The 68,482-nt window shown below is 34.8% G+C and overlaps 2 protein-coding genes and 1 non-coding gene across 3 annotated transcripts; 2 read left to right on the top strand and 1 right to left on the bottom strand.

Moving 5' to 3' along the window:
• Nucleotides 1–2,014: 2,014 nt before the first annotated feature.
• Nucleotides 2,015–2,125, top strand: LOC133304919 (small nucleolar RNA R71). Its single transcript, XR_009750692.1, has one exon. It is a non-coding gene; the product is annotated as a small nucleolar RNA R71 (small nucleolar RNA).
• Nucleotides 2,126–8,015: 5,890 nt separating this feature from the next.
• LOC133304905 (magnesium transporter MRS2-2-like) lies at nt 8,016–20,154 on the bottom strand. The gene is made up of 6 exons (XM_061504982.1): nt 19,906–20,154; nt 18,863–18,892; nt 17,543–17,693; nt 11,288–11,409; nt 11,052–11,126; nt 8,016–8,099 (listed from the first exon to the last, which is right to left on the bottom strand). Exons 1-6 carry the CDS (start codon nt 20,152–20,154, stop codon nt 8,016–8,018), a joined length of 711 nt encoding a protein of 236 aa, XP_061360966.1.
• Nucleotides 20,155–34,817: 14,663 nt separating this feature from the next.
• LOC133304904 (uncharacterized) lies at nt 34,818–40,330 on the top strand. The gene is made up of 9 exons (XM_061504981.1): nt 34,818–34,977; nt 35,051–36,063; nt 36,166–37,058; nt 37,133–37,238; nt 37,331–37,927; nt 38,509–38,580; nt 38,932–38,941; nt 39,515–39,566; nt 40,207–40,330. The coding sequence occupies exons 1-9, from the start codon at nt 34,818–34,820 to the stop codon at nt 40,328–40,330; spliced, it is 3,027 nt and encodes a 1,008-aa protein (XP_061360965.1).
• The last annotated feature ends 28,152 nt before the right edge of the window (nt 40,331–68,482 follow it).

The following is a 68,482-nucleotide window of genomic DNA, read 5'->3' as shown; positions in this document are numbered from 1 at the left end:
GAGCTTTTGTGTGAGTTGAAGTTCCTGTTCATGGGTTAGCAAAGAAGAAATAATCACAGGGAGAGTGTTGTCTTTACCCAAATAAGTATATTTCAGGTGTTCAGGTAAGGGTTTTAACTCCAAGGTAGGTGGTTGCTCTACTGAAGGCAATTTCGGTCTTTGCTCTTGCTCTGATCGATTTAAGGATTCAAAGACCCTTTCTTTCCTTCCCTGGGGTTGGTGGAAACTGATGGATGCAAGGTATTCTTCCAGCTCCTCAAAGTCCTTAATGCCTATCTCTGGCTGCAAATGCTCCTGCTGTTCTTCTCGTATGACCGAGTCAAGGATCGAAATGCTAGAGCATTCCTCAGTGTTATCTTCATCAAACCTTATTGCTTTCATGACATTAAACTTCACTTCTTCTCCTTTTACACTCATAGAAAGTTCACCCTTTCTGACATTTATGATAGCATCACCGGTAGCCAGAAATGGTCTGCCCAAAATTATTGGAACTTCTTGATCTGCTTCAAAATCTAAGATGATGAAGTCAGCTGGTAGAATGAACTTGTCTACTTGGACAAGGACATTCTCAATTTTTCCTTCTGGCTTGCCTATAGATCGGTCTGCAAGTTGAAGAGTGACTATGGTTGGTCTTGCTGCTCCTATGTCAAGCTGCTTGAAGATGGAAGCTGGCATTAGATTTACACTTGAGCCCAGATCACAAAGTGCCCGACCAAGATAGTTCTTCCCAACTGTACACGGGATGGTGAATATACCAGGATCCTTTAGTTTGGGAGGAATTTTAGTCAGGTACTTGCACGATTGTTGAGTGAGGGCTACGGTCTCAAACTTTTCGATCTTTCTTCTTTTTGACAAAATGTCCTTCATGAATTTTGCATATGAAGGCATTTGCTCCAGAGCTTCTACTAGAGGGATATTTATGTGAAGTTGTTTCATCAAGTCAAGAAACTGGCTAAACTGCTTATCCTCGTGTTGCTTTTTCAACCTCTGTGGAAAAGGAGGCTCGATCGGTTCACTCCTTCTCTTGCATGGGGGAACATAAGTTGGAACTGAAACTGGTTCACTGACTTTTGTTGCTCCAAGTTCTGCTACAGGTGTTGCGTCATCCGGTTTGATTTCAGCAGACTCATTGCTTTGGACCTTCTCTTCTGGTCCTGTCTGAGCTTCAAGGTGTGAAGGGTCAGTGGCTTCTTCAACTTCCTTTCCTATGGGCTGTTTTGCTGGTTCGCGCTTTCGAGGTCGTGCCACTAAGTCTGGGGGTGGTAAGGTTTTTCCATCTCGCAGGCTTATAGCATTACAATGCTCCTGGTTATCTTGAGACGGCTTTTCTGTATCACTAGGGAGTGTCCCTGGTTGCCTCTGTTTGAGTGCTCCAACCAGCTGACCAATTTGGGTTTCTAGGTTTCGCATGGCTGCGCTGTTCTGATTCATGTACTCCTTGACAGAAGTCTCAAAGGATTGGGACTTCCCTTCACCCTTATCCCAGTTTTGTTGGTTCTGCCTGGGATACGGGGGTCGGTTCTGGTAGTTTCCTCCACTACCTCCAGCATTATTCTGATTCCTCCAGCCTCGGTTATTGTTCCCTTGATGGTTGTCATTGCTCCTGTTGTTGTTGTCATACCCTCCTGCATAGCACACAACAGCTAGATTGTTACAATCCTCATATTAATGAGGACCTCCACAAGTGGGGAAACTCTGACTTGATTGAGTCAAAAGAAGTTGCTCAGTTGTTTTTTTCTGTTCCATGGGCTTCCAGTTTTTTATAGTGTTCTGGAGCGAAGCCATTTGTGCAGAAAGAGCATCAGCTGAGCTTAGCTCAAGAACTCCTGCTTTCTTAGGAGCACTGTGTCGTGTGGAAGGCCATGAAATATGTTTTTTTGAAAGTTTTTCCAACAACTGGTAGGTTTCTGGATAAGTAAAATCCAAAAGATCTCCCCTTGCGGCTGCATCAACAGTTGCTTTCAATGGTGGGGTTAAACCATGATAAAACGTGTGAATGATGCCCCAATCAGAAACTCCATGATTCAGGCAGATTCGTATCAACTCTTTAAAGCGTTCCCACGCTTCATACAGACTTTCTCCATCATACATTTGAAAAGAAGCTATATCAGCCCTCACTTAGGCTTGTTTTGCTTGGGAAAAAAATCGGGTAACAAACTGTTCCGCCAATTGCTCCCAACTGGTGATGGAGTTTGGGGGCAATGTTCTCCTCCTTTCTTTGGCTTTTCCAGCTAAGGAAAATGGAAAAAGCCGCATCCGCATGTTTTCTTCCGAAATACCATGAACTTTGAAATTGTTAACTATCTCAGTGAAATTGTCCAAATGACTGTGAGGGTCTTCCATGGGTAGTCCATGGAACTGACCAGCGTTCATAATCATTTGGAACATTGCAGGTTTTTTTTCGAAGTTCGGGATATTCAGAGGAGGGGGAACATATCCTCGTTCTGGACCAATTCTGAAGGGAGCAGCCATATCATTCAATGATGGCCCTCTTCCTCCATTCGGTCCTTATTCAGGCTCATGATTATGATTTCCATTGTTATCATTGTTTACAACCTCCTCCATTGTACTATTTTTCAACCTTTGAACTCTTCTTCTATTTCTGAAGGTTCTCTCGGGTTCTGGATCAAAAAGTACTATTTTCAGTCCATGTTCTGTAGGTTCTGTGCTCATACAAATGGAGGAGGTTTATTAAAACAAAAAGACTGTGATTAAACAGCAGAAATGTTTCCTTAAAAATGCCATTTCTTGCCAAATGATCCCCGGCAACGGCGCCAATTGCTTGGTCGAACCGAGAGTTGCTCGGTAATATTTCTTTCAGAGAGCAAGAGTGTAGAGTAGTAATCAGGATTGCCAACAGGAGCAATCTACTCTGACTAAGAGCAACCCTCTTCAACTATACGCAAGCGTACGTGTCAAGCAATATAGGGTATTATAGCCCCAGATTTTTCGTCCTCAGGGAGCAGTTGTGAAGTAAGAAGCGCTAAAGGAAACTTAATTTGTAAAATGGAGCAATAAAAGAAATCACTATTCTCAGCTAAGCTTCACAAAGAGCAATCTCTGGGCAGCTAGTTAAACAATGTTAACCATTCTGAACCAGATGAGAGCAGTGAATGACTTAGCATGGTCATTGAATAAAATGGCATCGATTGAAGTAACTTTAAGAGCAGTCAACAAAATGGAAGTAAGAGCATCAGCTAGTAAAACACAGTTTAGTTATCGTGAGGAAAAGGTTGTGATAGGAATTGAATTAAGATTAATTTCAGAAAGAAAAAGATCAAGTAGGTGTTACGGGTTCCATGTTTTCATCCCTTTGGTTAACCCTGCCTGGTAGCATATTTTACAAGTGGATTTTGCTCCTTCCCTTGTTTTGCTATAGGTAAGCAGAGGGTAAGGCCTTACTCTTCATGTTACTCCATAGTACTTGGAGTTATATGCAAGGAAACCATGCTGCCTTCTCAAAAGAGCATGGATTCACATGGCAGTGCTCCCCATTCCAGGTGTTTATCCCTCCTTTCTTCAGGCTAAACTACCCCAGGATTTTGAGAATGCTCCACACGCCTTTGTCAGTGTTTCATCAACCGAGTGGTCCCGGGATGAGGTTGCCAGCCCAAAGGGTTTCACAAAATCAATAAATTAAACCAAAGAGCAACTCAAAATTCATTTATAAAATATGTGTTCCTTACAAAGCTATCCTAAGACAAAAGGGATTACTTCTATGGAACCCTCACCTACTTAGAGGAATTTAGCTCCTAGTGAGCATTTTTACAAGGAAATAAGAAAACAAAGAGACAACCAGTCCTAGGATGGGTGTTGATCCTCCTTTATGAGGATTGCTTGTTCCTTTTATAGGGTTCTTCATTTGATCTCCATTGTTCCTTTCATCAAGGGTCGTGCTTTGTCTAAATCCTCTCCAATGGTAGCTTTGCTTCTTGCCAGCTTGGCCTTAAATGGAAGTGGTCCCCCTTGCTTTTGGCTCCCTTTGTGAGTAGGAGTATCGGATTCAGGGTGGCACCTCCACTCCTTCTGCTGTAGCTGACGTGGCGGCTCCCCATTGCTTAGCTTCTTTGCTTTCGTACTGTAGCAGAGGCAGCACCTTCACCTTCTCTGCTGTAGTTGACGTGGCAGCTCCCCATTGCTTCTTTTGACTACTGTTGTACTATAGCAGACTTCTTTTTCCTTTCTGCGCAACACTCCTTCTTCTCTCTTCATTTTGTGGTTCCTTTTGATGGGCCTTAGGTGTCCTGAACAAAGCAAACTAACCCAATAGTCATATGCGAAAAAGATAATGTTAAATTTGCTCCAGGTCTACCTTAATTCCCATTTTCGGCATTGCTCTGGTCCACTATTCAAAACAGTTGCTCTATATGAAAAGAAGAAGGTTAAAGGGCGTGATTTATAACCAAAACATGGGTTTTGTGGAATAATTTGCACTTAATGGGCCTCAACTCTTGAGGACTATCAACAACACAAAAGAAAAGCCACCACTCTCTCTCCTTCCTCACCAAGAACCCGAGGCCTCCATGGAAATAAGGGGAAGAAATTGTCAAGCTTTCTTTCTCTCATAACTCTCTCCATACTCACTCAAATCCAACAAAGTTTGTCACCAAAGTTATAGCAAATCACCATCCAAACACATCCCACCGATTGGTTTCCCTTGAAACTCACTCATTTGGGAGAAAAATCCCATCTAAATTCGCGGCCATTGAGGGGTTTTTGGAGTTCTTGAGCTTTGTGTTCAAGCTTTTGGTTGGGGATCACTTAGAGGAGTCTTAGGCCAAGCTTGTGAGTGAGTTTTCACACTTTTGATTGGTTAAATTGATGGATCAATTTTATGAACCCTAGAGCTAAATTGTGTGATTGATGTAGTTAGAGAGCTCAAATTGAAATTGTGTATTAGATGAAAGTGACTTAGAATGATGTTTTGGAGTGATTGATGTCATAAAAATTATTGGAGAATTTGGATGGTAACTTAGGAAAATTTTGTGTTGAAATGTCGTGACTTTGTGGAATTGATATATTGTATGATTGTGTAATTGAGTTGTGGAGTATTTGTATGAGTTAATAATAGGATTGTATGATGTGTGGGAGTGTTAAATTAGATTGAATACCCTTTGGTTATAGGGCTTGGAGAATTCGTTCAATATAGGGTATTTTGGGTTTGGATGTTGTAAAATTATGTAATTAATGTCGTGTGGTGTTAATTGGTGTTTCAATGAGTTATATGTTGGTGTGGTGAAGTGGAATTGGAAGAAAAAATGTTGAGTGTGTGTGAGTGTATATTCAAACATTTAAGGAAGAAATAGTAAGGATGGTGCTAGGTGAAAATTAAAATTGATTAAGGACTTGAATGGGTGTTGTGTACGCTTGTAAAGACATAGGAATCTTGAAATAAAATCAAGAAAATTGTTTGGGTAATTATGGCCATAAGGTCGACCCATGCTAGTGGGGGGTGTGAATTTTGGTACTTTGAATATTGATAATTTGCATTGTGTGTTGATGATCCTCGTGTGATCACTGTAGGTTGCCTCCCACGGAATTGAACCAGGAGATTTAAGCTTGGTGGGTTGCCTTTGGTCCCTGACCAAAGGAATTTTTGTAAGTCTCCTTGAATCTATGCATGAATAATTGATAAGCTTGTATATATCTTGGTTGGTTGTAATTGAAATGGAAATGCCCTATGTGTAGGCATTTCTTGGGAACCGAGCTCGGTGATACTGTGGATTCGAGCTATTAGACGAAGGAGATTATTCGAGTAATCCCTTGGTACTGGGGTTTGATCCCCGTGTGTGCTCTACCATGCCCGTTGCGAGTAGTGGTTGGAGGTGTATGTTGGTAATGTAGTATAACATGCTCATGCATTATTGTATGTTAGGGGTACATAGGATGTACCGAGTCTCTGGCCAGTAGACAGTTTGCCTTCGGGCGTTACGAACTTCCACTAGATAGGTCTCCATGAGGGAGTTCCAGTTGACCTGGGGTCGTGGTGTGTCATCCGTAGAGGAGCATACTAGAAAGTCTCGGGTGGAAATAGATGGAGGGTGCCTTGGTTGATGTTCTGGGAACACTTCCTTGGATTGGAACCCGTAGGCTATATGCCAAGGCCAATAGGCCGGATGTTGCATGGTATTGGCATCGACCATTCTAGCTTCATCGTATTTTATTCTCTATGCTTCCCTACTTCACTAAATCTCTTGCTTTATCCCGTTTTGAATGTTGTATTATATTATTGATATGCATCTGTGTGAGCCATTGTTCGGAGTAATTTTCAGAACCTCTGGGTTACTGAGATATATTCGTATATCTCACCCCGTTTTGGGGACTTTATTTCATGTAGTGGCAGTGGCACTGGAGCGGCGGACAAGAGGCCCATAAGATGAGCTTGGACATAAGATTATTTTGCATTTTGTGGCCATTGGGCCTAGGCTAGAGTTAGGACATGAACATTGCATATGAGCTAGGATTATTATTTGTCATCTTTGTTCATGTCACATTTTGTCTAAGTTTAGTCTTCATTTTCATGATTTATTTTGGAGATTATTATGTTGTATATTGGTTATGCTTTCTTGAGGTTATTGTAATATTTGTAAAGAGGCATTGTAAATTGTATTATTGAGACCTCGTGTATTCTTGAGCTTGGACATGCTATATGTTTTATGCCAAAAAGAATGCATGTAAAGGAATTAATGTGATTGAAATGGTTTAAGCTTTGGCAATGTAAATGTTGAATCGTAAAGTAAGCTTTTGATATAAAGAAGGGTTGTAAGAGCACCAAGGCATTGTTGGTCCTTGAGTGCCACCCATATTTATTTGGTAACATTTGAGGTTAGATAACACACCTTTAAAGGTGGGATATGTTGGAAAAACAAAGGAGACTCGCGAAATTTCTAGAAATTAACAGAATTTGGGTGAACTTTGGTAGAGCATATCTCCCTCCACAAGGATCCAATAGGGACGTTCCATATTCCATTTTAAATCTTGAGATGTCAAATACCTCTTGTCAAATTTTGAGATCCTTAGGAGTATCACGCAACCCTGTAGAAGCCAGAGAGCACAGACTGCTCAAAAAGCCCCTGCACATGGGGCTGTCGCTGGTAGTTTTTGGGAAATTTATTCCCGCTTCTTTTCTTGGTCAAATTAGGTGAATGATATGTTAAATTGAATCTTGAGGAGTCTAGTTTATTGTATAAAAATTTGATAGCAACTAGTGGAGTGTAGTTTCCAGAATCGTTGAGAGAGTGAGGGATGTTTGGAGCCCTATTTGAGGTTGGCTGGCAGATTTGCTTGTCCAACTTCAAACGGTGATAACTGGAGCAAACGAGAACTTTATAACTCGTGTGATAGCTTTTTAGAAAGATAATTAAGTCTAGAATAATATACTATAAGATGAGAGGTTTGAGGCATGCGGATTTTCTGTAATGTCTAGAATATCGAACCATGTTCGGATAGGTAGAAAACGTAAAAGTGAGATTTAGGCTAAGTGGGTTTATGGGGACCCCTTAGTGTCTTGAGAGCTATTACAATGTTAGTTCAAATAATGTAGTGTGAAGTAGTAAACGATAACTGATGGTCCTCAAAAATCGAGAACCATTGATTGTTTAATTGCTCCTTAAATCCAAATTTTTGCTATAGAATTATTGCTTTACTCCAAGTTTATTCCCATGAGCAGTTTATTGATAAACAGGGATGGAGCAAAACACAATCTGGAAATTAGAGAGCAATTGGATGTAAAATGATTTATTTTTATTACTTTTGGGCTTAAGAAATTATTTTGCATTTTCAGGAGGCCAAATGTCCATTTAAAATAGGCCCAACTTATAAATAAAGCAAACTTGGAAAGAACGAAAGAAGAAAGAGAAAAAGGGAGACAATAAAGCAAGAAAGAGCAGAAAAATAAAAAAGCAATCACAAAAAGCACTATACCAGCGTCCTTGGAGGAGAGAGAAACCAATTGGAAGAGGACACGTCAGCGAATGCAGAGAGGGAAGGCAGGGAACATATTTTGCAGCACTACATCACCAAAATTCAGCAAAAGAAGAAGGTTTTATGGCTGATCTATCAGGAGAAGCGTCACTGATTGGTGGGAGCATTGACAAAATCTGCACCATTGATTAAATCAATGGCCAAGACAGCACTTTTAAGGAGCCTTTCACCTATAAATACTGAAGAATTCACCATTTTTGTAAGATTTTGGCATTCTTGGAGAGGGCTCAACGTCCTCCTTAGGAATTTCTTCTTTTTTTTTTTTGTATTTAAGATTTCATTCTGCTCCTTAGTATGAGCTAGTTATTTTTAGTGGGCAGAGGTGAAATAGAAGTACCCCTCTTTGTCTTAGGTTGAACTTGTAATGAAAAACTATTTTCTTTAATGAAATGTGTGTTGTTTCTTGGTTTAATGTTCTAATATTGTGATGCCCCTTGGTTTGCAACTTCATCCCGGGACCACTCGATCGATGAGACCCTCACAAGGCAGTGTGAAGCAACGTTAAAATCTTAGGGTATTTTGCTCTGAGTCAGAGAAATATATAGATAGAGGAGCAATGTTATGTGTAAAACACTTTTGCTAGTGATCCCTTCAGCTATGCTCTTCTGAGAAGGCAAACATAATCTCCCTTGAGCTTTAATCCATAAGACTCTTAAAGTAGTTTGGTGTAAAAGGTCTTTGCTCCAGACTGCTTGGGTGTTAAAACTTGGTGATAGATCAATCTGTCTTCAAAGACTTAAAGGTTGCTGGGAGCATATTCTGTTTTTGAAAACTTATGACATTGTAGGAATGACCAAGAGGGCGAAAATACAAAACTAAGCCTGCAAAATTTTTTTATCTTGATTCTATATTATTTTATTTCTCTTTTGTTACTTGTTTGATAAATATAAAAATCCCAAAAGAATTATTGTTTTGCACTCTATTTCTGTCACTATTGCTCTTGATCTCTTTATTTCCTATTTATTGCTCCCAATTTCCACGTTTTCTAATTTTCTTCAAGGAAAACTTCAATAAAACTTAAGGGAAAAACTCAGCTCTTAGTCACTCAGATTCTTTGACTTTGTTCAATCAGCTGGTGACAAGTGCTTGTTGGCTAACCTTGGTTTGAGAACGAATCTCCTCCTTGAAGCGAATTGCTCCTTACTTACTGTTTGCTCTCAGTTTTTCTTTTCTTATTTACACTTCTTTCAAACGCAACTTTTACATTTGTTCCATAAGGACGATAATCTGGGGCTCTTTGAAAACCCTGTATTGCTTGACGCGTACGCTTGCGCATTTTGGGAAGAGTTGCTCCTCATTTGATTAATTGCTCCTCGTAGTAATTTTTGCTCCCTACACGCTTTCGCTCTTATATTATCCCAGAGCATCTCTTGGCCCGACAGTAACCTACGATCCATTAGTCTTCAGTGGCCCATTGCGTTAAGCCCGCAACCCTCGAGAGCCATAAATTAATGCTATTACAAGGCTATTATAATTTCACAATTTTTTTTATACATAATTTCCCAATTAACTTCAATTTTTTATGATAAATGTATTAGATTGTAGTGTGATTCTGTTTTTATCATTTTATTGAGATACTCTTAGGCCTGTTTGGTGTAATATATAAGGTCTGCTAGTATAAGCTTATACTCTTAGGCCTGTTTTGGTGTAACATGTAGTATAAGCTTAGGACATGTTTGGTGTATAGTATAGGATAAGGCCTGATAGTATAAGACCTGATAATATAAGGCCTGATAGTATAAGACCTGATAATATAAGGCCTGATTGTATAAGATCTGATTGAATTTTAATAATATCCAGCGTTTGGCACGGTATTGTATAAAATAATATATTGTATAAGATAATATCATCTAGTATTTGATAATGCACTGTATAATACTATATATGATAAAAATAAATATTTTTACTAAAAATATCCTTTAATAAAGAATTTATGTAATTCTTCAAAACATGTCATATGATATTAATTTTAATAAAACTTTATTGATTAGTGTGTTCAAAATATAAATTAATTTTTATAAAAATAAAAATATTCAATATTTTAAAAATTAATATATTAAAAAATTAATATATTATTTTAATAGAAAATAAAAATAGATTAATATCAAAATAATATATTAATTTTTGAGAATTACATTGGTCAACGATATTAATACATCAATCTCTTATCAGGCCTTATCCCTCACCCTTAGGCCGGATTAAGTTATACATCGTTTTGATGTATTAAGGGATTATGCTGTATAAGCTTATACTATACGATGGTCATACCAAACAACTGAAAATGTCATAACATATAGTATAAGCTTATACTATCATGCCTTATACGTCACACCAAACAGGCCCTTATACTATATGTTATGATATTTTTAGTTGTTTGATGTGACTACTGTATAGTATAAGCTTATACAGCAAAATTCCTTAATACATCAAAATAATGTATAACTTAATCAGGCCTTAGAGGATGATATTAAGTCTGATAAATGGTTGACGTATTAACATCATTGACCAGTGCAATTTTCAAGAATTAATATATTATTTAATATCAATATAATAATATAAAAACAATTTTTCAATATATTAATTTTTAAAATTTTGGAGTTTTTTTTTATAAAAAGTAATGCATTTTTTTTGGACACAATGGTCAATAGAATTATATAAAAATTAATATCATATGACATATTTAAAAGGGTTATATAAATTCTTTATTAAAGAGTATTTTTGTCAAAAATATTTATTTTTATTGTATTTAGTATTATATAGTGTATTACCAAACACTGGATAATATTATCATTTACAATACATCCTCTTATACAATATAATGACAAACACTTGATAGTATTAAAATTCAATCAGACCTTATACTATCAAGTCTTATATTATCAGGCATTATCTTATACTGTGTACCAAATATGTCCTTAAATCTAGCATTATTTTTTTGGGCTAATTTTTATATTTTGAAAAATAATATTTTATTTTTCTCAAACTAAATAAAATTGCTGATAGTAAAATTTTTAGCCTCCAATCAATTCGTGGTGGTACTTTGACAGGAAAAAAAAATCTAAACGTACCTTAAGAACCTTTAGAGTCAGACTCGTTGTTGTACTCTTCAATTTACGAACCCTATCCAAGTTAAGACTACTTATCTGCAAAATTATGGAAACTCATAAAATCAAAAAATAAAATAAAAAGACAAGACAAAAATAATGAGTATATACAGAAGGCCAAATATAGAATTAAAGCATCCACACCAACTAACAAAAACCTTATTGAAGATAAAGAAAGAATTAATGTAATGGTTACGTACCTTGTTTGTAAGCTCATCCAACGAAAAATAAGTTTCCATTTCTAGTTCTGTTGTACGTGCGGCAAGGAAACTACAAATGGCTTCTAAAGCTACCTCCAAGACTTGAAATTCCAAGGGTGAGTCTATATTCCATAAACGAGATCATTAAGATAGTGAAAATATATATATTTTTTCACAAAACTAATTATGCCACTATATATATATATATATATATATATATATATATAGAGAGAGAGAGAGAGAGAGAGAGATATGTAGGATCCTTTGACACCACATCTGATAGCCGTTAGAGCAAAAAAGATCAATGGTGTCACATGTTTACAAATCAGAGTCGTTGATCTTTTTTGATCTAACGACTACCAGATCAGGTGTCAGATTTTAAATTTGACATTGGTGTCAAATTAAGGATCATACCTCATATATATATATATATATATGTGTGTGTGTGTGTGTCAGGATCATTTTACACCAGTGTAAGTTACCCTCCCAATCATGTCTGTTGTTTCCAATTATATCTAAGGGCTCTAATTTTTTAGTAATGTGAGCCATTGGATACAAGTGGATCAATGGTCAAGATTGAGTGTAAGACTTCTAACTCTTACACCAGTGTAAGGATATCCTGCCCATATATATATATATATATATATGAGCAGGATATTCTTATATATATATATATGAGGTAGGATCCTTTGACACCAGTGTCAAATTTTAAATTTGACACTTCATCTAAGAGTCGTTAGATCCAAAGAGATCAATGGCTCTGATTTGTAAGCATGTGACACCATTGATCTTTTTTAATCTAACGGCTCTCAGATAAGGTGTCAAATTTTAAATTTGACACTGGTGTAAAAAGATCCTACCTATATATATATATATATATATATATATATATATATATAAGTGAGGATATTCTAACTACAAAAAACTCTCACTACTAACTTACTACTCATCACATCACCATTGAATCAAAGAGAGAGAATGTTAAAAAGTTTTTGAAGATAGAGAAAATGTTAATCTAATGGTGATTAGATAGGTAGTAAGTTGGTAGTGAAAAATTTTGGTAGTTAGAATATCTCTCCTCTATATATATAGACAAGTTATCATAAATTAAGAAACAAAAATGGTTTAAATTATTTATTATTTTTTCTTTTTTTCTTACTAATATATTTGGGCTCATGGATGGGCGGTTCTATTAATTTGGGATAAAAATATATTGAGGTTGATATTAATTTATTATTCCTTATCTATTATGTCAGATCAAGCCTTTAATATTAACTTAAAATCTAAGCTTTTTCAAGAATTGAACAACCATTTTGATATGATGTTCGTCGAACTACCATTACTAAAAAAATATGAATTAGGGACGGATTTTAGAGACGAAAAATATGCCGTGTCTAATTGGGACAAAATTAGAGACAGAAAAAACAATATGTCCCTATTTGGGACGGAATTAGCGATGAAATAAGTTCTGTCTCTAGTAGGGACAAATTTTGAGATGGAAAAATATTTCGTCCCTATTTGGGACGGAATTAGGGATGAAATATTTTTAATTTCTGCAAGGGAAATCATATTCTTATGTTGCATGAGATTGATCTCTCATGTTATTCTCACTTCAAAAAATGTGCCTCTTTTTTTTCTTTTTTCTAAAAATTGGTGGGGCTTACTTTATTTGTCTCTTAACATGAGAGAACTTCACTCATACTGCATGAGAGTAGTAATCCCCTTTCTGCAATCCGTCCCTAATTGGAACGGAATATTGTCCGTCCCAACTTGGGATAGTATTAAAGTATCATTTCTAAAATTCGTCCCTAAATCCATCTCTATTAGGGACGGAAAATAATCTGTCTCTATTAAGGATGGATAAATTCTGTCTCTATTAGGGATGGATAAATTCTGTCTCTAATAGGAACGAAAAAAATCCGTCCCAAATAGAGACGGATTTTAGAACGAAAAAAAATTTGTCCATATTTTAGGAAAAATTTTTTTTTGTCCCAATTAGGGACGGAAAAAATTCTTCTCTGATTCTGTTCCTATTAGGGACGGACACATTCTATCCTTATTTGATATGGGAAAAATCTGTCCTTAATTCCATCCTTAATAGGGACAGATTCTAGCCTTCCACAACTAAAAATGTTCATAACATTAGAGACGGAAAATACGTATTAGAGACGGATTTTATTCCGTCCCTATTAGGGACGTAACTAAAGTTCTGTCCCAAAACATTAGCGAGGAGCTATTTAGGGATGAAAAAATTTTCGTCCCAAATTTCGTTCCTAATTTATTTAGGGACATATTATTGCCTTATAGGGACGTAATTTTTTCGTCCCTAATATCTGTTTTTTTTAGTAGTGATTGGCTTTTTCAAGGTGAGATGTTGGACTACAATCAACAATTTCCTTCTAAACTTGCTAGTAATACATGCCTTTTCAAAAATTGAATTCATAATCTTAGCTATTTTATTATTATTTGTTAAACTGAGTACATACAATTAGGCCAAAAGATTTTATTTATTAGTCAAATCACATATTTTTTACTCCATCAATAGGTTCACAATTCAATCCATCTCCAACGTGCCTTACTCAAGCATTGCGAAATTCACATCATATGAATGCAACATTTTGAATAATTACTTTAGGAAATTTTTAAAGTTATTTTGAACTTAAGATTTGAACAGAGCTAGCAAAATTTATAATTTAGGTTCAAACATTTAAATTATGGTTGAACAAATAATTCAAATACAACAAATAAAAAATATGAAAACATACATGAAATATAACAAAAATTACATTAAGTGAAAATTTTATGATTAAACATGTTCTAGGTCGGCCACACTGATCCAATTCAATGAGTCAGCTAATAAGGCATGAGGTCATGCCCTTGCATTTTTAAAATATGACTCTTAGACCTAAAGGATATCACTCTCCTACTAGGGAAAAACAACTAGAGCTCATTCTCTCGATCATCATTGGAGAATATTTTCCATCTATAAATTAATACACCTCTTTAGCCATTGAAAAGACAACTTTTACCCAACATTTAGAGAGTTGTTACCCTATTATGATACTTTTAGCTATGTTGCGTCGATATCGACACGGGACATAGGACACGATATGACACGACACAGCGACACATTAATTCTAAAAATGTTAGATTTCGACACATTGAGACATATTTTAATATTAAATAATATTTTTAATGTAGAATATAATTTACATTTAATATATATAGTAGCTCATAAAAGTCTTAAAAGTCATAAAACCAATAAATATCTTGAATAATTTTTTCTATAAACATGTTGCTCATGAGTGTGCTAACTAAAGGTACTAATTATAGAGCATATAATATTATTCATAAATATTTTGAAGCTAAGAATTAACAAATTTAAGAAAACATGTTTCAATAGGAAGTTCATCTTCTTTTATTTCGGTATATTAAATTGTCTTTATTACTTGAGTTATATATCTCATTGAATTTATTATGTTGAAATTGAAAAGATGATAAACAAGAACATTCACCAAAGAAATAAAAGTTTCAAATGAAACATATCTTTGACCTTTATGATTAAGTCATATTACGTCAAATAGGAAACATGGTTTAGTTAAAAGAGGGACTAAAAGTTCTATAGTTTTTGAACTAAAAGCCACATGTAAATCCTATTTTGAAGGTAAAATGGCTAAGAAATCTTACAAGGTCAAAGGGATTTGCGCAAATATTCGATTGAAATTGGTACATACTAATGTGTGTGAACCAATTAGCGTTTAAGCAAGAAGAGGTGACTAGTACTTCATTATATGAATGGCTACTCTGGATTTGGACAGATAAACCTAGTGCGCCATAAGTATAAATCTTTTTGAAAATTCCAAAAGATTTAAATCTGAGGCAGAAAAGCATCTAGGTGTTCAAATCAAAACATTTTGGTTTGACTAAAGTGTTGAATACCTATCTGATAAGTTCAGGTTTTACCAGATTTAAGAGGGGATAGTTTTCATAATTGTCGACTCTAGGAACATGTTAGTTGAATAAAGTTGCAGTATGCAGAAATCAAATATTTCTAGACTTGGTGAAGTCTATGTTCAGTTATTAATCCTTACCAATAACGTTTTAGGGAGATGCCTAGGAGAAGGAAATGTACTTTCTTAACTTGGTTTCGTCAAAGTTTGTTGTAAAGACACCTAAAGAATTATGGAAAGTGTGCAAGCCCAGATCAAATCATATTCGGATTTAGGGTCCTCTGACACACGTCCTACAACAGCGGTCAAATAAGATGGAATCTTGTATGGAAGAGCGCATATCATTTGGCTACCCTAAGAGAACCAGGGATGAAATCTTATTTAGTCGAAAGGGCAAGATGATCTAAGTGAGCAGTCACATGATTTTCTTAAAGGAGGACTAGATGAGAAATTATAACCTTTTAAGTAAGGTTATTCTTGATGAGACTTATCTTAGATCAAGAATTTCCAGAATCGCTAGAAGCTCCATTCTTTGTTCCCTTGATTGTTCAAAGAGAGGAAAGATATATCTATAGGTGAACAAACACGGGAATAATAATTGGAAATTCAACATGATAATATATAAGTGAAACTAGTAGAAATACTAGTATTACACGTGGAAGAACAATATCAAGGAGTAATTAAACACATCATATGTGGATCCTCAAGAAATTGAAGATCCACCATTTGACCCAATCTTGGATCTACCTGTAGATACACAAGGCCTAGTGCGGTACATTCGTAGTGGGAGATAACCTTGTTAACTCTCAAGTTGTCTTTTGTTAAGTGACATTGATCCCACTAATTACGATAATGCACTATAAGGTGTTGTTGATCAAGTGTGCTCAAGCTATGAACAATAAGACGAAATTTCTGTATTTTAACTCCATCCAGTACCTAGTAAAGGCACCAAGAAAGATAAGTCCCTCTATGTGCACGTGGACCTAAAATGCAAAGAGAAGATAGACAGGAAGGTGAAAACCTTCAAAACTAGCTTGTAGGTAATTTTTACCATAAGCCATGCTTGAGTCTATCCAGATTCTCTTAGTTCCTGCTTTTTCTTTGGAAGAGTGTAAGTACACATCTTTAAAATTACACCTTGGTAAACTCTTTTCCTTATTGCTCTTTGTCTCCTTCAGACAAAGATCTAATATAAAAACCCCATAAAATAGTCCCCAATAACAGTGAGTCATGAACGAGAACATTGTGACTAGACAAACTCTTCCTGCACGTCTCATCCTTGAGAGAAACTCTGCAGCACCAAAATTTGGTGCTTCCCTCTCTCTTAAATGGGAATTTAAAGGAAATTAAAGAGAAAAATGCTAGTTTAAATGGTATAGAAATTTCTCCATTTAAGAAAGTGAAGAGCACTGAATTTTGGTGCTCTGGAGCACCACAGTTTCTCTCTTCATCCTCGTGTTTCTCCCTCGCATGTTTTTCAGGAGTTCTTGTCGAAACCATTTCGAAAGGGTCCCCCCCAAATTCGATGTCTACTAATGAACCCACTACTCTATCTTATTATTATACTTTAATCTACCTCGAAATGTAAAGCTTATGTAAAGAACCTTGGGATACACCACCCCAAAAGCTAGCTCAAAGGGTGGGAGTGCCCAAGGCCTTATAAACTCCACATTAGTTGCACATACAACCAATGTGGGACTATATATCTCAACACGCCCCCTCACACAAGAGCCCATTGGGCTTGAAGAGTGGATGATGCAACAGGCCCAGCCAACCTGTACTAAGAAATTCCACAAGAGAAAGTGAGTGGCGGCGAGGCTCTGATACCATGTTAAGGACCTTGAGGTCACCACCCCAAAAGCTAGCTCAAAGGATGGGAGTGCCCAAGGCCTTATAAACCTCACATTAGTTGTCCATACAACCAATGTGGGACTATATTTCTCAACACGCCCCCTCACACGAGAGCCCACTGGGCTTGAAGGGTGGACAACATACAAGCCCACCTACATGTGAAAATTCCACTACAAAGAAAGTGGGAGGCGGTGAGATTTCGAACGCTCTGATACCATGTAAAGAACATTGGGATACACCACCCCAAAAGCTAGCTCCAAGGGTGGGAGTACCCAAGGCCTTATAAACTCCACATTAGTTACACATACAACCAATGTGGGACTATATATATCAATAGCTTAATTATGAAAGTAACTCAATTCACACACAACTAGATTCCTAGTTCTAGCTTTGATGGAAATCAAAACACAAATAGACAAGAGAAACACATGCAATAGTTTAGCATACAACATACCATCTTCACAATCCTCATTCTCATGTTGATTGTCGTGGTACTTTTTCCCATCTCTTTTGTGCTGATGATTGGTACTCATTGGAGTCAATTTCCTTTTAAGTTCCTCAACAACGGGGACTACATTTTCATCCATTTGATATCGTAGCAATACCTATTCAAAATTTAGTCAAGATTTCAATTTGAAGCAGAGACCTTTCTTAGAATGTAGAAACAAATTGTTCACTGGAATCTTGAAAATGTATATGGGGTTTGATTTTCTCATGTTGTATGAGAATTGAATTATCATGTTGTGACTTAATTAATGGTGAGTTCCACATTTATTAAAAAAAGAAAAGAAAAAATTTTGCACACAAATCGAAGGATTACGACATAAGAATTGAATTCTCATACAACATAAGAAAATATTTTTCCAATGTATATATCACGTATTATAGAAATGATATTTAATCATTATAATTATTAAAAGAGAAAATTAAAATTAAATCTATTATTTGAAGGTTTTTTTTTCTCTTCTTATTCTACTTATTTTAAAAAGGTAAAATATTTCAATGTGCTAGTTTGAATAAATATATTGTTTTTAGAGTGTAATATTTCGTTAGTCACACGGTTGACGAAGTGGCAACTATCATGGCACATACGGCAGTGACAAGCTCCTTGAATACATAAGATACGCGTCTAATGGTATATTGGAATATTCTGTTTAATTCAATATTCTTCTGGCCGTGAGATGTAATTCCTATCTAGTTGGGATAAGATTAAATTTTTTTTAAAAATTACAAAAATGTATAAATGAATTAGATCATCTTAAATCCATATAAGAATATAAAATCTCATATATTTTTTAAAGGAAATAAAATTTCTAAAAAGTGATAATTTTATCTTCTACACACATAAAAATGTGAGAGTTCCAAATTTTTTTTTTCTCATCTTTTTACATAAGATCTATATACTTTTATGTGTATAAGTAATTTTATCTTATATAACATAAGAAATTTTAAACCATTTGTTAAATTACCTAAACCTATTTGAATTTTTTTTTAAAAATGTAAACCTACATAGTAACTTTCCTTGAACCAATCTTTAGCTTATCTCTCATGTCCGTAGCTACCCTATCCTGATATGTAACTTACTTTACTCCTTTGGAAGACAAATTCTGTTGTCAACTTCAGCAAGAAAATCACCAACCCCAATTTCGCAGGCTTGTTTAATTTAACACTAAGGTTAACAGACTTCAATAATTTAATTACTATTTTATTATTCTAGTCAAATGCAACAAGAGTACTACAAGTTCATAAATACAAAGAAATTTAATTGGCTAACCTCTTCAGCTGTGATAATCGCTTTGATGTGCTGCAAAGGGGAGATAAGAAAAAAAAAAAAACAGAATCAAGAGTTAAAGGTGGAAAGTTTAATCACGTAATTAAGGCACACTAGACCAGGAAATAATTAAAATAAACACAATTTCAACGGAATTTCATGTTGGGTTCGATTTTTATAACTTATCTACATTAAGCTCAAAATGAAGACAGAAATCAAGATATTTTTGTAATTATCATTTATTTCAGGGTTATAACAGTCTTTTTCATTATAATTTTTTAATTTTTCAACCTAAAACGACGTCTCTCTGGGAGAAAATAAGATAATTTATCTACATTCACCGTAGAAATATTAAATCCTTTAATGTTATATGAGCAAATTACGTTATAAAAAAAATGTCAGTTGTGAGACGGTTTAATTATATAATTTTGCCGTGAGAGAATATAAAAATACTTTAAATAAAAAATTATCAGATAATTGATAAATCGATGGATATATAATTTTTTTAAATAAATACAATTTGAAATATATTGTTTTTATTTAACTAATTTTATTAATTTATGGTTAAATTCAAATTAAATCGGTTTTCATGGTGTTTCAAACTTTAGAGAAACAAACTAACCTCTTAAATTTCTGTAACAATTAGACTAAATGTAAAGTTTATCCCAAAATTATACAAAATGAAAGCAAATTATTTGAAATTTTGGCTTTGGTTGGAATTATGTGAAATTTTAAATAATTAATAAAAAATAAAAAATTATTATAATTAGTAGTTGCTTTTTAAAACTTCTTCAGGCTATCTATTTTTTAAACAAATGATTTGGCATACATATCAGAATAATATTATATAATAATATGTAATATGTATAGTATGATTTTAATCATAAAATTGGAATCCTTAAATTATGAATCAAATTAAATACACAAAATAAATAAAAATCAATAAATATAAAATAACAATAATAATAGTATGATTAGTTTACACTAAATATCTTTAATAGATTTAGTGTGGTAGCAGTCAAAGTCAAAATGAAAATTTCATGCACCTCCAAGTTAAGCAGAATAGCCTTTTCTCGACCAAGAATAGCCGATGGATATGAAAGTAGAGGATCCAGAATTCGAAGATCACGATAATGAATCTGAGCAAGATCCATGATGCCATGCTTGTCCATTTCCACAATAGAACATTGTCCATCAGAATCAAACAGAATCCATGTCGTGCTCGATTGTGGTTTCTCCTTCACAGCCACCAGTTCCTTTGCTTCACTTTGGCTTATGCTTCCATTCCTAGCCATCTCTCAAATCTTCAAAGTTTTCAATATAGTTAGAAACCTAGAAATCTCGCATTCACTAACACATGTAACATATTCATAACAAAAGAGAATGGAAGACTCGGAAATAAATTTTCAAGGAAGATAACATATAGAAAGAAACTATACCTTCATTAACTTAATATTTATTTGTTTGCAATAGCTATCTAGAGTTGACGGGTAGATATATATGCTTTGTAAATAACGGGCATGCACTTGATAAAAATGAAGAGATAGGTAATTACTGAAATCAAGTATGAAAAGTTGTGTTTGGCAGATTATATGCTAGTAAACATAGCATAAATTCAAATAGCGGCTGGTCAGTATTCACTGTCTCAGTTGAGACTTGAGTATTTTAATTTTAATTATTCATCAGTTAAACACCCACTTGCTTCATTGCTAGCTTTAAAATATTCGCTATCATTTATTCTTGTTCTTTTCTGTGTTTTATTTAATATAAATGAGCGTGTGAATGCAATGTAACGCCCCCTAATAAGCGCATCTCAGTTATCACCCTCTTTTCACCAATTTAATCATTACTAATAATTATAATTAATAAGATTGATTGCAAATGCGCCGGACTTATTGGCTTTTCAAATTCTTATTTCACTACATCCCATAAATCCTGTGAGATGAAGAGAGTTTTCATTTGAATTCTCCAAAATTCATAGTGCTCACCAGTGAAGATGTGAATTAGATTTTGAGTGTACGCGCGTAATTAAACAAGGCACGGGTGTTAGCTAGATGGCAAGGACATTTTAAGAAGGGATTTGAAATTAATATCTTATATCAAATTTGCTGGGTAAAATGTCAATAAAGAGAAAGTTATAGGCTTATATATAGTTAATTTTATGGTTGGAGGACGCAAAAGATCATCGAAGTGCATGGAGAATTTATGAGGACTGAATGAGTGTTGAAAAATGTAACATCCTTTGAATAATAATCAAAAAATATTATATACGTATTTTAAACTCTACTTATATTCATATATTATGCAGAAGATTTGAAATGTGAGTTTTATTGAAATTGACTGTTTTTCCCAAACTATCAAAACATATACAATTAAACCAACATAAGGTTTGTTTACCAAAAAAAAACAAAAAAAAGGTATTATGTAACCCTTACAATCAAATATAAGGGATTAAAATGGGCCCTGTGATTTTTGTTGAGAACCTATAAGATACTTTACTCAATAATTATTGTCTAACACGGAATTTCAAAACTAAATAAAAATTTATATTTCTTCCTTGCACACATGCACACAACATCTAGTTTAGACTCTTTCACCCACATAGAAACACACTTAATCATATATTTATCACAGTGAAAATAACAATTTAAAAGATTTTCATAGAAGTATAGTGTTTGTAGCCATAACTTTTTCTTTTTCTTTGGTAATCGTTTGCAACTATAATTTAGTATAGAAAAATGATCAATGGTTTTAAACAAATAATGTTAACATCATAATATTAATTTCAAAATAGTTTAACATCACAAAAATATATACTATTATCTGTCAAAATATTTTCATAAGCATGGATTTGTCTATTTACCAAAGCTTTGTATTTTAAAAGGGCATCCTGCTGCCTCATAATGTCTAAGGAATTTGTTGACTATGGACATATTTAGATTAATTTCTATAAGGAATCTCATAAACTCTTTAGACAAACAAACATGTGGATACTTTCGAAAGAATCCCAAAAAAAGAAATTGTAGGTTATAACATACATTACTTGAATTTGACATCACAATAAAAGTAAGAACAAATACATCACAACACTAAATCTTAAAAAATATAAGTTATAGAAATTGTATACCATACGAAATGTACTATACAAAATGTATCCTTTAGCATTATAAGAGAGTGTATCCTTTAGCACCCCCTACTAAACAATTATTAACTTAGGTGGCATCGAGAAAAAATGATGGTGTTGGGATCAAGGATGATGAGGAATTTTCCAAGAAGGCTATGAATTTTTCCACACAATTTGAGACGACTCAATTGGCTGTCAACTAATGCATTTCTAAGATTATAGCAAGGTTGGTTAAAGATAGTGAAAGGTATCACAGCTATGATAAAAGAGAGATAAAGAGAGAAAGAGAGAGATAGAATGTAAAAGGTGTTTATTGTATATTGAATGAATGAATCTTTAGCAGAGTGCTTTTGTCTTATATACAAAGGTGAGATGGAATAAGCTGCCACTCACTTGAAACTAATTAACTAACAGTTTGTTAAAACTGATTTGGATATAAAACTAAATCTAACTGAACCCAATGGGCCTTTGGGCCTCTATGGCTATCATCCCCCCACAAGCTGAGTGGACTTGGGATTGAGGACTCGAAGCTTGGACTTGAAGAGCAGAAAGGGATCGGTGGCCACTGCCTTAGTGAGCCCATCAGCAATCTGTTCTAAAGCTGGAATGTGATGAACTGAGACAGCTTTAGAGATAACTTTCTCTTTGACAAAGTGGAGGTCCAGCTCAAAGTGTTTCGTACGAGAGTGGAAGAGAGGAATGGACGTGAGGAGCACTGCAGAAAGGTTGCCACAGTAGATAGTAGGTGGACGTGGTACTTTGATTTGAAGCTCAGAAAGGAGAGATTGGATCCAGCTAATTTCAGCAACAGTAGCGGCTAGAGATCTATACTCTGCTTTTGTACTGGACCTACTAACGACGTGTTGTTTTTTGGAAGACCATGTGACTAGATTAGAGCCAAAGAAAATGCAGAGACCATTTCTGGATCTACGATCATCTAGATCGGAACCCCAATCGGAGTCACAATATGCAGCAAGGTGGAAGTGGTTCGAAGGTTCAACAGTTAAGCCATGAGTGACAATACCACTAAGGTAACATAATATTCTCTTTACTGCTTTCCAGTGGGTGTCCAACGGGTTATGCATGAACTGACAGACTTTGTTGACACTGTATGCTATATCAGGTCTTGTAATTGTGGCATATTGGAGAGCTCCAACAATGGAGCGATATTGGGCGGGATCAGGATGTGGGGATCTGTCATGAGACGAGAGTTTAGGGCTGCATGTCATGCGTGAGGGCGTATATTTGCAATCCAGCATGTTAGCTTTCTTCAAAAGGTCTGATATGTACATTGACTGATTTAGATGATAGCCACCAGAGTGTGTTTTGTGAGCTTCAATTCCTAAGAAGTAGTGGAGTTGTCCAAGATCTTTGAGAGCAAAGGTACTGTTGAGAAAGTGGATTAGAGATGTGTTGGCTGAAGTGGGAGATCCAGTGATGAGGATATCATCCACATACACAAGAACAAAAAGGGTAGTGTTCTTCGTGATGGAGATAAATAGGATAGAATCACACTTGGCTGTAGTAAATCCAAGACAATGAGAGTAGTGCTAAGCTTTTCAAACCAGGCACGTGGTGCCTGTTTTAGACCATAGAGTGCTTTAGTAAGCTTGCACACGATAGTTTTGTCATGGTGAGTGAAACCAAGTGGTTGTTGCATGAATACCTCTTCTTGAATATCCCCAATTAGGAATGCATTGTTGACATCAAGTTGGTAAACTGGCCATCCTTTAGATAGAGCAATAGTGAGGACAATCCTGATTGTTACTGGTTTAACAACTGGACTGAAAGTCTCCTGATAATCAAAGCCTTCTTGTTGGTGAAAGCCCTTAGCCACAAGTCGAGCTTTGTACTTTAGAACAGTGCCATCAGGTTTAAACTTGGTTCGAAATACCCACTTGCATCCAATAGGTAGTCTGTTAGGTGGAAGAGAGACTAATTGCCAAGTATTTTAAGAAGAGTTTCATGATGTGCCTCTGGCAAGAGTGGTTTTTCATTATTAAAATTGATAAGAATTGGGTCATAAGAGAGCAATTTAAATACATATTTACTATTTATTTTGATTCTTTCTATGTCAATAATATTCACCTTTTGGTTGTGTTTTTACAGGAAAAAGAGGAGTGAAAATTACAAATTATAAAAAGCCTGTTGACGCGACTCCACACACACGAAAGTTCCATGTTGCATCATGTCGCATAGGCCAAAGTCCAGAGAAATGGCGCAACTTGGCGCCACAGTGGCGCAAGTTAGCGCCATGTTGCATAGTACAAAAGTCCAGAGAATTGGCGCTAGTTGGCGCCAGAATGGCGCAAACTACCGCCACCATGCCAACCAGCGCCAAAGTGAAGGAGGAATGGCGCCAAGTGGCGCCAAGAAAGAAGAAGGATGGCGCCAACTTGTGCCAGTTCACGTACAATTGGTTCCGGTTTTTCACAATTTGACAGTAACTCCGCGCAAACGTGCGCCACACCGGCGCCAACTGGCGCTGGTTTACGGGAAAAAAGTACCGTGTTTTCGGAAGGGTATTTTTGGAAGAATAAAAGAGGCTTATAAATATATCCTCTTATCAGAACCCTAGAGATATCTCATTACATTCAGAAGAAGGCCGACAGCAGAGCTCGGGAGGATTCTTCCACAGTTCTTCTTCTTCATCTATTTTACTTTAATTTTATACTTCCCTTGAATATTAAATTTTTAGCCATGATTATGCTTGGCTAGTTATGGTTTATTGTAGTTAGGGTCACGAGCCCTATGTGAACCCTTGTTACGATGGATTGATTTAGTTTTGCTCATTTATATAATTATCTTTGTCTCTACCCTGTGCGTATTTTCTATTTTCTTTATTAGAACTGATCAATCTGAGAATAGTTTGAGGGTTAGAACCCTAGATAGGAATATTGGGGTTTTGATCTTGAAAGGGGGTCGGATAACAACTGGTATGCATGCTAAGAATAGATGTGTATTTAATTGCGGATGCTTAAATTATTTCGTTCATTGCTTAATACCATGAGGAACATTGCAAGGAATTGGGGATTAAAGGGTTAACCTTGCAAGGAATTGAGGGTTAACTAATAAATATTCTTAGATAATAATTTATCCGAGTAATTATATGAATAAGTATTGTGAATCAATCCAAAGTAAGAAGTGGGGATCATAAGGTGAGTGCGCTCTAGCTACAATGTTTTTCTCATATTTTTAAAATCAATTCTCATTGTTATTGATTTATTTCTCTTAAATAAAAATTCAAAAACAAGTCTTTACTTTTATTTCTTATTGTTACTCAAAATCAATTCACAATTTTTCCAAACAACAAACCGAGTTTTCCAACTTAAGGGGACTGGTTATTGTAATACTTGGTTTACAATCCCTGTGGAGACGATACTCTACTTACTTTCTATATTACTTGTGCGATCGGTATACTTGCCGGAGAGCATCAAGTTTTTGGCGCCATTGCCGGGGATTGTTAATTCCAATAGTATAAATAATTGTTGATCTTTGAGATTGGATTTTTATTTTTATTTTATCTTGTTCTGTGTTCTGCAGGTGCTACTAACATATTTTTCTGAGTTTTATGCGAGGTAGACTTGCTCCTAAAGACTTTGTTTTTTATCCTGAAATTACAAGGATTGAGAGAAGACTGAGGAAAGTTGCCAAGCAGTTAATTTGGGAAGATTTCAATAGAGAACCTGTACAACCAGTACAAGAGATAGCGGGTAACAACAATGCAAATAACCCTCCTCCACGATTATTGGACACCATTCTGACTCCGGTGTTCAATAGGCCAAATTCAAGTATAATCAGGCTGACGGTGGAGGCAAACAATTTTGAGCTGAAGCCATCTTTGATTACTTTGGTGGAAAGGGTTCAGTTTTCTGGTGCTGAGGAGGAAGATCCTCATGAGTTCATAGATCGATTTCTGATGATCTGTGACACTACCAAAAACAATGGAGTGTCTGCCGATGCTATCAGGCTTCGATTATTCCCTTTTGCTGTTAAGGGAAAAGCTCTCAGATGGATAGAAAGGCAGCCATCTAATAGTATCACGACATGGGAAGACTTGTCATCAAAGTTCTTTGCCCATTTCTTTTCTATGGAAAAGTACGACCAGTTGGTGAATGAAATCACAAATTTCCGCCAACTTGAAGGAGAATCACTGTGTGCAACCTAGAATAGATCCCAGGAACTCATCCGGAAGTGTCCGCACTATGAAGGAGACGATGACAAAAAGGTGGCAATCTTCTTTAATGGCATCTCTCCTGAAACAAGGTTGGTGATTAATAGTGCATCTGGAGGTTCTATTCGGCAAAATACATCTGAACAAGCCATTGACTTGATAAAGAAATTGGCAAGGAATGAGAATGAGAGCGTACCAGCTCAAATAAAAAGAGGAGTGATAAAGCTGAAAAGCAATGATGCTATGCTTGCTGAACAAAAGCTGTTGTCCAAGAAGTTTGACAGCTTGAATGAGAAGTTTGAAAATTTTCAAGTGTCCAAGGTTCAATCAACTCCTCTGGTTTGTGAATATTGTAAGGAAGCTCATGAGTCTAATGAGTGTCCCACTCTAATGGGTGATAATCCACAACAGTTGCAAGTGAATAGGGTTTGGTATGAGCAGAAGCCCCAACAAAATTTTCAAAGAAATCAGAATTCTCATTTTAAGAGGAGAGGTCAAGGAAGTGGTCTTGATTTCAGTTCAAACAACTTTCTGCAACCTCCTCCTATTCAACAGCAGGAACTGTAAGAACCCGCACCATTAAATAAGGTATTTAATTAATTAATTATGCAAAATTAGGAAATGATTCCATAATTGACCCTAATAATTATTATGAGGCTCTAATAATTATGATAAGTGATTAAGAATGCTGAAAGTCGCTTTTCGGAAGAAAAGTGCAGATACCGGTTCTGCTAGTCGGTATAAATGCGTACCGAAAAAGTATCTCGAAAAATTATAATAATTGCATAATAATTACTAGAATGACATGAAGGACTTGTAAAACGAGTTTCAAGTCCAAATAATGAGAACTGGTGCCAGAAACTGATACTGGCTAAGAAAAGCGCGTACCGGAAAGGTGCTTAAAAAAATATTATAAAAATATGATAATTCTTGGAAAAATGTGTAGTTTCAGGTTCCAAAGTTTGGGATCAAAATGCTAAGCGTAACAATTAAAGTTAATACTGCATGTTAATCTTTAAGTGGGCTATATATACCCTCATTAAGGGCACATTGCCCTAGATAACAGAAATACCTGCGTGAATAGTGTTGGTGGCTGACCAGAAACTCAGCCCTTTGGTGTTCTTCCTTTTCTTAAGGTTCTAGGCCATTTCCTTCTTGATTCTTAACATTTTCTCTTGTAAACACATTGGGTGAGTGTGAACAATCCTTGTGAGTGAGAAAGAGACTTCATTTCTGAGTTTGGCTTCTGTCTTGAGAGGGTGAGCTTGTTGTTTTCACGTTTTGGGAAGGAGGGAGCTTTCCTTAGGTGTTTTGAAGCTTCAAGGAGCTTCCTTGTTGGGTAAAAGAACCACCTTTGTGCACCATTTTCGTGAATAGTGACAGACAGAACCTTGGGAGTGTCTAGTGAGCTTCAAGGGCCTCTTTGTTCTAAGTTTTGAGCCTTGGTATGTTGTACAAACCTTTGATCTTGAGTTTTATGCTTAAAAATGGAAGCTTGATGCATGTTAAGGCTAAAAGATGATAACTTAACGTTGGGTAATGTCAAACACACCTAGAAATGCATGTTTAAGCGTTTATAATCGGTAAAAACCCAACCTTGGAAGGATATCTTCACAAAATGCAGTTTCTGCATTCTATCGTGAAATATCCAGATATCTGCCCGTGGAATATCCGGATATTGGATATCCGGATATGATATCCGGATATGAGATATCTAGATATGGGGATCTGGATATCCGAATATTGATATCTGGATATTCACAGTGGGATATCCGGATATTGCATATCCAGATATGGTCCCGAGGAATATCCGGATATGGTCCCGAGGAATATCTGGATATTCTGGGATTTCGTAGAACAGTAGCTGTGCTGTGTGTACAGTAGGCTATTGGGGGTTTGTGGACCCTAGATCGATGAAGTTGAACTTCTGTAATTAATGAACTAAGTCAGAATCATGTGATTAAGGGCTTGTGGCTTTGTTGGAAGCCTTAAGACATAAATCGTTAAAGGAGAACGTAGTCTTTATGTTAATGCTTTTGAGTTATGTATGTTGATACACTTGCTGGTCCTAAATCAGATTGTGATCTGCTGTGTGTTGGATTTGAGCTGTGAGGACTCTTGGCATCGGATAGTGAGCTTGCAAGGTAAGCTTTCGTGTCCTCGGTTTAGCCATGTTGTGGTTCCACCATGTTCCATGGGGATATGGTTATATGCATGTTGTGTTACTTGCTTTTGATGTTTTGAAAATGCTGTTGAGCTGTTATATGTTAGTGCCTTGTTGATATGCATGAAGGTGTTCCACCTATACGGTAAGCTTGAGTATGTAAAACATACAATATGGTGAGACTGTGGGTGAGGTGCAAGCGGTGTTCCTTGTACTACATGTAGGTATAGACGTATTCCTACATTTCTCTGGCCAGTAGAATAGTGATTACACACATGCTATAGATATCTGTTGCACTACATAGTTTTGGAACTTATAATGATATAAATGCTTTTAGAACTTATATTGCACATGTAAGTGAGCTTGGGGTGGAAGATCCTTGAGGACCCCTTGTCTTACTGAGATTTCTGGTTTAGAAATCTCACCCCACGTTTGGGGAATGCTTATTTCAGGGTCAGGTAAGGTTGAGACCTCAGGCGGCGAGAGGCTGGAGCTGAGTTAGATTTGCTGTTATTTATGCTGACATGTTGGATGCTGGATTTGCATGCTGCTTATATGCTTATAGCTTCAGTTCATGTTATGGAGTTTTATGTTAAGATTTGTTGTTTACGCTGTTTATTTGGTGGGCATAGGGATTGTCCATGACACATAGTATTGTTTTGTCTTGAGTCTTTTGGGAGTTGTAATAAAGTATCAGGATATTGTCCGGATTACGAGATGTAATGTCGTGATTTAGATACACACTTTATTTATACATTGAGGTATTTCAGTAGATGTCTTATTGCAATTTACATACAGGCGATATTTTATGAAATTGTTTAAGTAACCTAGATGGTAATTGATAATGACGTCATAATTGAAAAGAAAAAGAATATTCTGCATTTTTAATTAAGCACCGCTTAATACGATGTAATGTTAATATTCCGGGTATACACGGGGTGTTACAGGAACCTTCTGATTTAGAGAGGTTAGTTGGACCAATGGCTCAACACTCCAATGCTTTTATGGAGGAGACTAGAGACAATACCAAAAACACAAATGCTTTCATGGAAGAGACTAGAGCTAATACCAGAAACATGAGTGCTTCGATCAGAAATCTAGAGAATCAAATTGGCCAGCTGGCCAAGCAAGTTGTTGATATAACTTCAGGTAATTTCCCTAGTGACACAGTCACCAATCCAAGGGAGGATCGTATGTTTGTCACCACTAGAAGTGGTAAAGTGGTAGCAGCTCCAGAAAAGCCGAGCATAAATGTGGAAGCTGAAAAGAAGCTGGATACTATAGGGGAGCCAGAAAAAGAAAAAGAAATTAAAAAACCTGCTGAAGTGGAAAAGCCAGTTGCAAAGAAGAAGTTTGAACTGAAACCAGAATATGTGAGGGCAATGGCACCTTATCCAGAAAGGTTTAAGAAAGATGCTAAAAAACAGCATTATGAAAGATTTCTGGATATATTCAAGAAATTGCATATCAACATTCCCTTTGCTGAAGCTCTGGCTTGCATGCCTAATTATGCCAAGTTCATGAAGGACTTGTTATCAAGAAAGCATAAGCTGCAGGAATGCCAAACTATAACACTCACTGAGGAGTGTAGTGCCATCATACAGAAGAAGTTCCCACCCAAACTCAGTGATTCAGGGAGTTTCAAAATTCCTATTGAAATTAGGGACACAAAAATTGGCAGAGCGTTATGCAATCTTGGGGCTAGCATTAATTTGATGCCCCTTTCTGTTTGTAAATCTTTGGGGATCACCGAGTTGAAGCCCACTTTGGCATCTCTTCAACTTGCTGATAAGTCTTTGAGGAAGCCTAGTGGTATTATTGAAGATGTTCTTGTGAAGGTGGACAAGTTCATCTTTCCTGCTGATTTTGTAGTGTTAGACATGGAAGGGGGAGCTGAGATGCCTCTTTTGCTGGGTAGACCTTTCTTGGCCACTGCTCGGGCCATGATTGATGTTGAAAATGGAAAGCTTGAGTTAAGGATGAATGATGAGACAATTACCATCAACGTCTATGACTCTATGAAACAATCTTCTGACAAAGGCGATTGTTTTAAACTTGATGTTTTAGAGCAAGTGGGGAAAGAAGATGGTGCCCCAAAAATAGAGTTGAAGGAGCTTCCTGAAACTCTTCAACATACCTTCTTGGGTAATAAGGAGGCAGTGATTGAAGTACTGAAGGAACATGAGACTGCCATAGGGTGGTCTACTGCAGATTTGAAAGACAAAGATCCCTCTTCCCGTACCCACAAAATTCTCAATGAAGATGATGACAAACATGAGAGAAAACCCCAAGGGAGGAGTCATCCTATAATGAAGAAGGTACTGAGAAAGGAGGTGATCAAACTCTTTGATACGAGTTGAAAGAGACACCGGAAGCTGAAGTTTGACAAGAGACACCGAGACTCTATCTCTCGAAAAAATCAATGCTTCAAAGAGTTCTTAACATGGCTCCTTGGTTTGGAACAAATCTGGGAATGGTGGTCTCATACACCAAGGCATCTACTACCACCGGATCCTCCATTTGCTGAGTCATCCCACGCTGCTGAGGGGGATGACATGGAGGGTTGAGTATATCTCCTTGCTGATGGAGATCTTGTATATTAGTTTATTTTTCTGTTTCGTACTTTTTTTTAGTTACTTTGTGTTAGTATATTTTTCTCCGATGTTTTAATGTGCGCATTATAGTTTCTTCTATATGCCACTGTTTGTTCTATTGTGCAGGTTTTTCTTCCTTCTTGTGGTCTAATTATTGCTGAGGACAGCAATTCTCTAAATCTGGGAATGGTAGGCTTGCACCTTAGAACTGCAATTCTTCTATCAGGGGAGATATGCTAACTCTTTTAATTTTCTTAGTTATTTTTATAGTTATTTTTTGTGCTATATCTTCAAAAAAAAAAAATTTGTTTCAAGCAATTCTCAGGTTTAAATGTGCTTATATAGTTAATGTGCTTGACTGAATTCTTGGAATATATTGTATGACTTTCTGGCATGACATTGCATAGGCATAAATGGATTGCATGATTGCTCGTTTCTCTGAATTAATATTGTGAAATTCTGATAATGTCTGAGGTCAATTTTCTTGAGTCTGCATTGATACCATAACTGTGAGGTTTGAGCCTAAACACTGAAATTTTTGTTGAGAGGCCTCACTGTTGTAATACTCTAGAACTTGATCTGTTTCTCTATTATGCATGCATTGATTGATATGATAAAGGCATTTTGTTCTTATTAGCTTATGGCCAAAATAGCCCACCTGTATGAAATTTTCCCTTGCTAGCCCCTTTGAGCCTGAACTTATTTGTTGATAAATGACCTGTGCCTGATTTATGGCTTAGCCTATGTCCGTGTGACTTGCCTTGATTGAGATTGAATCACTGAATGTGTTAAAAATAAAATAAAGAAATTGAGGTAAGCTCCACAAAGGTCAAGTAATTAAGGGATGAAAAATTCATTTATGCCCTTATAAAAGAAAAAGGAAAGAAAGCAAGAAAAAGGAAAAGAGTAAAAGGTGGCTGGAAGGAATTAATTCTCGAAATTCTGTGGGAATGTTAGTGGAGCAAAATCATTGAGTTGAATGTGTTAAAGTGAAATAAATTTAGTTTTTCAATCTCATTGTTGTTTGAGCTACCACTACAAGAAAATGTGTGTTTCGCGACAGATAATTCGCGTCAGTCAGGGTGCAACCGTCGTTGAATAAATAACAACGACGGTTACTACGACGTCTTACTGAATCGTATTGAATATCACAATTCCACGACGTATTTCAAAGGAGGTTATAAAACGACGCAGAATACCACTATTCAACGACGGTTAGAACCGACTCAGAATAAGTTTTCAGAGGCGGTTATAAAATGACGCAGAATACCACTATTCAACGACGGTTAGAACCGACTCCGAATAAGATTTCAGAGGCGGTTATAAAATGACGCAGAATACCACTATTCAAAGATGGTTAGAACCGACTCAGAATAACGATTGTAACCGACGCAAAATTGGAAATTAAAGGCGGTTATTAACCGTCGCAAAATATAAATTCCATAATGGTAGATGTTTATTATGAACAACGACACTTAGAAATATTTGAACACAGTATACATTGGAGGAATTCAATGACAACAACCACTATGCCATTGAATTTATTTCTATATTTTATTACTATTATTAATATATTTATTACATACTTTTTTATAAATTTAAATCAACCTTTTCAACTAAGTCAATGATGGGTCTAGTATTCATAACATTGGTTCAACCATAATCTTGTGGCTTTAATGTCTCTCATGTTGAATTTATCTCCTATACACATACAAAACTGTGTTGGGCCCATCTTTTCATTTTCTTTTTTCTTTTCACATGATCAACCCCATATACTTTTATATGCGTAGTAGATAATTTTATCTGTGACAATATGAGAAACACCGAACCCTAATTTTGTTGAGTATCTCTCCCCCCCCCCCAAAAAAAAAATCTCCTTGATATAATTTGGACATAAAGCACTGAAATTAAATATCGGTTGTATAATTTCTATAGTAATTGCCGTAATTAATATATGGTCGGGGCAATTTGAATGCTGAAAACTTAATTGCCCCGAGCAAAATCTAGAATGTCAATGATATATATAATATAAGGAGTGGTAAATATTAATCATGGATATCAATTTTGAGAGTTTGTTCATGTCATTGCATTTGTACAAGACATGCTAATTAGGGGTGTGCATCAACCGATTCAAACCGCGGTGACCAAACCGAAAAATCGATAATCTAATAAACCGAAAATCAAAAAATCGCAAATTTTAATTGGATTAGATCAATTTTCAGATGAGTTGATCCAAACCGATCCAATATATTAATTCATCTCTACCTACTTGGTCATTTCCCCAATCATAGCTCAAAAATTTCTAATTGCTATATCAATTTTGTTGAGTATCTCTTTCGCCAAAATCGCATTGCTATAATTTGGACATAAAGCACTGAAATTGAATATTGGTTACATAATTTCTATAATACTTTCCCTATTAATTAATATATGGGCCGAGACAATTAGAATGATGAATACTTAATTGCTAGGACAAAATCCAGAGAGGCAACTGTAGGCACAAATAATTTTTCTGAACAGTGGATGGGGTTTTCACTTTCAGAAAGACAAGGAGAAGAAATGACAACATGAAGTGGCAGAGGTGGTGTCTGTTGAGGATTTTCCTCAAGATGTCACCAATGAGGGGAGTACCACATCAACACCTGTGACTAAAGATAAAAATCATGCCATTTCCTTTGTAGCAGCAACTGCTAGAGTTGTGAGATTTAAAGGTTATAGACGCCACTCCAGCGAAGAATGTGCATCAACACTCATTCAACCATACTACAAAAGGATACTTTGTAAAGACATCCTTTGTCTTTTTTCTTTCTCTAACTACAGTAATTATTGTTGTCTTTTTTCGTCAAGTTGTTGTTCATTATTTAATATCATATTGTGCTACATCAGAATTCATTGGTTCGGTATGGGGACATAAATTTATCGCAAATTGATTATTATTTTTTATGTTAAGACATAAATTTTTTTTCTTTTGTTATTTATATTATTTTATTTTTAATACATTTAATTTTTTTTTAAAAAACGCATGTGGGTGTGCACATGTGCGTGCATGTGTAGGCATAAGTGTGTGTGCGCGCGTTGGGTATGACTCATACCTAGCATTCAAATGATGACTCTTCTTGGTAAGGTACAGAGAAAGCCGACGGGAGTCTTACTTTCCAATAAGCAGGCGTGGTCCGGGGAGGCACGCTCAAGATCGAAGAGGATAAAAATAAGATGGTAGGAAATGTAATAATATTATTTAATAGAAATTTTAATTATCAAAAACTCCAATATTTAATAAAGAAGGGATAACTTCATCTTCACCAAAAAATAATAAAAATAATAAAAATATAAAGAATAAAAAGAAAACTAGCACTATTTTTCCAATTCCTGCTGTTTTCTTTTCTCTTTCTGTAATTTTGATTCTCTCTGTAAGATTTTATCTTGTTTTCTTGAGAAACTTCTGGATCCACTCACTCATCGCGCGGTTTTTCCTATACAATTAAGTTTATGTTCTTTTCTGTTTTGTAATTTCGATTTTTGTTTTGTTAGAGTTTTGATTTGATTTGATTATTCTAATGAACGATCATTTAGTGTTCTTTGTTGACCGTCTCCTGCGCCCTGTTCCCATTGACCCTGTCGCACAGGAGGAGGACAATGTTTCCAATTCGGGGAAGAGTGACCATTTTGCCACATTTGGCAAAAAAAATTACCAGACTGCCATGCTAACAGTAAATTTTGTCCAAATGCCACGCTGCACCCTTAGCCGTCGTTGAAGAAGTCTGGAAAGAATTAAGAGTTAAGATAAGATAATGTGAATTAGTTATATTTTCAGACTTCTTCATCGACGGTTGGCGTGGCATTTTGACAAAATTTACTGTTGGCGTGACAGTCTGGTAAATGTTTTTGCCAAATGTGGCAAAATGGTCACTCTTCCCCAATTCAGAGTTGATATCTTGCATGAGAATGAGCATAACTTTGACACAAATGAAGACATTGCACAAGATGGTGGAACCACATCAAATGAAGATAAAGATTTCTTTGAACTAGCAAAAGATAGAGAACAACCTCTGTATGAAGGATGTAAAGCTTTCTTTTATGTTGAAGTTATATCACATCAAATGCTATTGTGGGATGACTGACAAGGCTGTTACAGTGATATTGGAGCTACTACAGGATGCATTTGAAAATGCCAATTTGCCAACTTTATTCTACGAGGCAAAGAAAACTATTTCAAAGTTGGGTTTAGACTATGAAAAGATACATGCTTGTCCAAATAATTATATGCTTTATTGGGGTGTGGATGATGAAAATATGCAAATTTGCAAAGTTTGTAAGATGTCTAGATGGAAACCAAGAGCTACGGGTGGTCAAGATTTACAATCTGATGGTAGGAAGAGTAAGAATAATGTGCCTGCAAAAGTTATTCGTTACTTTCCATTGAAGCCACGATTGCAGAGGTTGTTTTTATCATCCAAGACTGTTGAAGATATGAGATGGCACGCCATGGACGATAACAATTATGGCATTATGAGGCATCCTAGGGATTCTGAAGCATGGAAGAGGTTTGATTTAATCAACACTGAATTTGCATCAGACCCACGTAATGTACGTCTCAGATTAGCTACTGATGGTTTTAATCCATTTGGCAACATGAGTTCTAATTATAGCACCTGGCCAATTGTATTGGTTCCATACAACACCCCTCCTTGGGTGTGCATGATGTCAACTTCTTTTATTATGTCAACAATCATACCTGGGAAGCGAATGCCCGGAAATGACATTGATGTTTATCTGCAACCTTTAATGAAAGAGTTGAAGGAATTGTGGCATAATGGTGTGGATGCATATGATTCATTTACTCGAGAAATGTTCAAACTGCATGCGGCATTAATGTGGACTATCAGTGACTTTCCTGGCCTTCGAACTTTGTCTGGGTGGAACACTTACACTGGATTAGCTTGTCCAACATGCAACTTTGACTCAATACCTTGTCGACTTCCTCATAGGCCTCACTTTAATGGGAAGCAAGAGCTCCGTGAGTCACCAAAAGTATTATCTGGTACTGATATTCTTCAACAAGTTAAAAATGTTCATGTGACCTTCGGTCGAAAACAGAAACTTGGAGGAAAGGGGAAAAGAAGACGTGGTAGTGGACGTGTTACACAGGTTGGCACTCAACAATGGAGAAAAAAAAGCACTTTTTTTTAGCTTCCATATTGGGAGCACAACTTGTTGTGTCATAATCTTGACGTCATGCATATTGAAAAGAATGTGTGTGACAACATTATATATACCTTGCTAAATGATAGTGCAAAGTCCAAAGATCACATAAATGCTCGAAAGGACCTTAAAGAATGGGATTGTAAGCCTGACCTTTGGCCAGATGCAAACGACAGATATCCTCCAACAATCTACACAATGACCAATGAAGGAAAGAAGGCATTTTTAAATACATTAAAGAATATTACCGTGCCAGATGGTTATGCAAGCAACATTTCTCGTTGCATTGATGTGGAGCCTCTTCGATTGAATGGGATGCTAAAAAGTCATGATTGTCATATATTAATGCATCAACTGCTACCATTGGCCATGCGCACTGCATTGCCTGAACAAGTATCAAGGAATTTAATTGAGTTGTGCTCATTTTTTAAGCAAATATGTAGTAAGGTGTTGAGTATCACAAATTTAGAAAGACTCCAAAATGAAATTGTTCTCACTTTATGCCATATGGAGATGTTATTTCCCCCTTCATTCTTCACAGTAATGGTTCACTTAGTTGTTCACCTTGTCGATGAAGCTAAGCATGGAGGCCCTGCCCATTATCGGGGGATGTATCCAATAGAGCGGTACTTAGGACAATTAAAGTCCTATGTAAAGAACAAAGCAAGACCAGAAGGGTCTATAGCAGAAGGTTACTTAATGAAAGAGATTCTGACCTTTTGTTCAAGGTATCTAGATGATATTGAGACTAGATTTAATCGTCCAGATCGTGTTGATGATGCCCCAAATCAAAAATTGCCAAAAACACGAGTACATGAATCGTTTCCCCAAGTAGGGAAGCCGGTTGGTGGTTCTTTATATTTCAACCTCACACCAATGGAAATGCTGCAAGCACATAGACATGTCCTAATTAATTGTTCGACAGTTGATCCCTATCTCCAGTAAGTAATTATCACACTTCAATCATTGCAATTACTTCAAAGCTATGGATTAATATATTCTTAATCTTGTGTAGGGAATTTCGAACTGAGGTGCGGAGGCAGGTCAGACCCCGTACACGGAATCCTGCTCATATTGATAAGAAGGTTCATAGAGAGTTTGTTGAATGGTTCTCAAAACGGGTGAGTACCTTTCTCACTATGACCGCGAATAATGCATATATTAACTAAAGTCTATGTTGTGGTAACAAAAACATAATTTTTTTCATATGTAGATTGTTAGAGATGTTGACCTACTGAGTGAATCAGATAAAGATATTATGCTCTTTCTTGGTCGAGGTCCAATTAGCCAAGCTAGAAGGTTCAATGCATATAATGTAAATGGGTGCAAATTTCGAACCTTAACACGAGATCGGGGCTTGAAAACACAACATAGTGGGGTATTTGGTACATTTGGAACTAGAAGTTATTCAAGTAATAGTGATAGTCAAATGAGGTTTGGAGATGTCTTGTACTATGGGAAACTGATGGACATTATAGAGATCAATTATAATTGCTTATTCACAGTTACTTTGTTCAAGTGTCAATGGGCTAATACCACTAATCCTAGAGGCATCAAAAAAGACAATATGGGATTTACTTCAATTAATTTCACGAGACTAATACATACAGGTGAACATGAAGATGATGAGCCATACATCAAAGCATCTGAAGCTCAAAAGGTTTATTTTGTGGATGATGAGAAAGAAAAAGGTTGGACCATACCTATTCATTTGAAACCAAGAGATTCGTACGACATGGGTGAAGATGAAGAAGACATTATGCCATCCATTGAGTCATATCCATCCAAAACTTGGAACAAATATTGTCTGGTGATGCTATGCATATTCAGTTAACAAGACCTAATGTAGATGATGACAATCCCACTTTGATCGTTAATGAACGTGACAATGATTAAAGTGGTGTACTGAATGACATGAGCAATGCAGGCTAGATTGGATAATTTGTATTTTGAAACCAAATGTAATAGGATTATGCAATTTTGTCTCACATTTGATAAATTGTTGATTGATGCAATTTTTGTTTTTCATAATTTATTTATGGTTAATTCATGCCTAATATTGCTCTCTTTTTGTAAGTTATCAACAATGTTTAATGAATTCATTATGTGCTTCAATTGATTAGTTGTTTTGAGTATTTGTACTTATTGTCATTGAGTATTTGGATTTATAGGGATACCTCGAAAACCATGATTCATTATGAGGCCTCAATCTACACCAGACAATATCCTTAATTGTTTCTGCAGGGACTAATACTGAAAGTGGAGCAGCACATAGTTCTCTTATTTTGACACTAAGTCCATCTAATTTAGGCAACGAATTACAACATTCAGCAAATAGATGCACGCGTATGTAATTTTAACTTCTTTATTTTCTCTTATTTTGTTTTTCAGATTAACCAGATTCAATTTCAGCACAACGTTGAGAAAGGGAGCGCTTTCGCACTAGGACTTCTTGCCATCAAGGTAATTTGGTTTTTCTATTATTGCTATTTTAGAATCATTATGTATTTTATACCTTGTATTTTGCATTTTTTTTAATTTCTAAATGTTCCTTAGTGTTTTGCATGTTCTAAACTATATTTCGATGTTTAATATGATTTTGCAAATTGAGATTAAGATTATATTTCGATACCAATTATTTGTAATATTTTAGTGGAAGATTTATTTTATGTTGAATTTGCTTCTTTAATGTTAATAAGTTTGTGTAATTTGTAATGTTATTAATTATTTGTTATTGGAGTATTTTTGTATCATTAAATCCATTGAACACTTTGTATCTGTGATTAGTAATCTTATGTTATTGTTCCTAATTAGAGGCTTAATGGTCTATTGGTGCTGACAATTGAATAATGAATATCTCATAGAACAGAGATGAAAATTGCCTTGTGATCCGAGCTCTAAACCCAGAGAAGTCTATTGCTATGTAAAATAATTGAAGCAATGCAAATAAAGTTGTTTCACCTAATATTGTATATTTTTTTGCTCTACTGATTCGTTGACCATGGTGTCTACATGACTCTTCCATGGCTAAAGTTTTTTTGCTCTACTGATTCTTTTCATGTTACTTGCTGGCACGACATGGCATAAAGCAAGAGATTTATAAATGTATGTGAATGTGACGTGTGTGATGGTGATTGCAGAGAAGAGAGTTGAGAGTAAAAAGTTGTAGTCTATCTCCTTCCTAGCCTTCTTGTTCGTAACCTTTGCCATGACTGCAAGCACATTTCTTTTATTTATTCTTTTGTCCATTGTCGAATTACCAACCATTTTTGTTTTTGTTTTTTGTCTTAAAGTTTGGCATTATTTATTTTATTATTGATAGTGTGTAACTAAAGAATTAACATGTTGGTTTTTGTTTTTTATGAAGTGCTACTCATATGGCTTGTGGTTTCTGCAGATTCATTTGTTGAGGAGTCAGTAGTGGACTTAATGGATGAGGAGAGTTTCAGGTAGGACATTCATAGAATTAGGCATATTCCTCTTGATATTCCATGATAGATTATAAATAGCAATAAAGTTGTTCAATAACATAGAAGCAACATTAGGGATATCCATTTTGCATTTAAGCATCACCGAACAACATAGGTGACTAAGTTTAGGTAACAGTACTAGTCATATGATATTCAGAATTATATATATGTGTGTGTGTGTGTGTGTGTGTGTGTGTGTGTGAGAGTGTGTGTGTGTGTGTGTGTGTGTGTGTGTGTGTGTGTGTGTGTGTGTGTGCGCTAGTTACATGTAGCTGTGGTCGCATTATTTTTAAAATAGTGCTTTAAGCTATTATATGTTTAGGTTGTTGTTTTCAGACGTATTCAAATAAAACTATAACACATATCTATTATATGTATTATTTTATTATATTCTATCTTTTAGTTAAGTTTTGCTTTCCAAGTAGGTTCCATCTATTGGAAAATAATTGCTTTCATATTGAAGTGATAAAAACCACATGTCGTAGCTGCCAGCAACAATATTGTCTTTGTGTGTGGATTGATTGATCTAAATCCCAATAATATGAAAATCTTCTCAATAATAATTTTCCTTATATGTGCTCAATAATGATAATATTTTGTCTTCATTTGTAATTTGTAGGCTCTCATGTTTGGAATCCTCCATTGGTATCAGAAATTCTTCACCAAATATTAACATATCATCCACACAACAATGTCAAAAAGAAGGATTGGCATCTCCTCTTGATGACTTTTTTCATGGATGACATTTAAATTCTATAAATTTTGAAAACTTTAGAATGACATTTTATTGGAATTTTTTTGTCATCTTTAATTTCTGTTTAGGTTACAGTATTTTGGGATCTTTATTTTGTGTTTAGATTATAGCACTATGAGAATACATTTTGTTGGACACTTTTTTGATATTTGCTTTTGGTTTAGAATACAATACTTTGGGATGATATTTTGTTACACTCTTTTGTAATCTATACTTTTTGTTTAGATGATTGTACTCAAAACATCAAGTTTGATGTTTTTGAACATTATGAAAAATGATTTATGAAAAAAATAAAAAAATATTATGATAAATGACATTTTTATGAATATGTCATCGTGGTTTCATTGTTAGTAAAAAAACTTAACATATATTTCAATAAATTATGTATGGAAATAATATTATATATTTGAATAAATTTATAAAATACAAAATATCTCAATAATAAAACAATAACAAATAACTATTATTCAAATTTCAAAAATTGGTTTTTTGAAATATTTCATACACAAAAATTGATTAATTTTTTTCGGAATTATGAAATAAAATCATAAAAAATAGTTATATAATTTTTTTTAATAAAATTAACAAAAATTTAAAATTAATTTTTATATTATTATTTAGAGGTGGTTATAAACCGCCTCCGAAAACAAAATACAAAGGTGGTTTTAAACCGACTTGAAATACCTCATCACTTAATTAGAGGTTGTGACAATCTGCCTCCAAAAGAAAATATAGAGGCGGTTACAAAACGACTCGAAATACCTCATCACTTAATTAGAGGCTGTGACAAGCCACCTCCAAAAGAAAATATAGAGGCGGTTTCAAACCGACTTGAAATACATCATCACTTAATTAGAGGCAGTGACAAACCGCCTCCAAAAGAAAACATAGAGGCGGTTCAAAATCGACTCAAAAACCATGTAACTTATTCCGAGGCGGTTAGGAACCGCTTCCAAAAGTAAGACATGATAAATTCGGTGATCATTATGTGGCGGTCAAACCGCCTTCGTAACCGTCGTTATATTGCTCACAACGGTCGTTCCAGCAGTTAATTTTGACCGTCGTTGATTCCTTCCCGACGATTTATTTGGCGACGGTTGGTTAACCGCCGTACTTCTATTTTAGCGACGGTTCTAACCGCGTCAAAATGGTAATTGAACCGCCGCAAAATACTCCTTCTCTTGTAGTGTACTATCCATATTTTCCTACCTGTTACCCCGACCAAGTTACAACCTGTGAAGTCCTTTTGATCAATTGATGCATGTGTTTGATTCTTCATTTTTAAGAATTTTTGAGAATATGATCAAGCCTATGGTAGTGTTATAGCTTTGAGTAATTGAGTGCTCATGATACCCTTAAACACTGAGTGTTGAGTGAATATTATTATTATCTGTGTGAGGGGTAATCAATGTAGACTTGCATCTTTAAGAAGCTGATGACATTATTGGAGTTTATGATGTTGAGTCAGGCATGTATAGCATATTGTGTCTGAGAGTATCTCTGGAATGTTATGTTGGATTAATTAAATATTTCCTGGATTGAGTCTTGTACATTGCTGGGGACATCAACGTTTAAATCTGGGAATGGTTTGATGTGCCTCTGGCAAGTGTGGTTTTTCAGTATTAAAATTGATAAGAATTGGGTCATAAGAGAGCAATTTAAATACATATTTGCTATTTATATTGATTCTTTCTATGTCAATAATATTCACCTTTTGGTTGTGTTTTTACAGGAAAAAGAGGAGTGAAAATTACAAATTATAAAAAACCTGTTGACGCGACTCCACACACAGGAAACTTCCAAGTTGCACCATATCGCGTAGGCCAAAGTCCAAGGAAATGGCGCCACAGTGGCGCAAGTTAGCGCCATGTTGCATAGTACAAAAGTCCAGAGAATTGGCGCTAGTTGGCGCTAGAATGGCGCAAACTAGCGCCACCATGCCAACCAGCGCCCAAGTCATGCTAAGTGGCGCCAAAGTGAAGGAGGAATGGCGCCAAGTGGTGCCAAGAAAGAAGAAGGATGGCGCCAACTTGCGCCAGTTCACGTACAATTGGTTCCAGTTTTTCACAATTTGACAGTAACTCCGCGCAAATGTGCGCCACACCGACGCCAACTGGCGCCGGTTTACGGGAAAAAAGTACCGTATTTTTGGAAGGGTATATTTGGAAGAATAAAAGAGGCTTATAAATATATCCTCTTAGCAGAACCCTAGAGATATCTCATTCCATTCAGAAGAAGGATGACGGCAGAGCTCAAGAGGATTCTTCCACAGTTCTTCTTCTTCATCTATTTAACTTTAATTTTATACTTCTATTAAAAATTGAATTTTTAGCCATGATTATGCTTGGCTAGTTATCTTTTATTGTAGTTAGGGTCACGAGCCCTATGTCAACCCTTGTTATGATGGATTGATTTAGTTTTACTCATTTATATAATTATCTTTGTCTCTACCCTGTGCGTATTTTCTATTTTCTTTATTAGAACTGATCAATCTGATAGTTGAGAATAGTTTGAGGGTTAGAACCCTATATAGGAATATTGGGGTTTTGATCTTGAAAGGGGGTAGGATAACAATTGGTATGCATGCTAGGAATAGATGTGTATTTAATTGCGGATGCTTAAATTATTGCGTTCATTGCTTAATACCATGAGGAACATTGCAAGGAATTGGGGTTCCAATTGGGGATTAAAGGGTTAACCTTGCAAGGAATTGAGGGTTAACTAATAAATATTCTTAGATAATAATTTATCCGAGTAATTATATGAATAAGTATTGTGAATCAATCCAAAGTAAGAAGTGGGGATCATAAGGTGAGTGCGCTCTAGCTACAATATTTTTCTCATATATTTAAAATCAATTCTCATTGTTATTGTTTATTTTCTCTTAAATAAAAATTCAAAAACAAGTCTTTTCTTTTATTTCTTATTGTTACTCAAAATCAATTCACAATTTTTCCAAACAACAAACCGAGTTTTCCAACTTAAGGTGACTGGTTATTGTAGTACTTGGTTTATAATCCCCGTGGAGACGATACTCTACTTACTTTCTATATTACTTGTGTGATCGGTATACTTGCCGGAGAGCATCACTTCATATTCATCTTTCGTAGCTTGAAGCCAGTGTGGTTGAGATAGGGCTTGAGATACAAAGGTAGGTTCCAAAGAGGCTGTAAAGCTTTAGGCTTGAAAACATCAGCTTTGGCTCGAGTGGTCATAATATGGTTGTTGAGTAGTGGTGCTGCAACTGGAGGAGAACTATTGATGCTCTCCGCAACTATACCGATCGCACAAGTAATATAGTGATAAGAAAAGTATCATCTCCACAGGGATTGGGATCGAATATCAAATAATTGTCCTTTTAAGATGGGAGGAATTCAAATAGGTGTGTGAAAATTGTTGTTGATTTGAGTAAAAATAAGAACTAAAAGTAAAGACTTATTTTTGGCTTTTTGTTTGAGAAATAAACAGAGAGTGGTTATGTAAAAATATGAGAAGACATTGTAGCTAGAGTGCACTCACCAAATGATTCCCGCTTCTTACGCTGGATTGATTTACAATATTCATTTATATAATTACTCAGATAAATTATTATCTGAAATTATTCAGTAGTTAACCCTCAATTCCTTGCAAAATTAACCCTTTAACCCTAATTGGAACCCTAATTCCTTGCAATGTTCCTCATGGCATTAAGCAATGAACCCAATAATTTAAGCATCTGCAATTAAATATACATATATTCCTAGCATGCATATAAATTGTTATCCTACCCCCTTTCGAGATCAAAATCCCAATATTCTTATCTAAGGTTCTAACCCTCAAACTATCATCAACTATTAGATTGATCAATTCTAATAAAGAAGATATAAATTACGCACAAGGTAGAGATAAAGATAATTATATAAACGAAGAATTATAAACCAATCCGTTGTAACAAGGGTTCACATAAGGTTCGTGACCCTAACTACAATAAAAATGAACTAGCCAACCATTATCATGGCTAAAAATTCAATATTCAACATAAACTGATAAATAAAAATGGGAAGAAGTAGATGAAATAGATTCTTGCCACACTCTCTCTCTCTGAGCACCACCGTCGTCTCCCTTCAATAGAATAGGATCCCTAATTCTGTCACGAGCATCCTATTTATACGCCTATTTTCATTCTTCCAAAATTACCCTTCAAACACACGGTCTTTTCTTTTCTCGCAAACCGGCGCGGGTTGGCGCTAACTTGCGCCAACTCTCTGGAAATTGTACTGAGGAGCACAACGCCATCTTGCGCCAGAGTGGCGCCAGCTTGCGCCAACTCTTTAGAATTTGGCCCAAGGTTCACCCGTGTAGAGTCACATCAACAAGATTTTTACAATTTTGTAGTTTTCACTTCTTCTACCTATATAAACACAACCAATAGGTGAGAAATATCATTCATATGGAAAGAATCAATATAGTAAGCAAATATGTATATAAATTGCTCTTTTATGACTCAATTCTTATCAGTTTTCAGCTTAGAAAACTACATCTTCCATAGGCACATCAACTATTTGTTGTAATGGGGCTGATTCTGCAATCAGTGTTAGTGGGAATGGAGGATCTGCAAGTAGAGTTAGTAGTGCTAACAGAAAAATCAGTATTAATGGCACTCAATATAGGAGAATTAGGTAATATGTGAGTTGGATGAGAAGGAATTGGGATAGTAGGAATAATAAGTGGTAGTGAAGGTTGAGAAGTTGAAGTAGAAGCTATAGATTTTGGTGACTCTTTGTAAGGAAAAATTGACTCATCAAATAGAACATGTCTAGCTATAACAATTTGACCAGTTGGACTTACGCACTTATATCTTTTATGTTTTAGGCTGTATCCTAGGAAAATACACTTGGCTGATTTGAAATCAATTTTGTGTCTGTTGTATGGTCTCAAGTAGGGATAACAAGCACAGCCAAAGGTTTTTAGGTAGGTATAGTCAGGGATTTTATGGAATAAGACTTCAAATGGGGATTTTTGATTAAGTGTAGGTGTAGGGAGCTGATTGATAACAAAAGTACTGTGAGAAATGCATCTTCCAAAAATTTTGTAGGTAAGTTAGAGGCTGCTAATAGGGTTAGGCCAGTTTCAACTATATGTCTATGTTTTCTTTCTAGTTTCCCATTCTGTTGTTGAGTGTATGGACATGTTAATCTATGTATAATTCCTTGATGTTTTAATAAAGGAGATAGTTTCAAGTATTCTCTTCCATTGTCTGTTTGAAATTCTTTTAGTTTTGTATTAAGTTGTAATTCTACCATTGTTTTGAATTGTGAAAATATGTCAAAAGTTTGTGATCTGTTTTGCATGGGATAAATCCAAGTGTAGTTTGAGTAGGCATCTACAAATATAATATAGTATTTTGAACCATAATTTCTTTCTACTGGTGCTGGACCCCAAATATCAGATAGTACAAGTTCCAAAGGATTTTTGTGGACAGTGGTAGTATTTGGTAGATGTAGTTTATGCATCTTTCCCATACAACATGCACAACACAATTTTGAATCTGTTTTATTTATGAATGGTATATTACAGTGCCTAAGAGCCAACTTTACAGTTTGAAGATAGGCATGAGCTAATCTCGAATGCCAAAGATCTAGAGTAGAGCTTCTAGATGTATTATTACAAATGAAATTTGAAACAGCAGTAGTATGAGGACTTGAAACAGCTTCAGTAGTGTTTCTTTTGAGGTTTTGTGGATCATCATCGAATGCATAAAGGCCATTCTTAAGCTTGCCTTGGAGAAGGATCTCCTTGGTAGCCCGAGATTTAACATAACACACATTAGCATGGAATTCAAAGAAGACATTATGCTCTTTAGCAAATTGAGAAACACTCAATAGATTTTTGGATAAGCTAGGAACATGAAGTAAGTTTGACAATTTAAATGACATAGGACAGATAGTTGAGTGTAAAATTAAGTGTCCAATATTTTTGATTTTCAAGTTAGAACCATTACCTACTTGAACAGCTTCCTGACCATTGTACTTTGTTTTGTTCATCAGGTTATTTGAATCAGGAGCAAAATGATTGGTGGCTCCTGAATCAGGATACCAGCATGAATCAGTAGCTGAGAAGTAGTCAGAGGATGAATCAAACTGACTTGAACCAGTGAATGAAGCTGAATCTTCTTGTTGCTGTGAAGTAGCACTGTTGGTGACTGTCATGTTTGCTTGAAGACTTCCATTTCCAGATCCATTTCCAGAACTGTTATTGTTATTATTTTGAGTAAATGGACTTTGAAAGTTTTGGTTGTACCTGTGGTGACATTCCTAGCCAAGATGTCCATACCTTCCACATACTTGACATTGTAACCTATTTCCATTTCCATAGAACCTGCCTCTTCCTCTTTGGAATCTATTTCCTCCTCTGTTACCAGGAAATCTTCCTCGATTGAATCCTCCTCTATAGTTTCCTGAAAAGCTGTTTTGTCTTCTAGGTTGCATCTGGTGCATCTGTGTCACATTTGCTTGCATAGTTCCTGCAAGGTTTCTTTTGTGTCTTTCAAATCTTTGTTCCTGAGCCATTAGTAGTGCTTCTATTTCTCCCACAGTATATGGATCAGATCTGGAAATGACTGAAGTTATAAATGAGTCATAGTCTTCATTAAGACCATCTAATATAACATCAATATGATCTTCTGTATCAACCTTTGAACCAGTTGCAGCAAGAGAATCTACAATCTTCTTGATTTGAAGTAAGTACTTGGAAACATCTCCTTCTTTCTTTGTATTCTTCAACTGAATTTTTTAGTTGTTTAACTTTTGCTCTTGTTTGTGAAGCAAAAAATTCCTAAAGTTTCTGCCAGACTTGGAATGAGCTTGTACAACCTACCATACGAGTATATAAGCTTTCTGAGATGGAAGAAAAAAGCCATGACAAAAGAAGTTGATCTTGTTGAGTAAGAGCTTGATCTTTAAGAGCTTTGAACATTATTTTCACTTCCAGTAGCATCTGCAGCTACATTTTCAGCAGGAGCTGAATCTTGCAATTCTTTGGTAATGAATCTTGTCAAATTGTAACCATTGATTGAAGCTGATGCCTGTTGCTTCCAAGGTAGAAAATTCTCTTCATTCAGTTTGAAGGAGACAGGATTGGAGAAGGTGTGAACAGAGTTTTGCGCAGAATTGTTATTGGTGTTGGTCTCCATGGATCTGTGAAAGCTCTGATACCATGAAAGCTATCACAGTTATGATAAAAGAGAGAGATAATGTAAAAGGTGTTTATTGTATATTGAATGAATGAATCTTTAGCAGAGAGCTTTTGTCTTATATATAAGGGTGAGATGGAATCAGCTGTCACTCACTTGTAACTAATTAACTAACAGTAACTAACAGTTTGTTAAAACTGATTTGGATATAAAACTAAATCTAACTAAACCCAATGGGCCTTTGGGCCTCTATGGCTATCAGATAGAAATATTAGATTTGCAACTAAAGGTTTATTTTCTATTAAGATGAGACAATTCAAACAAGCATAACAAGTGAGAATTTTTCCTTCAGCAGGTGTGGAAACACTAAAGTCATAAGGTAGTTTAGAATTAATTGAGAGTTTTAACTTCTTCACATAATCATTAGATATAAATGAGTGGGTTACCCAAAGTCATATAGTACACTTAAAAGAGTTCTGTTTAAAAAATATGTTCTTTGCATCAGATTAGATGATTCAGTTGTTCGGGTTACATAGAGATTGAGAACTCTCCCTCTAGTTTGAGGTATAGGATCAGATAGGTTGCTCCTCTATGGTTTCGAATCGAGTGGGTTGTATTTTCTTCCCTGTGGGCATTCTCTATCATAATGTCAGGGTTCCATGCAAATAAAGCAAATGTTTTGACCACTTGGCACAATTATCATTCTTTGACCTAGTCCAAACTTGTTTTCTTTTGAAAAAAAAAAAATTATTTTTGAACCTCTTATTTTTGTTTAAGATCTCCCCTTCCTTTTTCCTCTTCCAAAACAAATATTTTTGCTTATCAGTTTCCAAATCTTGAAGTCCCTTCTCTACAATGCAACATTTGTTGACCAGAGTAGGGTACTTATGTATTTTAAATGCCCCAACAATATTTTGAATGTCAGGTTTCTATCCTTACTCAAACTTTACTGCCTTCTACTCTTCATTGGGATTATATATACATCAAATATGAGGAAGATTTAGCCAGTTTTTCAAATTTAGCTGCATATTGTTATGCTAACATGTTACCTTGTTTCAATTGTAGAAATTTTGCTTCATTTTTCAGTTCTCAAGCCACTAGGGAAATATTTGTCAAGGAAAGTGGTTTGGAATAACTACTCGGTAATTTGAGTTCTTTGTGCTTCAAATTGTTTTTTCATATTGCTTTATTAGTTTCGGATTCTCCTTTCAGCATGAAAGTTGCGTAAGTCACCTTTTGTGCATTTATGTATGCCATGACTCCAAATATTTTCTCCATTTCTTGAAGCCATTCTTCCACGACAGTAGATCGTAGTCACCCTAAAAGAAAGGGGGTTCCCATTTTTCAAAACTCCAAGAGACTATGGAAATTCACAACTCCTTCTAATGTTCCACTTTGCCTCGAATTTTTGTTTCCATTTCTATCCTCTCTCGAATTTTTGTTTCCATTTCTATCCTCTTGAAGTTGTTGTAGAAGCCTAGAGTTGCTAACCATATGCTTAAAGGAAACTCAATAGAGGATCTGCATTATTTGCAGAACGTTTTTGCCCATTAGCTGCAATGATCCAATATACAATAAACAAATTATTGAGTTGCTCAATAACTTACAACCAAAGTAATTAGAATTCATGGCTAACTAAACATATATACATACATATACATATACATATACATATATATAGTCCACGTTGAATAAATGCTCCGATACCATAACTGTAACATCATTCAATTATTAACCGAGAAATGTTACTTACATATTTTGAACTCTAATTATATAAGTATGTTATAAAAAAACTTGAAATGTAAATCTTACTGAAATTGACTACACTCCAAAATATCAAAGTAGAAATAATTAAACCAACATAGGGTATTAAGTAACCCTTACAAAATACAAATATTGAAACCAAAATATAATTATGGTCTAGTACAGAACTTCACAACTAAATAAAAATGAAGACTTCTTCCTTACACTCCTACAACATCTACTTTAGTCTCTGTCTTTAACATCTGAAAACATACACTTAATGAGATATTTATCCCAGTGAAATAATAATTTAAGAAGTTTTTGAAGAAGTTAGTGTTTACAGCCATGATTTTAAATGAATAATGTTAACATCATAATGAAATAGTCTAACATCACAAATATATATAACTTTATCTGCCAAAATATTTTCATAAGCATGGATTTTTCTATTTATCAAAGCTCTGTATTTTGCAAGGGCATCCCCTGCCTCATTTTATCTAAGAAATTTGTTCTTTGAATTAAGAAATCGAGTTTCTTGACTATGCACATATTTAGATCACATTCTATGAAGAATCTCATAAACTCTTTAGGCAGACAAACATGTGGATACCTACAAAAGAATCCCATTGCAAGAAATTGTAAGTCAAAACATACCACTACTTAAATTTGACATTACAATAAAAGTAAGAACAATTACATATCTAGAGCAAATCTTAAAAAAATATAAGTTACAAAAAAAATTTACCATACGAAATTTATCGTACAAAATTTATCGTGTAATATTTACTTTTTTAATTTATATAAAAAATAAAGACCTAACATATCAATATAATGAACATGCAAAAAATAAAAATAAACAATTAAATAATACATGTACGATATTTATCATATATATGGTACTATTCACATCTATTTTACTATGCACATAAACGATAATTTTAAATTGAAATTTTTTAAATTTCTTTAAATTTAAATATATATATATATATATATATATATATATATATATATATATATATGTAATTATAAAGTGCAAAAACGTAAATTGCTGAATTATAAAGTCCAAAAATATAAATAGATGTAATATAAATTATCAAAATATTAATTGCAAAATATAAATTATTGAATTAAATAACATAAATAAAGTGGTACGCGATACCCATCGAGACCGGTTAGGGTAAGAACATAAAAAATAAAATAAATAACAAATAACACTTCCATGGAGTTTATATTTTAGAAGATAGAAAAAAGTTATCATCTCCCTTGGTATTTACTTTTCTTCTTTCCTTATTATCAAGCTTCCCCATTTTAAAATTCCTTTCTTTTTTCTCCCCCTCTTTCTTAGTAGATTTTTCTCTAAATTTCCGAAAACCCTTCACTCCTGATTTCTCTCAATTTTGAAACAATGACTAATGGCTTCTCTAGCTTCTGTATATAAAAAAATTACCAAACCAACGATAAATTTAATATCGCAGTAGTAAAATATTATTTACCTAATAATCATTAAAAATAATATTTTTAGAGTCTTTTTTATAATAACTTGTGATTGAATTATATATTTTGGAGTGTTGTTTGTAATAATTTGTAATTGAATTATTTATTTTGGAATATCGTTTTTAATAATTTATGATTCATTTATATATTTTTAGAATGTTATTTATTTTAATTTGTGATTGAATTATACATTTTGAAGTGTTATTTATAATTGAATTATTATTATTGTTGTTGTTGTTATTATTTAGGATTTTACGATTGGAGACTTGAATTACAAAGGCATAGATTTTTTTTGCATTTTTTTGAAAAGTACTTTTTATATGGCTAACATGTGAGACTAGTCTACATCTAGGGCTTCCAAAACATACAACTATTGTTGTAAAATCCGGACCGACCCGGCCGGGTCGATTCGAATATCGATAAACCGGTTACATGATTGGTCCCTGTTTCATGTTGGATTGTTATAAACCAGTATGAACCGACCTGTTTTTACAAAAATCGGTGACCCGACCGATTTTATTTCAACAAGCCCGAGTCAGATAAAAAAAACAATGCAATATGTCGAGCGGCAGAGACAAGGTCGATTTAATATAAGCATGAAATTGATTTAAAAGTAATTAAAAGTTATGAGAATTATAATTAAAGTGTTATTTTATTCTCAGTAATATTCTCATAAATATTCTTATATTTTGCAATAATTTTCAGCTCAATAAAAAGATAAATTGGAGAGCTCAAGTGCAGTTGTTTTGAATTTCTGAATCATATAATTGATTGAAGATCCCATTGAAGATTCTCTTGAATATTTTTAAGGAAATTATTTCCTTAAAATATATAAGAGAAGATTTTAAAGATTTGATTGAAAATATGATTGGAGGTTATAGTAAAGATTCAATTGGAGATATTATGAAAAATTAAAAAATATGGTTTCATCACTATAAAAAGGTGACACATTCAGAAACAAGGGAGCTTTTGAACAATTGAGAAGAGCAAATCCTACTCTGGAGTCATGCTTTGGAGCATCGGGAGCGGTTTGAATTCAAGAACAAGCTGAGGGTTTTGAGGATTCTTCACGCTATCACACCAAAGGAGTTTGTGAGATTTTCTTTACATCTTGTCTTTGATTTCTCTATGTTAGGCTAGATTTATATGTAGTTAAGGATAGATGGAACCCAATTGAATTATTATGTTTATGGATTAAATTGTCTCTGTAATTTTCCTTTTTATAATTGAATGAATTTATATATGTTTAACGTTTTCTATGAGTTTACTTCTTGTAAATTGATTTAGGGGAATTGTATGACAATAGAGATGTTGGTACATGGACCCTTATTTGATAAATTCATCATAGTCCTAGTGATCTAGGTATAAACATAGGCTAATTATGCAATCTTAGATTCTTGTTGTTAATGCATGTTTTCATGGGGAACAACCAGGGAGCTAGGATTCTTTTAAGATTACATAGAATTAAGGTAACAAGGGATTGAACCTTAATTACTTTAGAGGAATCGATTGGCATTATATTAAGAGCGGTTATTTGATTTTTTAATCCATAACATAAGAAGGATATTGGGGGAAATCGAAACCTTAACTACGCTCTTTCTTGATTTTTAAAACCAAATTCTTTTTCTTTGCTTGCTTTAAATTCTGGAATATCATGTTCTTACTTGTTCTTGATTTTCTTTCTTTTCATCTAAAATTCGATTGTCCAACTAAATCGTTGTTAGCGAACTAGTGCTTGAAAACCAATCCTCGTGAGAACGATCTCGTACCTAGTACACTTTTATTACTTTTACGACCGGTGCACTTGCCGAAATCGCAACAAGGAGGAGGTGCTGCTCAAGGTTTAGGACTTCTTCACCACGTCGCTGAAATTCTTCTCCTTCAAAACAACAACATCCTTCTCGTTCACCTCTGACTTTTTGTAAGCCTCCACGCCATCGTAGATAGAGAAGTCACCAAAATCGACATCATCGTCAAAGTGTTTGTGGTTGTGGTGGTGTGAGTTGGAGGTGTCTTTTGGTTTATTACGGAAGCTAAGATCTTCATACCCAGTGAGGTCATTGCAAAAAATGAGAGAGAAGGAGGAGAAAAAAAGAAGAGTTGTGAGTGAAAGCACAATGGGTATTCACATTGTTGAAGTGAAAGGAGCACTGGTTTATATTCAGAAATGAATCGATAGGGGGAGAGAGCGCAATAAGTGTTAACTTTATTTGGGGCCTTTGGTTAGTTAACTTCATTACTGAGTTAGTCTTTTATTCTTTTTACCATAGTTAATGTTCTCATTTTTCTCTAAATGTACTATAAGAGAGAGATGTATATAAATATGGGTGTGTGATGTGAAACTTAGTTGACTACTTGACTTTCAACTTTCAAGTGGGATTGGGAATATAAATAATTCTTTTCCTTCTCTGGTCTCTACACACCATTTATCATAACACTAATTATTATTTTTATTTTATTAAAAATTATCAGGTAATGTGGTTCCACCAGTAATTCATGTGACCCACTGGTTGAACCAGTGATCTAGTACCTCAACAGGTTCGATCACCGGATCGAATTTAATAACATTGCATACAACAACCGTAAATCTCACATTGCTGACACGCGGGACTAATCTTGTTTGGTCAATATCGTGGGACTAACTTTGTTCATTTTTTTATATATTTCAAAAATGAATTATTTTAAGATTTATTTTAATTTGTGATAATTATTTTTCAAAATTACACTAATTTTGAGCTGAGATTTCTACTTTCTTCAATTTCTAGATTTCAATAATGATTAAATTACAAATAAATCATGATTTTTTAATAGTTAGTTCCTTCATTTGTATGCTGGAAATTAGAATTCTTCATGGGAAATAAAAGTAGGGCACGCCAAAGCTTGGATTGAGAAGGTGATTTTGACAATGGTGGGGGAAGAGAAGAAGCGGGATTGTTTGGAAAGTAGAAGAATAAAGGGGGAGGTGCACTAAAGGGCGAGGGAGGAACAGTGACCATTTTGCCACTGTTCATCATAAAATTTACCAGAATGCCACGCGCACAGTAAAAATTCCCAAATTGTCACACATGCTAATTCGCTACACAGTGTAGCGAATTAGGCCTGCTGATGTGTCACCTCCCCACTGGTCCACATATTTCGCTACACAGTGTAGCGAAATACGTGGTCAAAAGGTCAGCCTGGTCAGTCACCTTTTGGACACGTGTCAAGCCACCCATATTTCGCTACACTGTGTAGCAAAATACGTGGCAATGGTCACCTGTTGCACTGCGCATGTCAGACACGTGGCAGCTTTGCACAAATTCGCTACCCAGGGTAGCGAATTATGTGCAAGTTTTTTCCTATATAAATCCCACGGTCCCCACCCCTCCCCCACCATTTACTCTCATCCTCTCCCTCACTCCCTCTCTCTCTAAGTGCTTTCTCTCTCTACAAGGTTAGTATCTTTTTTTTATTGCTTTTATAATATGCTTGATTCATTAATTATGTTTTTATAAATGTGTTATATTATTTTATATTTATACTTGAAACAATAGATTAGTAAATATGTTATATTATTTAGTGTTTAGGCTTGAAACTTTAGGTTAGTAAATATGTTATAGTATTTAGTGTTGATACTTGAAACTTTAGGTTAGTGAATGTGGTATATTATTTAAATTTCCAACCTTAGGCTAGTAAATGTGATAATTTTAAATCATGCATAAATGATTAGGTATAATTTTTTTATTTATTATTTAAGCTTTAATACATGTGTAATGTTATTTAATTTTGGTTTTTGATACCTTAGGCTAGTAAAATGTGTTAATTAATTCCACGCTATAATGCTTAGGCTAATATAAATAATTTTTTATTTATGCTGTAATATTTTGTGAATATTATTTAATGTTGGTATTTGAAACGTTAGGTTAATAAATGTGTGAATTTATTTATTTTATTTTTTTTGATAACAATGTGTGAATTTATTTTACGCATGAATGAATGATTAGGTCTACATAATTAAAAATTTTAATTAATTTATAAACGTTAATAATTTATAAATTTAGATTTAGGGTTTAGGGTTTTGAAACCTTAGGCTGGTAAAATGTGTTAATATTATTTAATGTTGGTATTTGAGCCATTAGGTTAATAAATGTGTTAATTTATTTTACGCATAAATGAATGGTTAGGTCTACATAATTAAATTTTTTAATTAATTTATAAACGTTAATAATTTAGAAATATTGTTTAATTCTTAAATTTTTGAAACCTTAGGTTGGAAATTATGTGAATCTATTAACGCATAAAATCGTAGGTTTAATTAATTTAATTTATTATTTATGCTTTAATACTTATTTCAAGGCTAGTAGCGATCCTTTCTTGGATAAGCCCAATTTTGACACTGGGCTTCTCTCTTATCATTTCTGTTTATGTGGTCAAACAACAATGTATTAGTCAACAAGAGACAAAGTTTTTATAAATTTAATAGCAATATTATACGCACCTAAGATCAATGAACAAATGAGATTTTCGTAGTGGTGGTTCACACTTGAAATGGACTTATTTATAGCTCTTAATTCGCTATGGGGGGTAGCAAATTAATGCTAGTAATTCGCCATGCCCCCTAGCGAATTAGTGGGGAGATGACACTTGGCAGATATAACATATTTCGCTATGACTCATACCAAAAATAGCCACATAATTCGCTATGTAGTACAGCGAATTATGTGGGGAAGTGACACGTGACCTGACTTTGAGTTGACATGATCTGACCCTTCTGATATATAATTCACTACACAGGGTAGCGAATTATGTGTCCAACAGGGATGTGACACGTGTCCAAAAGGTGACTGACCATGCTGACCTTTTGACCACGTATTTCGCTACACTGAGTAGCGAAATACGTGGACCAGTGGGGAGGTGACACATCAGCAGGCCTAATTCGCTACACTGTGTAGCGAATTAGCCTGCGTGGCAGTTTGGAAATTTTTACTGTGCGCGTGGCGTTCTGGTAAATTTTATGATGAACAGTGACAAAATGGTCACTGTTCTGACGAAGGAAGGAGGAGATTAAGGTTGGAAGAAAGATATAGAGATTGGGTGAAGTGGTAGCCCTTTTTTTTTCAAGTTCCTCAAATTCATTTTTATTTATATGTTATCAAATTAATCTTCTCAAGCAACAACCAATTTTTTTTAAGAATTGTATAGGCAACCAATGTGGGACTTGTAACATTGTCATTCCTTTTGATTTCACCCACCTATCAGTATTTAGTGCCCAAAGCACCTAATCAAATTAATATATAGAGTTTTGGTGGTAGCCTTTTTTTACAAGTTCCTCAAATTCATTTTTGCTTGTCTCTTATCAAATTAATCTTCCCAGCAATAGCCCTTTTTTTCAAGTTCCTCAAATTCATTTTTGCTTATCTATTATCAAACTAATATGGGACTTGTAATTTTGTCACTCTCTTTGATTTTATCCACCTATCAGTATTTATGCACCTTAATCTAGCCTACCTCAAGTCTCAATGAAAGCAACAATTGTTACGGATTTTAAGATCACTACCCGAAAGCTAGTTCAAAGGGTAAAAGTATCCAAGGTCTTACAAACTCACATTTGTTGTATAGACAATTAATGTTAGACTTGTAATTGAATCACTCCGGTCCTCAAATATCCGTGGTTCCGATGAAAGTTTCTGTCATCGTCGTCCATCCGTGATAGTTTTCTTTCTGGTTGTTGTTGGATTCAAAAGGAATTGGTGTCCCAGTGTTGGTACCGAAAGTGAGAGAGAGAGAGAAAAGAAAAGGAGAATTGGCTCTCTTTTTTTCTCCTTGTGTTGTCAAGAAGCACAACCACTAACCACTAACCACTAACCACTAACCACCACAGGCATGCCAAAATGTTCGCGAAGTCTTTGAAAAAGCAGAAAAAGCCACTTGCGGTGTTGATGACCACAGAAGCATCAACAATTGACAATTGTGTTGGTACATGGTGGGGTGTACTGAAGAGGTCCAAGTAAGCTAAAGAAAAGAAAGAAATAAATAAAGAGTGCGTGGAATTTTTTTATTTTTTCTTTTAACTGTAAACTTTTATAAAAGTAATAAGCAAAAATTATTTTTTATTTTTTTTCTTTTTTAATATAAATAAACATGGTAAAATAAAAACAGAAAAATTAAATTAGGGTGTTCATAAATATATTTTCTTTTAAATATGTTGACTTCCTATTAAGTTTTTTAGTACTTACTGATTGACTTCTCATTAATTAATAATTATATTAATTTTTTTTTGTGAGGATAATTATATTAATTCTATTAATAGTGTATTGCGTGAAAATTATACTATTTGTAGTAACAATTAAGATTGTTGTAAATAATAAATTAAAAAATTAAAAACATTTCTTTTATGTGCTTTTTTTTTTTTTTTGATAACATCTTTTATGTGCTTTTGATTGAATAGAATTGAAAACATCATGTATTTGCTTTTTTATTGATTGCTCTGTGTGTATATAATTTATTGAGCATTAATTTTTTTATTTAATTTTTTTGAATAATATTAATTTTACCTTTTATGATTTAATTGATGTATATATCATTAAATTGAAATATTTTGTAATATTAATTTCCTTATTAATTTTAAGTTTCCTAGATAAATTTTTTTTTCTTATATAAATTAACTAAAAATTTATTTAAAAGAATTGGGTTGAATTTGTTCATGTGAGAAAATAATTTGACATAATAGAATTGATTGGCAATGATTATAAATTAACATGTTTGAATTTGTGTCTTTTCTAAATAATAATAGATTTGAATTAAGAAAAAAACTTAACTATTTTAAAATCTGACTAGAATTTATTTATCAGAATTAATGAAGCACTTTTGAATCACATAGACAATTAAAATTTGGAATAGACACACTGATATCAAAAATTAATTCTTAGAAGCACATTTCTCACAAATAAATATTGATAAGCTATTTCTAATTATGTTGCATTAGCAATTGATTACGATTATTTGAATTATGTAATTCCTTCTTAGCAGTCAAATATTAATTGATGAATTTAAATAATTTTTAAAAGTCAAATGCTAGAAGATTATGAGAGAATAGTTTATGATATAAAGTTATTTTTGAAGAAAAAAAAAATAGAATGACAGCATATGGTATGAAACTTGAGGTCATTCGTACCACCAACAAATAACTTGAACTCCATGGAAAGACAAGAGACTTTAGTAGCATGTTAGTGACATGCTACCGATATTGTTGATTCCAAGCGTACGTGCAAGCCACACATTTACGTATAATGCAAGTGGGAATTGGAGATAAACAACTTGGAGGATGTAATTGTAAATGACCCATAGAACAAAAATAGACCATACACTCAACGTAGTGTGTGCTATTGTTGACGGCTCCTTTTCAGGCTATAGTTACAACACTAATAATGGACTAAAAAATGGGAATATATTTCTCACGTTACATGAGATAAAATTGTCTCATATACATATAAAAAATTGGGTAAGATTTATTTTTTTTCTTTTTTTCTCTTTTCTTCAATAGTTTTCATGATTGAGAGGCTTCTTGGAAGAGATTGATCAGGCTAAAACAGCAGGTCTTCACAATGTCAGAATAGAGGGAGATTCTTTGGTGACTGTGAATCTTATCAACAAAGGTTGCCAGGAGAACCATCCTCTTCATTCCATCGTCAATAGGATTCAAAATCTTCTTCAGGAAGATTGGAACATCATCATCTCCCACACACATAGAGAGGGTAATATGATAATTGACTGGCTAGCCTTTTCTGCCCATCAATTTGATGATTGGGACACTCATCTTTTTGTTGATTCTCCAATAGAATGTCATTCTCTACTAGCTAGAGACTCTATGAGCATTACTAGCCCTCGTCTTTGTAATTTGAAGTTTTTATATTCCCTCTGTTAAAAAAAAAAATTGACCTTTTTCTTTTAACAACTTGATCTGCTGTAACTAACTTTTTTTTTTTTTGTGCGTGTGCGTACTCCTAATTCACTTCTATGTATAAATTAGTATACACTTTTACAAGAATGGCTTAATCTTTTACTCTATTCTCCAATAATAAATATGTTATTCTTAACTTCTCTTTTTGTTTTAATTTCAAATTTCAATTCTTTTGAATTAAATATGTATATTTTTTATATTTTAAACATTTTTCTCTTTTAATCTATATTTTTTAGATTCTACTTGAATTAATTATACATACTTTTCCTATAATTTCAAATATTTTTCTTTATTTTTTTAAATTTTACTTAAATTCAAAAATTATCATACAAAACAATAATAATTTAAGGATGTCAGGTTTAAGGTTTCTCAAATTATAGGAGTTAAAATTATTTTCTATATATAAAAATATATATATGAGGCTCATGCAGGACATATAAAGAGAAAAAAAAAAGAAATAGAAAATTTTGGCCTACACATATTTGAATGTTTGTATAAGAGATAACATATTTATAGTTATATTAAAATTTGGATTTAAATTTTTACTATTTAATTTTTGAGTAAATACCCTTTTTAGTCCCTGGCAATATGCACAAAGTCCTTTTCAGTACCTGGCAATTAAAAAGGACCAAATTGGTCCCTGAAATAACAAAAAAGGGGCCATGTTAGTCCTTCTGTGAAGTCTACCGTAACGGCCAAACTAACGGTGCCCATGTGGCACGTTAGTGTGCTGACAAGGCTTGGATGTGGGACAGCTTGTAAGAAGAGACGACGTCGTTAGGTACCTTTTAATTTTTTTTTCCCTTTCTTTCTTCTTCTTCTTAATAGACTCAGTGAAACTTCACCCATTTCCTGATTTCTGATCTCTTTCTGGAACAGCAGCAGTGGAACACTAGCAGCACAAGCTTACCTTTCTCTTCCTTTCCTCAAGTGCTTCTTCGTTCAATAGCTTAGCTTAGCATCTTCTATCCTTCCTTCTAAAAAAATGGGGATTTAAACAATGCTTGCTCAATGTTTTTTTATGCTGATTCAAAACCGATTTGGTTTTAGTGGTTTCATTCGGGAAATCGGCGAACTGAATTAGTTTTATTTTTTTGAACTGATTTTAGTTCTGAACTAGTTGAGGACCAATTATAAGAGGGGGAAAAAATACTAATAGTTGAAGACTAGTTCGCTTGGTTCTTTGAACAGGTTTAAACGAAATAGTTCGGTAATAGTTATACTTAATAAATGCATTCTCCTTATTGATCATGACTCTATTCTTTACCTTCCTTGTTCATTGATCATTTTGTCAAGCTAATGATGTGATTTCGTGTGAGATGACTATTGAATAATATTAGTTTTAGAATGTAACGAAATAATGAAACTAATATGACTGTATTAGTTTCCATTTTTCAAAGTATTAGTCAACTTGTAGAGTTGCTTTACTATCTTATATTGCAAATAAGCACAGAATTATCACTACTTGCATTTTACCCTTTTATTTTAACAATAGAAGAGAGTAGCTGGTTGACACTTCTCTGTTGGAAAATTACAGCCTATATTTAATAGTGATTGTGTACAAAAATGGCGCATTTTTTCCTGGTGCAATTTAAATCAAATGCAGGTTCCCTTGTTGAAAGTGACCATTCTCCTTTCTATCTCTCAGTGTACCACTATAACTGTTTTAACTCTCAGATTATGCAAGGTATTCTTTGAAATTCAAATTCAACTAGTAAATAGTTCCATTTTCAAGCCTAGTTTAGCTTTCCATAGTTTCAGCTAAGAGCTGTAAGACCTTGGGTGATTGCCCTGATTCATTGTAGTAAATTTAGCATTCAAAGAACTTTCAGCAAGGAAATGAAATCTTATATCATAATATATTGACCATGCTTCTATATGGAACAAATTAACCTTACTCGTTTTAGGCCAACAAAGAATCACTACTGCTTACTGAAAATCAAAAGTTAGGTTACCCAATAATAGAACTTAAGCAATTTAAACCTATAGCATGTTTGGGAAACAAAGCGGCTACAAACAGAAATTACATTTCAACCAACCAGAATGGTAAGTGAAAAAACACATGCTCTGAAAGAAACTAGTATACAAGCCGTCATAGTTTTATAATGATATCACCTTACTTCCTCCATGTACAATCATTGAAGAAGCATTAGGTTTTTGCTGTCAGCTGGGTGAAGAAAGCTGAAGATATAGAGGGGAAAAAAATAAACAAGCATGGAGTGCTTGTTTCCACCAACCCATATCATAACCAAAAGAATCATTATCTGCACAAAATAAGACTTTCAATACATAACAGTTATATTGTATTTACATGACCTCCCTCCGAGCCTGTGTCAGGGATGATGCAATGCAATATGTTTTTGAGTTTGATTGTTGTCATCGCATCCCCACTGATCTCTGCTGTGAAAGATCTCGACTGAATTTTAAATAGCCAACTTCTTCATTAGTGAGGATGAAGTTAATGAGCTTCTTATCTTCCTCTGCAGTCCATGGCCCCTTCTTCAACCCAACTTTGTCACAGCATGGTTGCCTTCCCATGTTTTTTTAATTAAAACATAAATGCCACAATCCTATAGAGAGGGCATATGACCGCCACCACCGGAGTCACATGCCACCTCATCTGGAGCCAAAGGAAATCGAGATTGATCCACGTTATGGTGTTGAGATTTTGTTTTTTTAATGTAGATTTTGAACCTTCAGGTCAATAAGAAAAAAAAAGAGTTTCTTAAGTGGCTCAAGGGAGATTGTCCCAGAAAGAGATGCTGCTGTTGTTCCAGAAAGAGATCAGAAACCAGGAAATGGGTGAAAGAAAGAAGAAAAAGAAGAGAGAAAAAAAAATATATTAAAAAGTAACTAAACGACGTCGTTTCTTCTTCCACGCTATCCCACATCCAAGCCGCTTCAGTACACTAACGTGCCACATGGGCACCGTTAGTTTGGCCGTTACGATGGACTTCACAGAAGGACTAACGTGGCCCTTTTTTGTTATTTCAGGGACCAATTTGGTCTTTTTTAATTGCCAGAGACTGAAAAGGCCTTTGTGGATATTGTCAGGGACCAACTTGGTCCTTTTTTGTTTAATGTTTCTCAAATTATAGGAGTTAAAATTATTTTCTATATATATAAATATATATATATGAGGCTCATGCAGGACATATAAAGAGAAAAAAAAAGAAATAGAAAATTTTGGGCTCCACATATTTGAATGTTTGTATAAGAGATAACATATTTACAGTTATATTAAAATTTGGATTTAAATTTTTACTATTTAATTTTTTATTAATTAGGTATTTGAGTATGGATGTTGACTATCCAACATCAATGGAAAACATTGCCCCCTACAAATGTGAATGTCATTTTACTGATTTTAGACGTTCATCCAGATTCGCAAATTATAATGAAGTATATTATCACTCAATGTAAAGAACTTTGAGATACACCACCCCAAAAGCTAGCTCAAAGGGTGAAAGTGCCCATTATACAACTAATGTGGGACTGTATATCTCAACACGCCCCTTCACACGAGAGCCTATTGGGCTAGAAACTTGGATATTGCACAGGCCCAATTTTTTTTGGTTTACCTTTTTGTGCTTTTTTATTTTTAATTCCACTTAAAATGGAGGGCGATGAGGATCAAACTTGTGACCTTATAGTCACTCAAGCTCTGATACCATGTTAAGAAACCAAGAATTCTAATATTTCATATATTGAAGAATGAATGTTGTTGCTCTTCATCTACCACTATTACACCTTATATATTCAAAAAAAGATACGGAAGAGACTAATTGATACAACTCAAAGTAACTAACTGATACAACTAGAAATAACTAAAATCCAAAAATAGTGGAACTGCTATAACTGACTTCAAAAACTAACTCCACGTCAGCTATCAGCTACTGCATCAGTGTGAGTGACTTCATCAGCCTTTGTATTCTTCATATCCTTCAACACCCCCCACAAGCTGGGTGGTGAATATCATGAAGCCCAAGCTTTGTGATAATGGAAAAATAGGAAGAAGGATGCAATGATTTAGTGAACACGTCAGCAAGTTGATCAGAAGAGGCAACATGAAAGAGCTGTAATAAACCAGCTTGGAGTTTTTCACGAGTAACATGAATGTCTATTTCGATATGTTTAGACCGTTCATGCAACGTCGAATTTTTAGCAAGGTAAACGGCAGAGATGTTGTCATAATAAACATGAGCAGCAGTAGAACAGGGAACACGAAGGTCTTGAAGAAGATAAGTGATCCATTGGATTTCACAAGTCATGCTTGCAAGGGCGTGATATTCTACCTCACTGCACGATCGAGAGAAAGTCTGTTGTTCCTTGGAGCGCTAAGCAACTAAGGATGAACCCAAGAAGACACATAAACCGGTGATGGATCGCCTTTTATCAGGGCAACATGCCCAATCTGAATCACTGAATCCACTAAGTTGTAGAGAATTTTGTGAATGGAAAAACAGACCAGTAGCAGGTGACCCTTTTATATAACGAAGAACACGATTTGCTGCATCACGATGACTGGTAGTGGGAGCTCCAACGAATTAACTTAACTGTTGGATAGAAAAATAGATGTATGGACGTGTTGTGGTAAGGTATAAAAGACGCCCAATAAGTCGTCTGTAAGAAGAAGCATCGGTGTCAGAGAGAGGAACACCATCGTTGCGTGAAAGATGAATTGAAGGAACCATAGGAGTGGATGATGGTTTGGCTCCCAATTGACCAGTATCAGATAAAATTTCCAATGCATATTTCCTTTGATTGACAGCTATCCTACCTTTGCTTCGAGAAATTTCAGGGCCAAGAAAAAATCTCAAAGATCCCAAGTCCTTAATACGAAACTGAGTATCCAAAGCAGCCTTCACCCGATGAATCTCAGTAACACTATCACCTGTTAGAACGATATCATCAACATAGATGAGAAAGACTGTAAAGGAAACATCTGTATGTCGAACAAATAAAGAATGATCAGATGTGGATTGAACATAGCCTAAAGAAAGCAAGGATGTGGATAATTTTGAATGCCACTGCCTGATTGCTTGTTTCAATCCATATAGGGATTTCTTTAGCTGAGAAGCTTGAATACCCGGAGGCAAAACCATAAACACTTCCTCAACCAAATCACCATGGAGGAAGGCATTATTTACATTTAACTGTTCAATTATCCAGTTGTGGGTTGAAGCAATAGCAAGTACCAATCGGATTATAGTCATTTTGGCAACAGGACTAAAGATATCAAAGTAGTCTACCCCCTCCAATTGTGTGTACCCTTTTGCCACCAACCGGGCTTTACATCTTTCGACTGTACCATCAGATTTATATTTCACTTTATAAACCCATTTGCAATCGATTGCATGCTTTCCAGGTGGGAGATCAACAAGATCCCATGTATGATTTAAAGCCAGAGCAGACAGTTCAGCAACAATAGCCCCTTGCCAGCAAGGAAGTTTAGAGGCTTCAGCATATGACTTTTGCTCATTGATTGAAATGACATTATAACAGAAATGTTTAAAAAATGGAGAACAATGTGTATAAGATAAGACTTGGGAAAGGGGATATTGAATACCTGAAGAGGAAGAATGATTAGCTGAGGCAACATGATTGCAATGAAAATCCAGGAGAAAATTTGGTCTTTTCCTTATTCTGGATGAACGACGGGTAGAAAGGTCAGCTATTGGAGTAGGAATGGTATTGTTGGGTGGAGCAGCTACTGCATCAGTATGGGGTGTCTCATTGGTAATAAAAAAAGGGTCATCAAGGATAATAGGTTGAGGGCAAGAAAGTATGGGGGATGCAGCAAGTTTTGGATGGGTGTAAGGAAATTGCATTTCATAGAAAATTACATTACGAGATAGAAATAATCTGTGAGAAGTAAGTTCAAGTAGTAGATACCCTTTTGTCCCCTCTTGATAACCAAGAAATACGCATTTTTTAGCTCTAGGTTCAAATTTTGTTATGTGAGATTGAATAGTGGATGCATAACATAAGCATCCAAAAGGTTTTAAATGGGTGAGAGAAGGTGGTTTAGAATATAGAAGTTCATATGGGGTTTTATATGAAAGCAATGGAGTGCAAAGTCTGTTAATTAGGTATATGGAGTGAGCAATTGCATGGCACCAATAGGATTTAGGTACATTAAATTGAAATAATAAGGCCCTGGCTAGATTCATAATATGTTGATGTTTTCTCTCTACTATTCCATTCTGCTCAGGGGTTTCAACGCATGTGGTTTGATGGAATATTCCTTTCATTTTATAAAAGGTGTGCATGAGGAACTCAGGCCCATTATCAGTTCGAATGGATTTAATGCTGGTCTGAAATTGTCTTTCATGAAATGTTAGAAATTTTGAATGGAAGGCCGTGCATCTGATTTTTGTTTTAGAAAAATAATCCAAGTATATCGTGTATGGTCATCAACAATTGATATAAAATATCTATGTCCATGTATTGAAGCAAAAGATGTAGGACCGCAGATATCCATATGTAACAAATCAAAAGGATTACTTGATCTGGTATTACTTGAACAAAAAGGCAATTTCCTTTGTTTTGCAAAATGACATACATCACAAGGTGATACAAATTTGGGTGAAATGAATGGAAATTTAACAGACATATGTTTAAGAATGGTGGGAGATACATGTCCTAATCTAAGGTGCCAAAGCAATTGCTCATTATCTGTATTGCTGGAACTTGAGTTATAGGCTGTAGAATTTGTAACAGTGGAATTTGCTGCTTTTATGGATGATATATCTGTCAAATAAGGAATGTCCAGAGAAAATAAGCCTCCATGTTTCCTAGTTGTACCAATCTTCTTCTTGGTATTCGACTGTTTTATAAAACAAGAGGCATCAGTAAAAAAAAGGTAGCATTGCAAGGTGTGCATCAGTTTGGTTGTAGATATGAGATTTACACAAAACTTAGGAAGTGACACGAGCTGTCAAACTCGCGCAAATTAATTAAATCAGGTTTATTAGAATTTTGTAGTAAAGCATCAACCTGAGTCGTCTCTCAAGGAGTTTGCAATGAACTTAATCGCTCAGTTATAAAAATAAAAATAAAAAATAAAAATAAAATGGAAACCAAATGAAAATGGAAACTAAATGAAAACAGAAAATAAGGAGAAATGGAAATTAAAGAAAAATGGAAACTAAAATGGGGGGTTTTAATATGATTGTAAATTTAAACGGAAATGAAAAATAAAATAAAAAGAAAGAATAATCAAATTAAAAGCAACCAACCCAAGAATTAGGATTCCAAGGATATCCATCATTGGACAAATAATTACCAAATCGTGATTGATCTCAATTGAATCAGAATCCTTGTTTCCAATTGAGAACCCTCTCTAAGCGATCGCTTAGCGTTTGGTCGAATATGACGCGCCTACTCGCGCAATCGCGGAGTATCAACCCGTTCGAATTGAGTTCATTGGGTTAATCAACCTAACCATTAAATCTAATGGTTAATCTCTTTCCTAAGAACACAGTCGCATATCTCAGACTGAACACCCACAATCGCGCGATGCCAAACCGAGTTGGAAAGAGAAACAAATTGGTTCAAAATGAGGCGCGAGTCCTCAGGATTCAACCATGGAATCCTCAACCCTTGGGTTGAATAAAGATAAGAGGAGAGAGAAAAGACGAAAATTCTATTAATTTCAAAACTGTAAAATTCAAATTCAAACGAAAGATGATCCACAAGGTCCCTACTCTCGCCCTTTTAACCCCTAATCAAGCTGGGCTTCGGGCTCTACAAGTCCAACCCAAAATAAAAGGAAACAAAACAGAAATATTGGCTCTGGGCCTCATGTACATTGGGTTCAAAATTATAACTTAAGTTCAAACGTAAAAATAAATTTCCAGCAAAACACGTCCATCTTGGGCTCATGTTTCGACCATCTTTCTGTCTGAATTTGGCTTCATAGATGAAATAGCAATTGTAAACCCTTCCTGTTAGCTACAAAACACATTAAGAACAGAGTTAATCGGACATCTGTAGAGTGATATATGGCCAAAATACGAAAGTAGTGTAAATCTGAAAAATTATGACAAAAATCAATTAAACCCAATTAAAATCTAGAATTCTGATTTGACCCAAAAGACCTTTATTTAAATCAAATAAAACCTAAAAATACCAACCAAGAGTAATAAATAAGTGTAACAAAATATTTGTTATCAAATTCCCCCACACTTATCTTTTTGCACTCCTGGGCAAAAATTAAAATAGAAAGCAAAGACTAAGATCAACCAATCCCTTCTAACAATTATCAAGTATACAGAAAATATACATAAATCACAAGTCTTCAACAGATTAACCAATCAGGACAGAAATTCCCTAATCTCAAATCACAATACCTGCTAATTTCAACTGTACATGCCAATTACCGAAAATGGTTCCTTATAGGATGCTCTCAATATTTTTCTCTCAAGTGTATCAAGTAATCAGTGTATCACTCAAATCTACTCAAGAAAATCATTCTACCATAGGCTTGCTCAAATTCTACTTCTCCACTGCTACTAACACATGCATGCACAAATCAAGAGGGCTTTATGCAGGGTTGTAATGGGGCTGAGGTGAAGGTATGTATAAAATATGGAAAATAATGTTAAACACCCCAGAAATCTACAAGAGCAAAAGTTAAGAACGACACTAAGAAAATAAAACAAAGATAATGAAAAGTATTATTTATTTATTTATTTGCTTTTTTTTTACTCTTTTTTTTTTGCTTTTTTTTAATCAATACAGTAAAAAAAAAATCAGATGGTCACCCATCACACTTAAATTTTTGCACATCTCGGGCAAACCCCCACACTTAAACACAATATCACAGTGAAAACCAATGCTCAGTAAATTTCCAAGGTGTGGAATTAATTGGTTTTTCACTTAGGCTAGTAATATGGCTTAAGAAACAAAAGATATAAAAGCTCAAAGGGGCTCACCAAGGGATAATAATGTAAAGGATGGCTATCTCGATAAAGGGAAAAATAAAAGAAAAAAAATGCCTCTATCATATTTATGCATGTAAATGAAAAATGCAATTTCAAAAAGAACAAGATCAAGTTCTAGAGAATAAAGATCATGAGCAGAAACACACAAGAAAGAGAGAATGGCAAAAGATGCAATCCATTCATACAGGCCCAAAATCTCACAAGGGTAAAACCAAATTACGCAATCAACATAACAATATCAGTCAACAAGTAATATAATCCAAGAATCAAGAATTAAGCATGATCTGAATAATCTATCAAAATAAATATGTCCAAGTTCATTCCATGTATAACTCAACAATTATTAGAAAGAAAAGGAAAATCTACTTATTGACAATTAAAGTTGAAATAAATAAAAAAAATGCAAAGAAAAAGGAAAAGAAGACTCCATATCCTCCTTAGAGAAGGTAAGTGGCATCAGTGAGCCTGATTTGTGCCTCCACAAGCTGCTGCTGAAGTCCCACATAAAAGGCTTGAAGCAATGTCCATCCACATGTGAAGATCCTCTCAGTCTGCTTATCACACCACTCCCTATGATTAATTTTCTGCATAATAGAAACAAAAGGAGGAAGAGGGTAAAGAACGATAGAGAACGATGCAAACTCCCCGACAACGGCGCCAAATTTGATACGAGCTGTCGAACTCGCGCAAATTAATTAAATCAGGATTACTAGAATTTTGTAGTAAAGCGTCAACCTGAGTCGTCTCTTAAGGAGTTTGCAATGAACTTAATCGCTCAGTTATAAAAATATAAATAAAAAATATAAATAAAATGGAAACCAAATGAAAATGGAAACTAAATGAAAA

Source organism: Gastrolobium bilobum, unplaced genomic scaffold (assembly GCF_033153095.1).
Source record: "Gastrolobium bilobum isolate Gb01-03AN ecotype WA unplaced genomic scaffold, APGP_CSIRO_Gbil_v1 utg10441, whole genome shotgun sequence".
NCBI lineage: Eukaryota > Viridiplantae > Streptophyta > Magnoliopsida > Fabales > Fabaceae > Gastrolobium > Gastrolobium bilobum.
This window is presented reverse-complemented; position numbering and strand designations above follow the sequence as displayed.

Bases quoted from the DNA above. Each gene is read 5' to 3' on its own strand.
- LOC133304904 (XM_061504981.1), top strand. From the start codon at position 34,818: ATGGTCACTCTTCCCCAATTCAGAGTTGATATCTTGCATGAGAATGAG. The intron at 37,239-37,330 runs GTGAGTACCTTT...TTTCATATGTAG, and splicing joins TTGAATGGTTCTCAAAACGG to ATTGTTAGAGATGTTGACCT. The intron at 39,567-40,206 runs GTAGGACATTCA...TGTAATTTGTAG, and splicing joins ATGGATGAGGAGAGTTTCAG to GCTCTCATGTTTGGAATCCT.
- LOC133304905 (XM_061504982.1), bottom strand. From the start codon at position 20,154: ATGGCTAGGAATGGAAGCATAAGCCAAAGTGAAGCAAAGGAACTGGTG. The intron at 17,694-18,862 runs GTTAGCCAATTA...AATTTTGAATAG, and splicing joins CGATTATCACAGCTGAAGAG to GTATTGCTACGATATCAAAT. The intron at 11,410-17,542 runs GTATGTTGTATG...TATGGAATATAG, and splicing joins GAATGAGGATTGTGAAGATG to ACTCACCCTTGGAATTTCAA.